Below are 72,089 nucleotides of genomic sequence, written 5' to 3' on the forward strand. Positions count from 1 at the left end.
GTCAGTTAAGTACCCCGTGGGTTAAGCTCCGGTGAACTAGTTTCTCATGAAGGTGGGCTTTGTTAAGAAAAGCTCTGGCATATGTCAAAATGATTTCTCTTTCCCTACTTCTGCCAGAGGCAGAAGGGGATTTTTCTTTGATGTTTATGTGGGAATCTTTTTGAGCTTCTCGAGGTAACTGTCACAATGTTATTGTCTCCCCCTCCTCTTAACTGGATCCACTCAGAGCTTTTAACTCTCAAAGTTGTGGGCACAAAGCCTCCAGTCACCCGTTAATCACAGTTCAGGGTTTCTTACCCTTGCACTGCTTCTCTGGGTGGTTTCCTGTCCTGAGTCCCTGCTCTGCTAAACCTCAACTCTATATTCACCTGTCTGCTTCTCCAGTTTTGGAGGCAGCTGTTTGCTCTGTGTCCTCCCTTCTTGTAGGGATCAAGAAGGTTGTTCATTATTCATCTAGTTTTCCACTTATTCTCTGCGATGGAGTGGTGATTTCCAAGCTCCTTACATAGGGTGTCTGACCTTTTTCTGGATCATGAATGGGTGTTGAATTTTGTCAAATGATTTGATCAAGGGATTTTTCCTCTTTAAACTGTCTTTTGTAGAACATGTATTGCTTTATAACTTCTTTTCTAATAAAAAGGTGAGATTTTTTAATTCTTTCCATTGATTTTTGGAGCATTTTTATGACGGCTGCTTTAAAATTCTTTTCGGGTAATTTTAACATCTGAGGCATCTTATTATTGGCATTAACTGATTGTCTTTCCTTATTCAAATCGTGGTTTTCCTGGGTTTTGGTTTGAGTGGTGATCATATTTAGGATTGTAGGAAGAATCCTACAGATGCAGGTTATTATGTCAGGAGAGCTTTTAGTGTATTTGACACTTCTATTTTAGCAGACAATTACCCTGAATAGGTTTAGCATGGAGGGTCTGGCCTACTTACTGGGCTTTAGTTCCAACAACAGTTCAGTTTTCTATTTTGATTTCACAGTTCTGTAGATTTCCATTCAAAACCTCTTGGTGCCATCTGCAGGTGAAGCTGCTTCCCTGAACAAAGACAATGTTCCTGGGGTAACTTCTCAAACCAAGTTCCATTTTTAGCACAACAATGCCGCCTTTTTACCACAATACAGGAGAAGGGGCAGCTCTCCCTGACTTCAGCATTTGCAATCGTCTGGGGCATTTTCCGTGATCATTCCCCACCCCTCCCCCAAGGCAAGGTGAGTGCTATTTGCAATGAGAGCGAGGTAGAGAGAAATCTGTCAAGATCCACCTCCCTTTCATATTCTTCCAGAGGGAAAGCCAGCTTCAACAATAGCTACAGGGCTGATAAGATAGTTAAGGCAGGACACTTGCAAGTCATAATTATTTTGGACTTATCTCTTGCTCTCTCTTTGAGAAACACTGAACATTTTCTGAATACTATCTTGCTAAGTTTTCATAATGCTTGAGGAGCACAAAGAAAACAAATTTAAAGATATTTAATATCAATATCAATAAAGATCAAGGTACCAGACAAGGTTGTTGCTGATATCCAGCCATCAATCATGTTTTTTTAATTTTCAAATTTAATAAATGGTGTTGGGATGACCAAAGAATTTTCTCCGCATAATTACCTATGCTTACATTAATGAAGGAACCCACACTACAGCATATCCTAAAGTGCCTTTTTCATGACTATAGTTTCAAGGGATATGCTATACCAAAGGGGTTTCAGGGTAAGGGAATAGATTCAGAAAAGTTGTACACTATATCTACCTCATATTATATTTGACGGTTATCAAGTAGCACAATTCAAACCTCACTGGGCTTCTGAATTACCTAGGATGCTTACTAAAAGCGTGGATTCAGGGGTGCCTGGGTGGTTCAGTCGGTGAAGCATCTGCCTTCGGCTCAGGTCATGATCCCAGGGCCCTGGGATGGAGTCCCACATCGGGCTCCCTGCTCAGCTGGGAGCCTGCTTCTCCCTCTCCTTCTGCCCCTCCCCCCAACTCGTTCACTCTCTCTCTCTTTCTCTCTTCTCTCAAATAAATAAATACAATCTTTTTTTAAACACAGTGTGGGTTCCAATAATAAACAGCTGCTATGGTTTTAGAATACAAGCACTCAATCTTATTAAAAAATACTCAAGTTGATATATGAGATGAGATTTCCTGATGAACAAAAGACTGTATCTTAGTTTTCACTGTGCTACTATCTGTTAAAAGATGTTGAGGTTTTTTCCCAGACAGATTGATGATTATGATTTTAAATTACTTCATGATTTCTATTACTGTATCTAAAAGCATATAGGTCATTATCATTTTTTTTAAATTATGGTGTCTAGACACCTCATGACTTTGATGCTTTTCTAATTCTTTTATATAAAAATATTTTACTTATTACAAAGAAAGAACTTTCTAGTGGCAACTTGTTCGTATTGACTGAATGCCTTTATGTCTATTGAAAGCCACTGTGAATACTTGATTTCTTCTTGTAGATGCCACTAATGTTTGTGATTTTGTCTCTATTTTGTCCTTCCCACATGTATTAAAGTGCTGGGACTTTCTCAAATGTGAAGAATTCAAGCAAATTTGTTGTTCCCTTTCCTCCTCAAATTTAACTTCTTTGGTCTATTCTCAATTGGTACATCTACAGGACCTGTTCAATAAAGCACGAAGAATGTCTCCCAAGCAACACTACTGCCTGGAGATATTTCTGGTTCTGATTATAGAAAGCATTTATTAGATCTACTATAGTAGATCTTTTCCTGTGAACTTCTAGCACAGGTATATGCAAGAAGGAGGCTGTTTCCTCACCTGGAACCTTACACACACCCATCCTGGTGTTAGGCTTTACATGATTCCATTTGTTTGTAGAAGGCGCACAAAAGTTTGAGAGTGAGGGAAATACCTTCCCCCAAAAAACTGAAACAAAAACAAAAAACAAAACTAAAAGAAAGTTTGCACACATTTTTTTATGACACAAAATAGGTAAATAGGACATCGGGAGAGGTATACAACCACTTAGACCCACCCCTCATAAATAAGGCAACCAAGGAAATTATTTTGGAAATTCAACTATCATCATTCTGTGTTTGACAAAATCTATTGTATCATGAAAAGACTTAACTTTTATCTCTTTCAATACAACACTTCTGATCCTTTTGTTTGGACAGATCGGAGGTAAATGGTTTGTCTAGATTCTTCTCAGAATCATTATTAAAATACCCTGCCATGTACAAACAAAATATTTTTGTGCATTACATAAGTAGAAATATATGATATTTAGATTTTAAAAATATTGTCTCATACTAGTTTTTTTATGACTTTTATGTTTTGTAATTTGTTGAGCCAAATAAGTTAATCTTAAATTGTTAGGATTCTTGATTTTTATTTATTAAATTATATTGATTTTGACTCTTATTTTTTTGTAAATATTTTAAAAGAAATTTCAAAAGTGTCCTTGCACTAGAAAGTGAGATACACACACACACACACACACAGGCAGAAAAGCAATTGAACAACTTCTAATGAATAGTAAATACAGAAGAAAATCTATAAACAAACAACTAGATAGAACTAAAAGCTGAGTTATATACACTTAGTTGTTAGTTTCTTTATACACTTTAGAATATAATCTTGGTTGAAAAGCATGACACTTAAAAAATAATTTTATGTATTTGTAAAGTAGTCCATTTTTTTCCCCTAAAAGATAGCAGACCAATTTTGATCCTTCAAAAATAATTTGGAATAGATATCCATAGACATAATTTCATAAAGACTATATTGTCTTTTTTAGGAACTTGCCAATTATGAATTCATCTGTTTTGAATCCAGTGTTATATAACCATTAATGTTTCTAGTTCATTCAATTTTGTAATCCTTCTATGACCCAGTTTTAAAATCACTTTGTGGATTATGAAAATTTGTGGATCCTTAGCATTATTAGGATCAAACTTACAACTGTTCCATAAATGTTTGGTTTACACAACTGATTAGATCACTTTTCTCAAGTCTGGATTCTATGCTAACGTGAGTGTATCGTTACTGTGAGTTTTATTTCTCTACTTACTTTATACTAGTAAGTCTATATAATATTAGGAAAAAATGATTAAGTAATTTAGTACTTGGCTAAAGAATTCATTACAACTGATATTTGGCATGTTATTTGAAAAAAAATTTGGATGAATGACTCAATTAATTTATTTAGCATTCTAAAGACAATTCTCATATGTATATCTCATGGAATTACCCCAACTTGGAAAAATTGTTGGCTTGTTAGAAACGTTTAACATTATTTTTTGTGTAAATCAGATAGTGGCATGTGGACTGGGAAGAACAGTTCTAGAAAACAAACACAACAAGCAAATAACACGCTCTATTTAAAAGAGAAGTTTAAGAAAGTGGGATTTAATCAAAGTAAAAATTCACATACAACCGATAATCCCAGACTCGTACTTTTAAACCACAGGCATATTATTACAAATTTAATGACTTTATTAATAACTGAAAATTAGAGTCTTGATACGACCTGAGAAATCAAATAAATGCACTGTTGAACATTCAGGAAATGGCTTTCAAGTTTAAGGAAACTGGTATTTTTTTTTTTTTAAAGATTTTATTTATTTATTTGAGAGAGAATGAGAGAGAGCACATGAGAGGGGGGAGGGTCAGAGGGAGAAGCAGACTCCCTGCCGAGCAGGGAGCCCGATACGAGACTCGATCCAGGGACTCCAGGATCATGACCTGAGCCGAAGGCAGTCGCTTAACCAACTGAGCCACCCAGGCACCCAGGAAACTGGTATTTGAATAATTATCTGATTGACAGAACTGATAGGGCCTTGAGCATATGGATTCAAGTTAAATGAAATGGATTGAATGAAGCAGTAATTTCTCTACCCTGAGTGTATTCGGTTTTTCTGGGTAGATAATATTTTGTAAACACAAAAAACATGAACAAATCATCGGTTTTACAAAATAAATGTACCAAGGCACAACGAGCACATTCAAACAAAATAATGTAAATGGTAGGCCCTGTGCTGTGTATACTGTCTCAGAAATGCCTTTCAGATATGGAAGACCAGAGACTTAGAGGGACATAGTATTTTGTTCATAAAAAATATTAAACAGGACGAACCATGAGAGACGATGAACTCTGAAAAACAAACTGAGGGTTCTGGGGGGGAGGGGGGTGGGAGGATGGGTTGGCCTGGTGGTGGGTATTGAGGAGGGCACGTTCTGCATGGAGCACTGGGTGTTATGCACAAACAATGAGTCATGGAACACTACATCTAAAACTAATGATGTAATGTATGGGGATTAACATAAGAATAAAAAAAAAGAAAAAAAATACTAAACAGAAGCTCAAATCAATAGGTCACCTTCCATTTTGGGATACATTTTGGTTATGACATATCAAAGCAATTTAGTGATTTGGAGAAATAGAAAACTATTACTAGTACTAAATTATTGTTTTAAAATATAGAAACTTTACTTAAAGAGTAATTTAGGGTCATTTATGACCTAATTTTCACATTTTCCATAGCACAGCTAGAGACAAAGAGTATGAGAAAGAAAAAGAGAAAGAACCAATTTTATAGATGATATTTAGCGTTTCCAGGTGAAGTGAATAGGGAAAATGAGGAATCAAAATTTCTTTTTTTAAAAAAAAGACTTTATCTATTTGTTTGAGAGAGAGAGAGCGAGCGAGTGAGAGGGATAGAGAATCTGAAGATGACTGTATACTGAGCACAGAGCCTGACGTGGGGCTTGATCCCACAACTGTGAGTTCAGGACCTGAGCCGAAACCAAGAGTCCGCGGCTTAACTGACTGAGCCACCCAGGTGCCTCAAGGAATCAAAAATTTCTGCTGGCTCTCTGAGGCCCCTTCTCAGTTCTAAAAATATGTGTTTGTGTGAGTGAATATTGCATCTTAATAGTCCCCTTAATTTTCCACCTTTCTCAGGGGAGAGGTTTAACTGTCTTTACAAGTTTATGAAAGGGAATCAGGAAACATTTCAATTTTAGGTCCACCCTTCATCCCACCCGACTCCACCCTATGAAATATAAAGCAAAGTTGGTCATCATTCCACATTAACACAATGCATATTTGAAGTATTTATAAAACTTGACAGGAGAAGCAGGCTGATTTTGTCAGGAATTATATGGCAGTAATATATTGACCGAAAAAACCATTTTGGCCTAATAGTTTTCTAGATGGAGAATCAGATTTGAACAAGTTTACTTTTTCCTATTTGTTTTCTTTAGCTGTTCTAAATTATCATTCTGAGATATGACAGTATATTTAATTTTGCATCTTTTAATTTCTGGCATGATTAAGTGGGTCTTGTAGCACTGGGTGTTCTTGTTTTTCAAAGATACACACAGCCATGCATCCTTAAGTACTTATTGTAGTGAACTCATTACATTATTTGTTCTACCATAAAAACAATTGATAGAGTGGCTTTTTAAGGATTTTAAAAGAAATATGTATATTTCTTTAGTAATAGAAAGCACTAGACTATTTTCACTGTATTCTATGATGTTAAATTTAATACATGTATTTATTTCATATATTCTTTTACTTGCTTAAATTAGAACTAGTAAGGTTTAAATTGATTTAATTCTATAACTTTTTGACTAGAATAGAGGTATATTTAAAAAAATATATAGCTATATATATATAAGTGATCTTTTTAACTTGTTAACATATATAGCCTAATCACTTTAATGTAAAATGAAACATTAAACTAAGTGTTGGAGAACAGTAATAAAATTGTGCGGTATGCCGATAACGACAGGAGTCAGACTGTCCATCTTCTGTGTAATAAAAACTGATTCTTGAGTAACAACCACGTTGGCCCTTGAAATAGCATGCTTTTATAAAGGTCTGAACAGACACAAAAGTAGTTTAGTTCTTTCCAATTCTTTAAAAGTGTTTATTAGTACGTTATATAGATTTATTTCTAAGTTAGGAATTTCTTTTGTACTTTGGTTTCATTTTATATATTCCAACTATCCGTAAATTGAATAGGTATACACTTTGTATCATGGAGAGAGTGAGAGAGAAAGAGAGAGCATGCCTGTGTCTATCTAGCACCCGGTGCAAATATGTTTTTGAAAGAAATGTGAGGACAAAATATACTCAGTGTACAGGGAGTCAGAAGGCTTTAGTTCTTGATTAGACACAAGGAAGTTTTTCCTTTTGATCCTTATGGGTTGGACTGAAATTACTGATTTTCCTATTTCTTCTTGTGGATGCTCAGCCTCTTGGCAGAAAACTCTGGAACTGCTTAGTAGGTAAAGAGACTCTTGAGAGGTAATGAATAGGGACTATTTTCCCTCCTCTACATTAAATTACAGTCTCTTTTATTTCAGGCATTATCAGGCTAACACATTGGTACCCTATATGTAATTTGACTGAAAAACTGGTTTCATGGCTAAAATGGTTTGATAATGACCAAACATATCTATGATGTCTTTCCCATCATTTATTCATTAAATAATTTAGTCATCAAACTATTCTAGAATCACTTTTTATATACTCACAATGTGTCAGGAATTATACAAGGTACTGGAAATACTATAATAAAGAAAAAATATAATAAAATATGAATATTCTTTTTTTTAAAAAAGATTTTATTTATTTATTTGACAGAGAGAGACACACACACAGCGAGAGAGGGAACACAAGCAGGGGGAGTGGGAGAGGGAGGAGCAGGCTTCCAGCTGAGCAAGGAGCCCAACACAGGGCTCAATCCCAGGACCCTGGGATCAGGACCTGAGCTGAAGGCAGACACTTAATGACTGAGCCACCCAGGTGTCCCAAAATATGAATATTCTTATTATCCAGGCACTATTCTAAATGCTTCTTCATATATTAACTTACTAAATCCTCTCAACACCCTGGGAAGTAGATACTATATTTGTCCTTACATTACAGAGGAGGAAAATGAGTTAAAGGATGTTACGTCACTTGCCCGTGGTTACACTTGTAGTGAGAGGATGAGCTGGGACAGTGGCCAGGTGATATATTGTAGACATGTGTTTAACCAGCTTTTCATACTGCTTCTGCAGAAAAGGCCAGAGCCCTGTCTTAACATAGCCTAAATTCTGGTGGAAGAGACAAACATTCAACAACACAGCCTGTAATTAAGCATGTAATTACATGGGGCACCTAGGTGGTTAAGCACCAGTCAGTTAAGGGTCTGCCTTCGGCTCAGGTCATGATCCCAGGGTTCTGGGATTGAGCCCCGCATAGGGATCCCTGCTCAGCAGTGAGTTTGTTTCTCCCTCTTCCTCTCCCCCTCCGCCTGCTTGTTCTCTTTCTCTCTCTCTCTCAAATAAATAAAATCCTTTAATAATAAATAAAATAAAAAAATAAACACGTAATTACAAACAGTGATAACTACTACCAAGAAAAGCCTTAGAATCGTAGAACAAAGGGTTCAGAATGTGTTTCAGGTGTCTGATGATTTCACTGAGGAAATAGAATTTGAATTAAGCTTAGCTAACACATTCTTCTCTATGGATTTCCAAAACCTCTGAAATGAAATTCTGTATTTTATTCAGATACTGCCTTGAAATATTTGAAAGTGTCTGCTGGGATTCAAATAACCAAATAATTTTGCGAATGTAGTGGGTGGAGAATGACAACATCACTTGAAACCAATGCCATTGTTATTTATTCTGTGCAATCTTTCTGAGGTTCTTTAAATTAGTTGCCTTTTAAACTTAATTTTTTCTATAGACATTTTATGTTCTCTGTTGTGTCTCTCTCTCTCTCTCCATTGTATCTCTAGCGTGCGTGCATATCAGAAGGCCAGAATTTTGATATAAAAATTATTGATCCAAAACTTTCTATACCATGTACCATGATAGCATCGACATAAATGAATATGTGTGCATGTGTTTTCCTTTATCTATCTTAGCTCAAACCCAACTGCTTAATTCCTTTGAGGGCATCATTCTACTTAATGCCACTCAGACACAGTAATGTCTTAAGAACAGGTAATACCATCTACTTATACCCAGCACCCCCTACACTCCACCTGCACAGGGCTAGTAAACTGCACTCCTGGTTATGCAACGAGTAGATCTCTAGCTTCCCTGGGCAATATCTCTACCAAACAAGAGGACAGAGAAAGGGAATGTGCTTCTTTTCTTTGTATTATTTTCTTCTAGCCGGTCTGTAACACTATTATCATGTAAAATCTGGCTATTAGATGAATTTTCATCTGCGTAAGTCTAGTGATGGATATTTAACAGATTGGTTCTGCTTAAGTTTAAAGGATACAGCAGGAGTTTAAGCTCTGCTCAGGCTCTGCACTTACCCCTATTAAATAAGCAATACATTCAAGATGATAAATACCCATCCTCTTTGGGTTTGAAAGGAAGAAATTTTGCTTTTTTTTTTTTTTATATGGTAATGCAGTCTGTATTTTTATTATTTTCCCTTACTTGAATGAGCAAAACTCGAGAATAGCTAGGTATGTTCAGGAAAGTGCAGGAGGTGATAATGAAGGTGATGAACTCTAGAACCCTTGGAAAAGGAAAATGAATCTTCTCAAAATGTAGTAGTAAATTGAGAGTTTCCTTTACTCGTTTTCAGATTAACATGAATACACAGAATAAGGGATTAAAGAATTGATTACAGTTTTGGGAAATTAGAGCTCTGGAAGAAATCTTCTCTGGAGAAACAGAACAGCTTTTGAATGAAACCTAGGACAGATCTTCCTACCTCACAATATTATGTTCACTGCCTGTGATTTCTGCTTTCACCATCACTTATTTGGGGGAGGAAAAAAAATACTTTCTGGTGTTTGAGTTCCCTAATAAATTTTACTTCTTTCTAGAATGTAAATGTTTCCTTCCTTCTGAGATCTCAACTATTAGCTGAAAATTATCATTTCTGCTTGTATATATATTTATATAAATATATGTTTCCTTTTGTGTGTGTGTATTTCTCTGTACAGCCCACTGTGCACATTCTCAAAGGCTTGTGTTTCCATATCTGTTGGCACATACATTAGGCATGTAATAGATATATTATATACATATAATATATATATATGTATGTGTTTGTATATGTATACTCCTGACATGAATGTGTACATGTATCTACACATGTGTCTATGCCTAATAACATAGATCCAGAAAATATACAAACACATGTATTTATTTGTTTGCTGTGGTTTTATTTTTGTTAAAACTGTTCACAGCATTATTTACATAAGAATTTTAAAAGCACTAGGCATTAGGATTCTAAAAGCATTAGATACTATTGTTGTGTGAAGTTCCACTGTAGTTGCAGTGACCCAATATAGTAATATAGGCCGTCCACATTGATGGGACATCCATGCCTGCCTCATAGACCTAGGCTTCATCTACATCTTCACTCCACTCATTTGCCTACATTTGGACCAGGACTAAGGAGTTACATTTGGATTTATTCACTGGATGCCCACAGAGTGGATTTGTTTTAGCAGAGCTGGGTATGCCGAGAGCCCTAAAGGAATTTTATAAATTATCCTGATTTACATCCAAGATATTTTTAATTGGATGCAAGTGAAGGAAGCAAGTACATTAGATGGCACACATTGTGACCATGCTGAAAAGAATGTGTACTATTAGAGATGTCATAATTTAGTTATAATGTCAAGGAAAAGAGGATATTTCATTTGTTTCCAGTAACAATGGATAGAATGTTCTTATAGACACTAGCTTTAGCTATTTCTGAGCATGGGACTATTTTTTTAAAATCAGTATGCTTTTGAAACCAGTGTCTGTTTGTGAGTAAAGACAGTATTTAGTTTGTGTTTAAAACAAGCAGTACATTAAAACTTTGCCACTTCTCTACGTGTTTTATTTGTAATTTCAGTGATGCTGGTCAAACATGTGCTAACAACTCAAACGAGATGCCAGCTCTTATTCGCTGGGGTAACCCACCAACCTTTCTTAGCTTTTACCTAAGATCTAGTGTTCACTGTATAATCTCCACAGGTAATCTGTGGACTACAACTAGCTAACCAAGTAGATCATTATTTCTCTCCATCTTATCAGCTCAAGTTGTTCCCTAAGAAATGCATAAATAATGAAAGCTTACCAGTTTTCATCTCTGAAAGTTTATCGATGTACTTTGTCTGGCTCAGGGGATGTGGTGGCTTTTATCAGGGGGCTGCAGAGACCTTCCTGAGAATGGCCCTCTATTTTTGGTCTTATAATAAACTAGTAAGAATGTCTCAGATCTGCTTATCCAACAGCTTGGACCTGCATACTAAGGTCCAAACATTTAGTAGACATATGTATATAGTAGAAATGGTTCAGCATAATGGTTAAGAGCAAAAGGGGCGACCAGGTGGTTCAGTTAAACGTCTGCCTTCAGCTCAAGTCATGATCTCAGGGTCCTGGAATTGAGCCCCGAGTTGGGCTCCCTGCTCAGCAGGGAGTCAGCTTCTCCCTCTCTGTCTGCCCCTCCCCCCCAGCTTGTGCGCTCTCTCTCTCACTCTCTCAATCAAATAAATAAATAAAATCTTTAAAAATAAAAAACAGAGCAAAAGCTTTGGACCTGGACTTCTTGGGGATTCTCAGTTCAACCGTTCATTGATTTAGTGATCTTAGGCACATTGTTTATCCGTTATGTGTCCCATTTTTATCATTTTTAAAAATTGAGAATAGGAATGCCTATCTAATAAATATAGTAGGTATCCCTTGGAATATTAAGATATTATATTATCTTAATAATATAAACAAAATACCTGGACCATAATAACCCTTCTATAAATCTTAGCTACTGCTTCATATGCAGTGTATGTAACATGTTTACATACATATATGCATAGGAAGATAATCACATGTGTAAAATTGTATATAAGTAGTGGTCTTAATGCACACTCCTTATGATTTTAACTCCATGTATAGGAATAAATGCATGTATTGCCATGTGTCCTTATACTCATGATGATCATATGTACATATGTGTAAAAACCATCTCTGAATACACACACATACATACATACACAGACTTTCATGCATTAAGCTTATTCAGCAAATATTGTGTGTGTAGAGGGCAGGCACTATAATTTTCTCACCTCCAAAGGAGTACTCCTACTTTGAATTATCTGGGGGGAAAAAAGATAGAATTACTCAAGATAGTTCTGTATTGTACTTAGTCTATAAGACGCAAGAGTCAAAGATATTGTGATCATCCTGGTAAAACTTCAAGAACAGTGACATAAGTGACTCTACATTTGTTAATTAGCTTTGTCACATATTTATTTATGCAAAATTATTTCTGTCTCTGTTGTACATCACAGAGTCTGTATGATTTTGTTCACTTATATTGCAAGAATTATAAAATAATGTAATTTTGTTCCCTTCTGAGATAATTTATTTTCTGGATCTTTGTCTTTTTTTTTTTTTTTTTAAGATTTTATTTATTTATTTGAGACAGAGAATGAGATAAGCATGAAAGGGTCAGAGGGAGAAGCAGACTCCCCGCAGAGCAGGGAGCCCGATGCGGGACTCGATCCCAGGACTCCAGGATCATGACCTGAGCCGAAGGCAATCGCTCAACCGACTGAGCCACCCAGGCGCCCTGGATCTTTGTCTTTATTTGTGTTAAAAAGTAACATTGGTGACACTGGAGAGAACAAAAATAAATCATATATTTATTATCCATAACTGAGGGATGTAATTTTTTTTTAAAGATTTTATTTATTTGAGAGAGAGCACACGCATGTGCCTGCACACAGGGCCGGGGGAGGGGGGAGAGAGGGAGAGGGAGAGAGTCTTTGTTTTAAAGATTTTATTTATTTATTTGAGAGAGAAAGCACAAGTGGGGTGAGGGTCAGAGGGAGAAGCAGACTCCCTGCTGAGCAGGGAACCTGATATGGGACTGGATCCCAGGACTCCGGGATCATGACCTGAGCTGAAGGCAGACGCTTCAGACACCCGGGCACCCGGGAGAGAGACAGTCTTAAGCAGACTCCGTGCTAAGTGCAGAGCTGGTCGTGGGGCTAGATCTCAGGACCCTGAGATCACAACCTGAGCCAAAACCAAGAATCAGACACTTAACCAACTGAGCCACCCAGGCTCCCCAGATATAATATTTTAATGACAAATCTTACTCTATAATTGCAATGAGAAAGGCGGGTTTTTTTGGGGTTTTTTTGTTTTTCAATTGTCTGAGTAGCATTTTGAAGGAAGCTGGATTTGGTTAAACTCTAAAATCCTTTCTACATTTATATTCACTAACCCAGAGAAATTGAAGTAGCTCAATGACCTTGTTTAGTAAAAGTGTATAAGGAAAGATGTTTAGGAAGAGAAATCCTTCTGAGAAAGTTAAAATTCCAATAGGCTGAAGTAGTTCTGTTATCCATAGGGTTCAAAAATCCCTGGCTCATTGTCATTTTTCAGAGTATGATTTTAATGCCTGATTAAAATGTCATGTAATTGAAATGATATAAATAAAATTTCATCTATAACAAAGAATAAAATCACTTCTTTCTGGGACTTTTTTTTTAAAGATTTTATTTATTTATTTAATTGACAGAGAGAGCAAGACAGCAATAGAGGGAACACGAGCAGGGGGAGTGGGAGAGGGAGAAGCAGGCTTCCCACAGAGCAGGGAGCCCGCTGTGGGGCTCGATCCCAGGACCCTGGGATCATGACCTGAGCCGAAGGCAGACGCTCAACTGACTGAGCCACCCAGGTGCCCCTTTCTGGGACATTTTAATGCAGGTGGAGATTAGACAGGGACTAAAGGAAAGAAAATTGGAAAAAAGGAAGAGAATATTCAGGGGGAATTTCATGGGTACATATAGTAGGCAAAATACTGGCAGAAAACACACAGGACACTCAAAGATTTTAAGTGAAGAGAATTTAATTGAAAGGTTATTTATAGTAGCTAAGGTATCTAACAAGCAATATGAAGTCCCCAGAGTCTGGGAACATCAAGAAGTGGTTAGCACATCTAGAAATAAAGGAACAGAGGAAGGAAGAAGTTATTGAAGGTTAATGATGCCTGGAGAGGTGTTAAATCCATGAAAAAAAAAAAGAGCAACCCAGCAGGAACTTGTACCTTAGAATTCGGTAGAACCATGACCATGACCATGTTCCTTAGTGGAAAAGTTCCTATTTAGGTTAGTAGGCCTCCATATCTACTAATTGCAAGGTAGTAGGGATGGGAAACAAAATTTCTTTAGAAGTGGGCTATTAAGTAAAATACTAAAGTAAGCTACACTTGCCTCCACATCTTGGTTTCTAGACCCATCTATTCTGGCTATGGGGAAAAACACACAAAAAACTGGCTGCTGCTTAAGATATAGTCATATCCTACAGGACAGGGCCCAAAATTCCAGGGGTTTTCCCATTCAATGACAAAAATTAATGTCTATAAGCCATTGGCCATTCTATCAGGATGCACATAAGGAAATGAAGTGACATTTTTAATATTTGCCTGTAATATTCTCCTGGGATATAATACCAGAATGGGATACCTGTATCAGAGTATAACTATTCCAGAGGGAGGGAGTGAATACAGATAGCTGTGGAAAATAAAAATAAAGATCCCCCAACATCTTTCTCTTCTCTCCTTATGATCTACTACCTGTTATTCCCAGTTACTGAACCTCACTGGAAACCAGTGTGAACTTCAGCTTATATCCTGCAACACAGATATCAGACTCTTTGGCACAGAACAAGGCAGAAGAGAATACACAGAAAATCTGGTGGAGCAAATGGAGAGTAACAAGTAAAATGTGCCTAAAAAAGGATTTCCAGGGGCTCCTGGGTGGCTCAGTTGGTTAAGAATCTACCTTCGACTCAGGTCATGATCCCAGGCTCCTGGGATCGAGTCCAGCATTGGGCTCCCTGCTCGGCGGGAAGCCTGCTTCTCCCTCTCCTCCCCGCTAGTGCTCTCTCTTGCTATCTCTGTCTCTCTCTCTGAGTCTCAAATAAATAAATAATCTTAAAAAAAATAAAAGAATTTTCATTAGGCCAGGAATAAGAAATGCTTTCAAAGTGGAGAGAATATTATAGGCAAATATTAAAAATGTCATTTCACTTCCTTATGTACAATATCCAGCAGGAGCAGAACAGACCGTTGCAGAACCACACACAAAAATAACTGAAAAAAATCTTGAATATGGATCCTGGGTTTATATTTTATACTTTAGCATCATGTAGTTGCAGGCTGAGACTCAAACCTAATTTTTCATCATAGAAGAAAAGAGAGAAAAGTAGTCACTCTAAGTACTGGGGTGGAAAAAAAATAATTATTATAAACAAAGTTATTGAATAATTAGAATGTTCTTATTTTCTTTTCTGTTAGAAAAAAAATTACTTGCTGCTATTTTACTTTTTTTTTCTGATCAACATAAAGAAATCTTTCCACCTCTTTGGAGTGCCAAAGAATCTGGAATTAAAGTGTGTGTTAAACTAGTTTGCACCACTATACAGTCATACTAGTTGTTTATGACCAAAATCCACTTTTATTTGTTGTACCTATTTAAGTTGGATAGTACCTGTTCTTTTCCACTTGTTAAAAATTTTAATACCATCTGCATGTGTGTTTAATTTAATAACCTTAAATTCTCAATTCTCTTTCATGGATAACCCTGCAGAGGTTTCTCCATACATTAGGTAATAAATTCTTACAATTCCTCCCCCTTCTTTATATAATTATTAAGAAGAGGATGGTTTGCCTACAACCTTCTCTCTCTTCACTACCTGACATCAAAATCTGTTGCCACATAGTTTAGGTGTTTGTTAAAATAGTATTTATTCCCTTTTTGTTACCAATTCCTATACTTACTAAGTATAATATTGTATAACAAACCACACAAACTCGGTGACTTAAAGCAACAGTTTATTCTAGTTATCATAGTTGTATGTCTTCTAAAGTGTTTCTGACACAGGTTGGGCTTGCTTGAGTGACTCTCTCTCTAGCTGCATACTTAGCTGTAAATTCCATTCAGATATGCTCAGGATGAATTTATTCTGGTGCCAGATTGAGAGAGGTGCAGCTACCTGAGGCATATTTACTTCTCACTGATACTGGAGATTTGCAAAAGACAGGCTCAGCCCCCCAAGCACACTTTAAGCCTCTGCTCATCTCATATCTGCTAATATCCCATTGCCTGAAGCAAGATACAAGACCAAACAAACTGGTAAAATAATCTTTCTGTGGAGGACAGAAGGGAGAGTCAATGTTTTGAAAAATAATCTGATCTACAAAAATGTGCAAATCTGTATCTGTGGGGTTTTCTGTCTGTAGAAGCAGTTAGAAATTTCTTTACTTTCTATAACATATGGGGAAATAGGGTTAGCTCTCTCCACACTAATGCCATACTAGAGCTCATCAGTACATTTCAAAGTAGCCTGACTTGCCAACATTAGGTCGGTCTTACACAAATGTCAGCTTTGTCCCCCTAGACCAAGACTCATTTCAAAGGTTTGAAATTTCTTTGCCAAGGCTTTGAAAGAAAAATATCTACCTCTGTGCTGCTATGCCTTTCATCTATAGTTCCTGGATTTTGTTAAACATCTCGCTTTCTCTCATTATTTTTCCCATAAGAAAGTTAAGCATATCTCTTATCTTAGAGAGTATATGATAAAATACATTATATTAAGTTTATAATAATGATGGATTATTAGTCACCTTTTTATAAATTAACTCCATAGGGACAGAGATTATGACTTGCTCCATTCACCATTATATACCCAATTAGGCCTGTATTTGGGGCAATTTAGGCTGTCATTAAATGCATGGTTAATAAGTGAGTTACCTTATATTTATTATGTCATCCCAACCAGCAATGGAAATTACATTCACTAAGCAATTCTTATGTGTCAAGCATTTTTAATTTCATTTAGTTGATATCATATACATTATTTTTATTTTTACTTTGTATATTTTATAATCTTGATATGTAGATATAGATATATAATAAAGAAAAATGAAAATGCACTGATTAAAAAAAGATTACCTCAAAGTCGTGACCCTTGCAAGTGGCAGAAATAATGTTTATTTCCAACTTTATAACCCTTGTAATATAACCTAATGCTTCTTACCTGCTTAGATTTACTGTTGTTCCAGCACATTCTACATGTAGTAAAACTTCAGTCTGTGGAGGAAAATTTATTTAAAATATGCTTTAATTCCACTGGCAAAATAAATTGAAGATTCACAACGGAATCTTGAAACTAATAGACACTATGCTATGTAGTGAATCAAGATCATGTCAAAATGAAGGTCTCTAATCATTATAATTCCAATAGAGGAGTCTAAAATTACTTGCGTATGGAGTCTTAAAAAGTGGGAGATGTTCTACTAGGGAATCTAAGACTATAAACCTCAATATAGATTTGAGCTAATGAAAAGGCATGTAATGATTTAACACTACATTTTAAAAACTGTACATAGGCCAATTCAGTAAAGAATACAGTCACCATTTTTAGGAATAATATTTTGTAAAAACTCGTGTTTAAAATTACAGTTGAGGGGTGCCTGGGTGGCTCAGTCGTTAAACATCTGCCTTCAGCTTGGGTCATGATCTCAGGGTCCTGGGATCGAGCCCCGCATCGGGCTCCCTGCTCAGCAGGAAGCCTGCTTCTCTCTCTCCCACTCCCCCTGCTTGTGTTCCCTCTCTCGCTGTGTTATCTTTCTGTCAAATAAATACATAAAAAATCTTAAAAATAATAAAAATAAAATTACAGTTGAGAAAATGGTATAGGTTTAAAATCACTTTATCTAGTTTTAACTGGAATTGGGAGAAAGAGGACATTCATTGAAAACTCTCCTGATTAATTTCAACCAAGGAGTAATTAGCACACCATTGAAGAGCAAGCTCCCTGTTTGAATAACACTCCATGATGAATGGACCAGTCAAACTCCAATCTTACCAAACACAATGCTCCCATGAAGAGTGATAATGATGATTTGCATTAAAAAAAACGGGTGTATGTTATTTATATGTTTATTTTCTTGGCTCTCAGTAGTAGAGCTATCTAGTGATACATAAACTCCCTAATTCACTGATAGAATCTCTCATGGAGATTATTATGGGCAAATGACTAAGCAATAGCTAATATGTGAAAGGAAGCACATTGGGAATACTAAGGATTACCCACATGTTTGGAGGGTCCAGAGAGCTAAGAATTAGGTTTTCAAAAATGTGAAATTAAGTTCGGCCAGGCAACAGCATATCACAAGTGAAACCATCAAGAGGACAAAAGTTTGCCAAGACAAGTTGAGTGACCAAAACTTTTATTCTACACTATGAGCAAAAGAAAGAGGAGATGCTACCTCAGGAATGAATGCCCTCAACTGTTGAAAAGAAAAGTAATGATTTAATAATTATAGTAATGCAATATAGTACTCAATTTTTATGCTCATGAATTGTGCTAAGAGCTTCAGAAGTCTCATTTATTTCTTAAAATAACCCCATAAAGAAGATTCTCTTACCAATCCTATTTTAATTATAAGGAAATTGGTGTTAAGTGAGTCTGAATACCTTCATGAGGTTACTGGTACCAAAGAGGTTTTATGTTTTCAAAAGAATCACAAGTTTTTTTTTCCATTCAGCACAAATTATCTCATTTGTACTCAAAACTGTCCATTTTAAAGTCCAGAAACTGTAACTCAAATATTGAAGTCCTAATGTGGAAATTGTTAAATTTTTAGGATGTTTGTGAGGAAATTGTTAAAGTTGTTAAATGCAGCCATTATTAAAAATTAATTTATGTAAATCAGACATAAATATGTCATATTAAACACAAAAGTAATACATATTCAAAATTCATAATTTCTTAATCATTTTACTATATTTACTATAACCTGTATTCTTGAAATTGTTTGAATCCTTTGTGTGTGTGTATGTATGGTGAAAATACAGATCTTTTCACAGTGTAAAATCTCAGTGATGTCCTATTGGTAGTTTGAAATAAGCCATAGTAGAAATTTGTAAATTTATGAAATAGAAATTGGCAAATACTACAAATTGGGGCTTCAGTCATTATTATGTTGATTGGCTAGAGTGATGGGGAAAACGTGAAGAGGATAAATTAAACTTAAAAGTGTATCATATCTTTAGCCATTACATTGTGAATAGCAAAAAAAGGGGGGGAGGGGAATGAATTTCTTCCAGTATTCAAAAATTACATATAATTCATTAAAGAAGTCATTTACATGTGTGATAAACAAATAAAGATTTGGCATATGTCTTTCTTGTTCACTTTGGTTTTACACATAACTGTAAGTGAAAACAATCAGTATGTCAGAACTACCCTTGTTTTTTAATTGCAAACATAGTTTGGCTACAGTATAAAAGCTTGAAAAAGATCGATGAATATATAATGGAACATATCAACTAGGCATAGAATATTTACAAAAGTCTTGTACTTTTATTATTATTTCTTAATTGTTTTTCTCTCTGTTGGCTTTATTCCCAGCCAAAAACGTTTGCCAGCCTTAACCTAAAATTCTAACCCCTTCAAAATCTCAGCAGGAAGAGGATTTGTCTTCCCAAAATGTCAGAAAAACTTCTAGGATTGATTTTATTGGCCTCATTTGGGTCATAGTCAATCACTGAAAATGTGAATGTTGCCATGGAAATGGAGTTCAGATTGGCAAATTTTGGGTTACCTTTATCACTCTCTGGATTCTGGAATAGATGTCAGGCTCATCAAAGTCATGGTGACTGAGTATTAGGATGTGTTAGTTGCCCCAAAAGAATGTTGCATAGGACATAAGCATTTGTCCATGACACATACATTCATTTGGAAACCCAGGGTCTAGAATGTGAAAGTAATTTGCCTCATGTCACAAAGTGAATTACTAGAAGAGCTGGCATAACTCCTTATACCCAGATGATCAATCTGACACCCCCCAAGCTGTCTGGGATACAGATTTTTAAATTTAAGCCTAATATCATCACAAAGCTTATTCTTTGAGAAGTGTAGTGGTGCATGTTTAATGCTTTTTTAAAAAGCTAAAGTAATTCAGAGCTAAATTTATTAAGATTTATGATTGACCTGAATAATGTATAAGATAGGGAAAAAAACAGTTACTATAGTTAGGCTATTGTGGACATTGCTGCTATAAACATTGGGGTTCATGTGCCCCTTCAGATGACTACATTTGTGTCTTTCAGGTAAATACCCAGTAGGGCAATTGCTGGGTCATGGGGTAGCTCTATTTTCAACTTTTTGAGGAACCTCCATACAGTTTTCCAGAGTGGCTGCACCAGCGTGCATTCCCACCAACAGTGTAGGAGGGTTCCCCTTTCTCCGCATCCTCGCCAACATCTGTCATTTCCTGACTTGTTAATTTTAGCCGTTCTGACTGTGTGAGGTGGTATCTCATGAGGTTTTGATTTGTATCTCCCTGATGCTGAGTGATGTTGAACACTTTTTCATGTATCTGTAACAGATGAATGGATAAAGAAGATGTGGTGTATATATACAATGGAATATTATGCAGCCATCATAAAACATGAAATCTTGCCATTTGCAACAACGTGGATGGAACTAGAGGGTATTATGCTAAGTGAAAGACAAGTATCATGATCTCACTGATATGAGGAATTTGAGAAATAAGACAGAGGATCATAAGGGAAGGGAGGAAAAAATAAAACAAGATGAAACCAGAGAGGGAGATAAACCATAAGAGACTCTTAATCTCCGGAAACAAACTGAGGGTTGCTGGAGTGGTGGGGGGTGGGAGGGATGGGGTGGCTGGGTGATGGACATTGGGGAGGGTATGTGCTATGGTGAGTGCTGTGAATTGTGTAAGACTGATGAATTACAGACCTGTATCTCTGAAACAAATAATACATTATATGTTAAAAAAAAAAAAAAGAAGATAGTAGGAAGGGAAAAATGAAGGGGGGGTAATTGGAGGGGGAGATGAACCATGAGAAACTATGGACTCTGAGAAACAAACTGAGGGTTCTAGAGGGGAGGGGAGTGGGGGGATGGGTTAGCCTGGTGATGGTATTAAGGAGGGTCTGAATGGAGCACTGGGTGTTATACACAAACAATGAATCATGGAACACTACATCAAAAACTAATGATGTAATATATGGTGATTAACATAACATAATAAAATAAAAAAAAGAGTTACTATAATTTAATAAAAATACTCTCCATATGTCTCAGAAAATAATGTGGAAAATTTACTTAAGCTGAAAATATATATGTGTATATATATACATATGTGGTAATTCTGAGTAAAACACATAATATATCCTATAATCATAGTCATTTATCACACAAAATAATCTTGTCCAAAAACATTATCTCTAATTTATATACACAACTTATTTTATCATAAAAGAAAAACTAAGACAGCAAGATTTAGTTCAATTGCATGTGATTTCTGTTTAAAAAATATTTTTAAAATATGAATATGAATGATGAAGGCTGTTCCTTAAACAAACAAATAAATGAACAAAAACTTTGAAGTGAGCTTTCTTATGTACCTTGATGGAGAAATGTTAAAAAACCAATATACAGAATATAACTGTCTACTACCAAAATAAAATAAAAATGACCAAAATAAAATATGGATCTTTAACAAGAATTTAAAATTTGCATAATGGAAAGGCATATAATGTTCTTGGAGGAAAAATACTAAATATTCTTCCATGTGAGTTATCACTAATTTGATCAATAAATTTGGTCAAGTAAAATATCAATACTAGTAAGATAATTTTATAGGCTGAAAATGCATATATTAAAATTATTTTGAAAAATAGATTGCAAAAGTTCAGAAAATAATATTTAAAAAATAAACAAAGAAAAAAGAGTAGGCTAATAGTACAAAAAAAAATCGGCTATTAAGATACATTAATGTCTGCGAAGTTCTCTCTCACAAGAGAAATTCTAGAAACACTGAATATTACATATAAATTTAATATATGTTAGTAATCAAAACAAAACAGCAAAAAATAGATTTAATTATTATATTTAAATAATTGGAGGGGCACTTGGGTAGCTCAGTTGTTTAAGCATCTGACTCTTGATCTCAGCTCAGGTGGAGCCTACTTAATAAAATAAAATAAAACAAAACAAAATAAAATAAAATAAAAGGATAGGTATTTGGGGAAAATAATTAATGTCTACAATTTTTATCATTTATTAAATGATGCTCTAAGATAACAAAATTAAATCTTTTTTTAATATCAAAAATGCTATCTTAGCAAATCCACTGAATTAATCCACTAATTAATGATCCAGAGAAAGGACTTCCTGGTAAAAAGTAAGTTTGAGAACTATGATTGACTATTCCTTCTCTCTGCCTTATTTAGTAACACTTTGTAGACATGAAGAATTGCAGTAGGAGAAACCTATTTAACTTTGTTTAACCCAAATGTTACCAAACATTTGATTATAGAACATGTTTCCAGTAATATTGACTTTATCTTATTTGGTACAAATGTTCATAGAGACAACACGTTGAGAAATATAAATCTCGGTTATTGGAAAATTATTCTAAAGATATAAATATTTAAAAAACTTAGAAAAGAAACATTTGCATGTTTGACTGTGAACATAGTTTTAATTCCGAGAAATGTAAGTGGACTTAATAAAATTAACTCCAGGAAAGGTGTGACCAGATGTTCTTGTTCACCGTATAGTCTCAGTAGTAGTTACTTTATATCTGATTATTTCTGAAAAATAATTAATCAATTAAAAAGACACAGAAGAATGAGGAAGTACATTTGTTTTTAGAATATAAAACCTAATAACATTTAAAATAGATAAATGGACAAGAGGCATAAAGAAGCAATTCACGTAAGAAATAATAGTGCAAAAGTCATATGCATAAAACAATGTTTGACCACACTAGGAATGATTCCACTAGAAATTTTTTAAGTTACAGTACTAAAAAATGAATTACAGTTTTCTATACACAAATTTATGAAAAACGTAAAATAATGCTTTTAACAATGGTGAAATTAATGTAGGAGTTGAATAAAGGAGTTTATTCAACTATTCCATGCCTTTCTGCAAAATATGTCATTCTTTTAGGAAAGCAATATGGCAATATTAATATAGGTAGAGAAATGTGTGTGCATATCTGTTGATCCTATAAAGATATTCTTGAGTGCTTTCTGAGTAAATATTCCAAATAAAATTCCAAATATTCCAAAAAAAGAAAAAGTGCGTATTTTTAATGCTTATGATGGGCCACATTTTGTATTTTATTTCCTGTTTTCCTTTATTTTATCATATAGTTGGGATAAGCTTTCTTTTTTATTTTCTATTGGGAATTAATCTTAAAATTTAAATCAATGTGATTATACTAAGTCTATCTATCACAGAGAATCCTCAAACTAATGGAGTAGAGACTTAATTCAGACTATATATGGCCCCTAATTTATGATGGTTCAATTTACAACTTTTCCACTTCACAATGATGCAAAAGCAATACACATTCAGTAGAAACCCCACTTCGAATTTTGAATTTGAATCTTCTCCTGTGCGAGCAATATGCAGTAGGATTCTCTCTGGTTATGCTGGGCAGCAAGCTACAGCTCCCAGTCAGCCACGTGATCATGAGGGTAAACAGCCAATACACTTACAACTATTCTGTACCTATACAACCATTCTGTTTTTTCAGTACAATACTCAATAAATTACAGGAGATATTCAACACTTAATTATCAAATAGGATTTGTGTTAGATGATTTTGCTTAGCTGTAGGCTAAAATAAGTGTGTTCTGAGCACATTTAAAGTAGGCTAGGTTAAGCTATGTTTAGTAGGTTAGATGTATTTAATGTATTTTTTCACTTACAATATTTGCAACTTCAAATGGATTTATTGGGACATAACCCCATCACAAATGAAGGAAGATCCATAGTTTATAAGAGTACTGCATATGTGTGGTCCCAATTATTGGTGTGTGACCTGAATTGAGCCAATGAAACTGATCCCTAACAAGTTGATATGTATTTGATGGGAAAGAAATGGTCTTTCTCATTACAAAAATTATAAGCTACCAAAGCATTCAAAGCTGGACTTGTGGGCGCCTGGGTGGCTCAGTTGGTTCTTCAGCTCAGGTCATGATCCCAGAGTCCTGGGATCGAGCCCCGCATCGGGCTCCCTGCTCAGAGGGAAGCCTGCTTCTCCCTTTCCCACTCCCCCTGCTTGTGTTCCCTCTCTTGCTGTGTCTCTCTCTGTCAAATAAATAAAATCTTAAAAAAAAAAAAAAAAGAAACAAGGCCAGATGAATCCGAGGCTCCACTGGCTCTCCGAAGGAACAAGGAAAGCTGAGTCCGTGTGTGTCGGAGGCAAACTGTCCAGGGTGAGTTATCCGAATTAACTCCTAGCTAGAATGAGAGGTTTATTACAAGGTAAGTGAAAAAAAAAAAAAAAAAGTCCTAATTTAAATTCACATATATTTAAAAGCAATGGTAATCACAGAAAATATTTAGAATTTATGGCAAATTTTTTTTTAGGGAGACAGATTTTTTTTCACAGACATTGTTTAGGTTTCCCATGGCGTGGTTAAGATTTCAGGTATTTTTGTAAGGTTTTAAAATTCTTTTCAGAAAGTACACCCACTTATTACTGAAGCCAGGCGGACCATTTGTGCAGTTTCCCTCTGGCTGCTGGCTGGTGTCTGGCACACGTTAGACACGTAACGTGTCTAACACCATAGCGGGGGACTTACACTCAAAACAGCGCTGGAAGAAATTAATGAGAAGGGATCCAGAAGGAGCCATTTGAGGGAGGCAAATACAGCTATAGTTCTGATTTGGCAATTTAAGGACTACTTAAATATTTAAAACAGGGGTCAAGGAGGCAGTTGGATACAGCACATCAGGGCTCGGGGGAGAATTTCTGGCTAGGGATGTGGACTAGAAATTCATCCATTTGCACTACTTATTACAGTCCTGACAGTCAGCGAGATTACCCACATAAAAGAGGGCTGGGGACTGAGCACTGGAGCAAGCAGACATTTGGAGGTGTCCTGGAGGGGAAAACAAGAACACTGTGATAGGCCAGATGATGAAGAAGGAGTGATACGAATGGATGTGGTGTCCAGGGACGTTTAGGAGACAAACCCTCACGAAGAAAAGAAGGGTGATGCCAACCACGTCAAATGCTGTCGAGAGACTGAGTGGGAGGATAATTAAAAATTATTCACTGACTTCAGCCTCATAATTGCCATTGGAGACTTTAATAAGTCTGAATGGAATACATTGTGGAAAGAATGAGTTGTGCAGTGGAGACAGCAAATGTATGCAAAATACTTTGCCATGTGAGATAATTCAGGATACAGGTAACATATGGAGAGTGGGGTGGAAGAGTGCTTTTTTTCTTTTTTTAAATGATGGCTGTTTTTAAGGCATCTGTGTGTCCAAAAACAAACAAAAAGGACGGAATCAACACAGGAAATTAAAGATACGGGAGAGAGAGACAATAATCCAGAATAGTCTGTTGGAAAACAAGGACAATTCAGTGGAGGACACAAGGAGAAAAATTTTTCATTGTTACAGAAGGGAAGGTTACCGTAAATTAAATTATCATGCATAAGTGACATCGAATGATCTGAATCATTAAATCATGAAATGCAATCTATAATACAAATAGAAACAGAACAACATAACACATTATATTAAAAACTATGTAAAATTTATATGGATAAAGAATTGAAGGGAAGATATGCTATTTCATTCAGTATAGAAGCTGCTTATTTGACAATATTTTTACCAGCATTTTAATCAGATGTTACTCTTCTTCCATTCTTCTGCAGAGAGTTTTTGACAAGTTATTTAAAGATGAAGTTTTGTAGGCATAATAAAACTGATTAAACAGTTTAGTAAGATTAAAATGAAATTTAATTTTTCTCCAAGTGTGACTGACACATAAAATAGTGGATTTCATAGCAGGAAAGGATAAGGAACACAACAGAAGTACTTGTGGTAAAAATGAAAGAATAGAATCCTTACTTTCATATTCAATTTTCATTTAAACCATTTCCACACATGAAATTTGTTTCTAAATCTAGAAAATAAATATCAAATTCTAGAATAAGTATGATGCTAACTTCCAATTTTCCTTTTTTCCTATGACAGATGCTGCCCAATTTTTACCAGCTCATTAAATTTATGGTAAGATAAATCATCTTGTGAGTATATTTATCTTATTTTTATTACACCATAATTCTTTTGCTGGCTTAATTCATTTTACATGGGTGCTTCAATTTCAAGGAAATAGTTTATTTCTTTGATCAAGGGTGTGGTCCCATAAAAATTATCTTTTGTTCTTCAGTGTAAAAGGGACTTTAATCCTAAGTGGAGTCCTAATTTAAAATAAACATACAATCTTTATTTGTCTTTTTGTAAAAAAAAAAAAAAAAATCCTACCTGGGTGGATTTTACCAATGATTCCCTAATTCAGAAAATCTGAAGTAAATTTTGTCTATCCCTCAAAGGCCACACCCAATGAGGCTGAAAATCTCACATCTTCTATAATTTTCTCATATTATAAATATGTCTCCTCATACTCTTTTTTTTTCCTTTGCAAAATTAGTGTCATTTCTTACAAGGAATATTGAAGCAGGATTTGGGCTCATTGCCTTCAATTTATATTTCTTTCTAATCTAGAGTAAAATAACATTTTTAAAAATTTCACATTCAAAAGAGATTCTGGAGGCAACTTTTTTTTTCTTTTTTCCTCCAGCTTATTTGAAGAACACTTGGCAAATAAAAGTATATATATTTAAGGTGTATAATGTGATGATTGGATGTATGGATACACCATGGATCGATTACCAAGACCAAGATAATTAACATGGCCATCACTTCACAATGTTAACTTTGTATGTGGTGAGAGCACTGAGATCTACTCTGAGCAGCTTGTAAGTGTACAATACTGTGTTATTAACTATAGTCACCATGTTCTACATGAGATCCTCAGAACTTATTTTTGTAACTAAAAGTTTGACCTATTTCCCCCTCCCACAGCCCCTGGCAACCACCATCCTATTCTCCATTTCTATGAAGTCAGCTTTTTTTTTTTTAACTCCACATATAAATGATACCATACAGTAAATCAATTTTTGATAACCTTACTCCTCTGCAGTGCTTGAAGGAGGCATATTAGGTGCCTGATACATCTGATATGACTTGGGGAGATTTCAGAAGACTTAGCATCTTTCCTTTAGATGGTTATTTTTCTTTGCATGTTGAAAAGAAAGTATTAGCAGCAAAACTGAAATCTAAGTCTTATTTTTCCAGTGGAAGTCCAAGAATGAAAGATTGGAAGGAAAAAATGAGAGAAGGAAAGAGGGAAAGGAAGGGAGGAAAATGATTACTAAATACTATAATGACAGACCTACTGGCAGACACACTAATGATGGGAAAATCTGTGGGAAAATCTGTGGGTATGGAATACTTTTAGCAGGCTGAACCTGTTCTGTCTAGGATCAACTACAATAAATAATCATGGAATGTATAGATTTACATGCTATTCATCTCTACAAAATGTCACCTTATATAATTATCAGAGCATAAAATGGAGATGTTTGATTACCAAAATTGCATCATTCTCTGTAAGTGATGCTCTGTTTGCAATATTTAGAGAGATCCATAACAAAAATCTGGTCCAAAGAACATTCTTATGTGGACAGACAGGATCTAAGATTGATGTTCCCTGCTTTTCCTGGAGCTCAGAATGACCTATATCATTGAATTTATTAGTGAAGTTAGACACTGGGTAAGTTATCTGCATTGTATGTGTCTGATTTGATAATTTGTTATCTTACATTCATAGATAATAAAATACGGAGTATATTTCCTTTTTATCTTGACCCTTAGGATAAACACTTAAGGAATTGGTATGATGGGGTGCTTGGGTGGCTCAGTAGTTGGGCATCTGACTTTTTTTTTTTTTTTAAAGATTTTATTTATTTATTTGAGACAGAGAGAATGAGAGAGAGAGAGCATATGAGAGGGGGGAGGGTCAGAGGGAGAAGCAGGCTCCCCGCCGAGCAGGGAGCCCAATGCGGGACTCGATCCAGGGACTCGAGGATCATGACCTGAACCGAAAGCAGTCGCTTAACCAACTGAGCCACCCAGGCGCCCCGGGCATCTGACTTTTGATTTCAGCTCAGGTCATGTTCTCTGGGGACTGAACACTGGAGCAAGCAGACATTTGGAGGCTCTGCACTAAGTGGGGAGTCTGCTTGAGATTCTTTCTCTCCTGCTCTGCCCCTTCCCCCACTCATGCTCTCTCTCTCTCAAATAAATAAATAAATAAATAAAATCTTTTTAATAAAAGAAACCGGGATGCTGTTTTTCTGACTCCATTCCAAACTTTTACCAGTAAGTAGGCACTTTATACACATTGATAATAAAAAAAGAAGCAAAAAAGGAAATAACAAATTGAGTGTAGCAATTGGATTTGGCCAACTAGAATATAATTACCAACACATTCCCCACCCACTGTCACTAAATCAATTATTTGGAGAATATGATTTTTTTTCCAGGTGACACAAAATATTTTTAGGAAATCAATTATAGTACTGCAGCTTCTCAAATTATTGATATATATATATATATATTATACAGAACACATAAACACACATTATGAGAAAGAGATTGTGGAAACTCACCCATAGAATAATCTTCACTTCTTTTCATAGCAGGTATAGGGAGTTGATTAATAAATATATTTTCAATTTACATAATGGCTTTTAAATTATTAACGTTTTCATAAATCCCTTTCTGTGGCATTTGTTTTGTTTTTATTTACTGGTAAATGGAATAAATACTCGCAAATACAACTTGTAGTTAGTGGGACATATTGGACAGACTCTCTTGGGGCAATAGCTAATTATACATTTTCATTCTTTTCTTCCCTCGGGACTGAAAACCAACTAGGTATTTAATTTTATTAAACATTATTTCAAAGTTTTCAATAAAGATATGAATCCTTAAATTACATATATGCTAATTAGAGTGAGTATCTAATCAGAGAAGTAAAAATTACTCATGTTAAGTTTAGGAGTTTTTACAATTATTTCTATACTAAAATTATGCATATTTTTTTTCCAAAAATTTAAGCCCTATTTGAAATAGACTATTTTCATTGACTTTCTTTTGTTACATCAATTTGTAACTATTCCGGTTAATTTATGTTCTCTATTTAAAGTTAGCTATAAATCTAACCCAATCCCAATTGTAATAATTAAGTGCAGTATTTCCTAATTACTACTTCTGTCAAGTAGAAATTATTTCTGTAGGCCACCAGGAAACATTTAAGTGTTAAAGGCCATTGCATCAAATTATGTCTATTCTTTGAGTCTCTATTCAAAGCATTTAAATGACTTATTCTCATGTAATTTTGATAGTTTTAATTGGAAATTTTTTTCTGTTAGATTCTAAAAGCTATTTCCTCTTTTTTGATTAAAAGAACTTAAGTCACAGTTTCCAGTTTCTTGGCCAAATATGTCATTGTATATTTTTTTATCTGAATGCCAATTTTAATTTAATTAAAATTCTTTTTAAAAGAGGTTAGTCCAATGAAAATGGAAATTATCTGAAATATATCTTAGTTTAAAGATGCCAGTTTCGGCAATAAAGACATAAAATTTGCTATATTAATAATGTATTTCTAGATAAGTAATTATTATTTTACTCTCCATGAGAATAAAACTTAATATATTCAAAACAATGACAGTCAAAATATCATCAGGATTTTCGCAGACTTTAACAAGCTCATATTAAAATTCCTTTAAAAATTCAAGAGCCAAGAATTGTCCAAATGATTTTCAAATATAAAATAAAAAGGACAATGTTGCCATGAAACTACACTTATATCTAGATCTAATAAAGTTTTATAATTATGCATTTCAAAGAAACAGATGCAAAATGAAAATGTTTCTAGTTCACAGGCCCAAAACTTGCAACTCATCTTTACTTTCCACTCTCGCTCCAGCCCGTTTATGACTCACCAAAATACTTTTATCTCCACCTTCAAAATACAAATCATTTGACAATTATTTCACTACCTTCATACCTGGCTTATTAAAATAGCTTCCTCAAATCCCTTCCTGCTCCTGTTCTCGAATCCCACTTCTCTATTGTCAACATTGTGGTCACAGTAATCCTTCTAGTACGCAAGTGTGATTTATCATTCTTTTGCTCAAAACTTTTATTGGCTCCCTATTTCTCTCAAAGTAACAGAGTTGTTAAAAGTGTCTACCAAATGCTGTCTCAATCTTTTCTAGCTGTATTGTCCATCTGGGTGTTCTTTAAACACATGAGGCACATTCTTGCCTCAGATCTTGTCTTTGCTGTTCAATTTATCTGTAACTCTTTCCCCTCAATAAACACATGGCTCACTCCTCATCTCCTTCATGTCTTCACTTAAATATAATTCTCTTAATGATGAACGTGCTCTCCATTCTTCAAAAAAAAAAAAAAGCTAATTTCTTTCATTCTCAATTCTTTTTTGACTTATTTATGTCTGAAGCTTAAATTATAATCTTTTTAATTAATTATTTTTATTACCTATCTCTCGCCACAATAACATCAACTCCAGGAGAGCTAACATTTGCCAATTTTGTGCACTGTTCCATTTCCCTGGGATGTAAGCAAGCCTGTCACATAAAAGACAAGATTGTATGGTGGCAGAGATTAAGTTTCTGTAGGAACCTAAGTTTGATAAGGCCAAATAGCAACACAGATGGTGAAATCACAGAGATAAACCTTTGAAAATTCAGGGGCAACTCACTGTGCTGGACGTGTCCTATGAACCAACTTCCCACAACTCCTTCAGTATTTTTCTGCTTGCTCACCCTCATGCTTAAAATCCCTCCCACCTTTGTTTCAGTAAGGTTGAATTCAATCTCTCTTCCACATTGTATAGAGCTGAATAACATCTTCTTTGACTGTATAACTCTGTCTGGTGCAATATTTCTTTCACAATGAATGGTTTTTACAGAAAAGTGTATATAATAAAAAAAAAAAAAACTAGAAACCAAATTTTCCTGAAAAGAGGGATGGACAAATTTAGTTATATAAAATTATGTAATAAATTTCTATCCAGTAAATAAAATGAATAAATTAGATTGAGATAACACAATATTGAGTAAACCGATAGGATGCAAAATACGTATTGAAAGTGATATATATATTCAAAACATATCCATAATATTATATACTATAATAATACAAAATATATCAACAATATTATACACTATAATAGGTTCATATATAGAAGAATACAAAAATTTGGATAGAGAGAGATACCAATTTCAATATACTATCCCCTTCAGCCCCTACCTTCAGGAGAGAAAAAGATTAAAACATGGATAGAGAGATAATTAGCAACATCTACAAAATATCTGGCAAAATCTGTAATAAAAAACAATCTTGAATCTTATGAAGAAGATCAGGGTTGATATTTTAACCTCAGTGTTTACATGGGTTTCTATATTTCAAAGATTCAAGATTTTCCCATTTGCATAAATAAAAAACAATATGAATAAGATTTTTCAACCTCTGGTTTTAGATTTCAAATCTGTTATCACTATGAAATACATATTTCAAAAGGAAGTATAGTGGAAGACACAAGGAAAATGTGCACAAAAAAGCATTATTAAAACTAGACAAATTTATATTCTCTGTATAAAATATGTGAGAGTTGCAGGTGCTTTACTGGGCAAATCATTCAATTGCTCTGGGGCTTGGCTTCCTTGACTAAAAACCAAGTGGGTGGATGATTGGGCATATAAAGCCCCTTAAAACTCAGATTTTATGAATGTAAATACAACCTAATTTATTCTTAGTGACAAGTAGCTTGCACTCTAGTCAAATCCTTCTTGATTATTACAAAAAGATTTTATTATTATACTTCTGGTGCTTGCTATAAGCACTTTTCCTCATAAAGAACATACTAGGTACTTTCAGAGAGCCCAAATAATTTTCTAATCAGGTGTTTCTCCACTATTTTCTCCCTTTTTTAAAAAAAATTCCTCAGAAGAGTACTGTAGAAACTAAGTAGTATAAGCTAAATAAGAACTCCAAAATTTTATTCTTCCGTAGTATGTGCTAACTAATGTAAAAAATAATTCTCTCAATGGGCCTATGTATCCTCACAATAACAGAATGTTAATAATTGCATGACACTAAGAAAAAGGAGTGGTGGGCAGCAAATCTGATATTGAACATAGATTAATTCTGTTATTAAAATGGAATTTTTTTCCACCAAACTGCTTTGGTAATGAACTCTTGTATTTCAGAAAATGACATATAATAGATGTTCTTCCAAGAAGCAAAATATGGTTTATATAAGTGGCAAGGCCTTCAGTGTATTTGTCCTTGTTTCCCTTGTGAAGGGTAATAGGAAATTTTTCCCTGATACTCTCTTGAAATGGGGATGCAAAGCATGGAATTGGTCATCAGAGAACATTTTAATATAACTGTCTAGTGTAGGTTAGAGAAAAGCACATAATGAGTTACAATATATTGCTGTATCACCTATGAAATATTTCAAACATACAAAAATTCATAAAATAATATAATACACACTATCAACAAACACTAACATGTTGCTTAATTTATTCTGGGCTTTGGGAGACTTTATTACAAAAATTTTTAAAAATACGTAAATTCACATTATCTAATAGTTACAGCTAAGTGATGACTGTGGAATGAGGTGCTGAATTATATCCTCCACTTTGTATTCTATCATCTATCTATCTATCTATCTATCTATCTATCTATCTATCTATCTATCATCTATCTATCTACCTACCTACATGTCTACCTATAATCTATCTTATGAGATTTTTTCTGGTCTGTAAGAACAAACAGTTTCATATTCTGCAGAAATAAGCCTTACAGGGAACAATTTTGTAAAGATAAAAGATTACCAGGGTCTATTGGCATTGTGATTTTACTCTAAATTTTCTCTCTTAAAGGTGTTGAAAATTTTTAAAAAAATGCATTTAGATAATATTGTTAGCTCTAAATGGAAAGAGACAGACCAATATGCTCATAATATAAACAAAGACAAATATATCCCAATTGAAATGTCAAATTTTCCCCTGCTCTACTGCCATTAATTTATTTGCAAACCAACTAGTTCTAAAGTTTATACAAAGCATCTTATGAAGTAGTAAGAACAGGCAGAAGCCATTTGGACATAATTCCATTTGAAATTAGGGAAAAAAAAAACTCACAACTGGTGACTAACAACTATTCAACTAAATAAATATAGGAAGGAAGAAAATAAATAAATGATGTAAATAATTTACTAGTTAAGAGAAGGTAAATTGAGTACCATTTTACATGGTGACTGTTGCTTAACATTTTCTAATTAAGATGATTGGGTTTCTTTGCTATGACTACTCATTACCCAACTATTGATGTGGATTTTACTTACTAATCCTTATTGACCTATTGCTACCATATATTAATGAATTCACTGAACCTATACTTGCTTTATCATTTATGCTAAAACTCTTCTGTTTCTAATTCTCCCCTAATAAAACTATAAAACCTGGAAATAAAACAACAGGCAATCAAAGAAGATACTGAAAAATTTTAAGAAAAGGAGGATGGACTTGAGATCACAGGATTGGAAGAGTAGTATCTCATGACTTCCACCCTGCTTCAGAACATAACACAGATCCAGTATTTCCTGAACCCCAACAAAGCAGCAGAAGAAAGCCCAGGTAGATGCATTCACTATGGACTGTATGGGAGTCCCACTGAAAGCATGACTTTATCAAGGTCACAAGATAAAAGATAAATATACAAAAATCAATCACAGTTTTTTTTACTTTTCTTGAGATTGATTGATTGATTTAAAGTTTCTCTGTGCCCACTGTGAGCCTTGAACTCACAACCCTGAGATCAAGAGTTACATCCTCTACTGACTGAGCCAGCCAGGTGCCCCTCAATCACATTTTTATATATTAGAAACAAACATGTGGAAAATGAAATTAGAAGCACAATACCATTTTTAATGGCTCCAAACAAAAGGAAATATTTTGTCTAAATCTAACAAAACATGTATAGGATTTATATACTAAAAATTACAAAATGCTGATGAAGAAAATCCAAGACCTAAAAATGGAGAGTCATAATGTGTTCATGGATTAGAAGACTCAATTATAGTAAAGAAGTCAAAATGTGAAACTGGTGCAATCTCAAATCTGAATAAGGTCGGTGGATTGTATTAAAGTCATTTTCCTTGCCATGATATTAAATAGTAGTTATGCAGAGTGCTACCATCGGGGGGATTTTGGTGAAAAGTACAAAGGATTTCTCTGTATCTTAAAATAGCCTGTAGACCTAAAATTACCTCAAACTAAATATTTATACACATGCACAGAAACACACATATACACAGAAAATTTGATTGGTTGACAGATATACATATATAGATATAATTAACAGGAAATGTTCATTTCTTATCCTTTCTATTCCTATGGTTATTTGTAGAAGCTTGAGCTGTAAGCACATTGGCTGATGAACACAGAAAACAAATTGCAGTGTAAGAACTGTAAAAGAAATAAGCACACTAAATACTGGCTATGCAGATAGATCTGTGTTTGCAGAATAAAACTGGACAAGTTCTCATGGGTGCTGTTGCTGGGGAAGACATTTGTGCATCTGTAATGAGCAGGCAGGTGAGGGCATGTAAGTGTGGGTGTGCCAGCTCAAAAAAGCATTCACTTTCTTCTGGAAAGATGATGGAGTTTATCCTTGGGCTACTTCTTTTGCTTAAAACTTGATGGAGCCATTATGCTTAAGAATTAGGGGGTGTTGGATGGTCTTATGCTATATATGAGTGTTCCCGGTAGTACTGGGATAGGCTGTATATATGAATTTAGATCTTTGGGGCAAATCCCAACACTAGCCAAAATCTTTGTCTCAAGAGATGATTATGAGTGTCCATGATTCTCTTTTATTTCCATAAAAAATACAGATGATTATATTCAAATAAAAGGGCTGGCTATGTGAAATAAATTTGTTTAAAACATGAACATGGGTTATACTTTCTTGTACACAGAGATTATAATTATTTATAAAAATAATTTCGAATGATATAGAAAAAAGTTGAAGGTGTTTAGGCTGAATATTTTAAACTGTTTAAAAACATACTATTATACAGTGCTTGATACCTCAAATCTAAGATGGACACTTTAATATTTTCATACATTTTTCCAGCAACCCACTTAATATGTTCTCAGTTCATAAGTGCCATCATGTAACTTTGAAAATAGCTGAGACTGAGCTCTTCAGTACACAAGAAAATGACAGGTTCTTGATTATTGAAAATGACAGTTTAAAAATGCACATGAGCATTTTCTTATTCAAATATATGCAATTCGAAGTGTAAAAACTTACATTTGCATTATTTTTAGCTCTTTAAATTTACAAATTACCTAGCAGCAAGGCGGCAGTGTCATCTAAAGAAAAAAAGTGTAAATTTTGATCAGAAACAGTTGTTGTTTTTTTTAAGATTTTTATTTATAAGTAATCTCTACACCCAACATGGGGCTCAAACTCACAAAGACAAGATCAAGAGTCACATGCTCTACCGGCTGAGCCAGCCAGGCACCCCTGGTCAGAACAAAATTTGAGAACCATTTTCACCACTCACTTGGGCACATCATTTAACCCAGGTATTAGGTCTATTATTTTTATTCTAACAACATTTTCTGTTGCATAGAGTTGTATATATTAATAAGAATGCACCACGAAAATGCTCTGGAGTATGCTACAGAAATTGTTCATTTTTCCCAATAAGTACTTTTTAAGAAAGTACTAAAGTAGGGACTTTCTAACAATTTTTATGAAATAGAAGGATACTTTTAAGGATAAAATACTCACTATGAAAGTATAAGTATGATGATCTACCAAGGTTAATGCCTAGCTTTAAATGGTCAAGCTCCTTGAGCATTTAGGGAGAGCTTTTGTTGAGGATGAAACACCTGATATAAAAGGAATATTGAGACTGAGAAGTCTGTGCCACTGGAGTCTTTAGGACATAGTACTTTATTTGTAGTTCCCTTATTGTCCCTAACACCAACTCCACACACATTTAGCACCATTTCTCTCCCCAGTACTGACTCAGTGATCCTGATTTCATCTCTGTGCCACCACTATTTTAGTCTGGATTATGTCCATACTTGGCAAACAGACTCAAATACCTATTTGCTTTGATTATGGTTTGGATATGGAGTTCTTGGTGCCTAGACTGCATCTCTAAATCCTGTTAACTTACCGAGATAGATCCTAAGGAAATGATCAAAGCCTTCTCTCTCTCCTAGGGTGGCTAATCATATTGCCTTCATATTTAAGTGGACGAAGAACTCAGAGAAATCAGGGTATGGAATCATGAACTCAAATGAGAGGCAAATGATAATCAAATAAAAAACATGGGTTAATTCTCAGCAAAGCCATTTTTTTCAGGGTATGGAAGATGGAGGCATAATCTAAAGAGTTCATGAAAATTTTATCCATGAGATGGTGTACATTTCTTACTGTGCTTTATGGACACTCCATCTTGAAGAAAATTTGAGATGTTTATACACTTACAGAACAAATATAACATTTTGTATTTTATGATTTTTATATTTTGATACCATTTTATGCTCTTTCATGTGTTCTTTGTTTTTTATTCTGTTGTGTATGGAAGTTTATCGTGTATATGTGTTTTATCTTAGAATATGAGGCCATTACCTAAATTACACTGCTGTTCATTAGGTAACACAGACCTTGGAAAAGTCTTGGATAGATGCTACAGAAGGAAACACAACTTCTGTTTTATTGTTAGTGGATGGCTATTATATGAGTTGTTGTTTTCTATTTTTTGTTTACAAGGGCAGGTTCTACTCTAGACAGGGAACATAACATTAAGTAGAGGGAAAAACAGTCCAAGGCCCCTTCTATTACTACTTCTGTATAACAAACCACAATCCACCAAAACTTCAGTGGGAGACAACAACGATTTTATTATGCATATGAATTCTGTAGGTTAAGGATTCAGAAGCACTATAGGGATGGCTCTCTTTGGTAGTATGCTTAGTTGGCACTCACTGACTGAGGAAAACTTTTTGTGTATGTCTTTTCCCATCTTCGTGTTCAGTGATGCCATGTTGGTAGCTTGAAATTATCTAAACAGCATGGTGGGGATTTTCACACTATGGAAATTGGAAAATTCTACAAACCAGGGATCCCCCCTCTCTTATCTCAGACAACCAGGTGTTAATAGTTTACCTGCACACCAATAGTTCTTTTCTACTACATAAAGTCTGGGGAACTGGTTGTTATGATTCCAAATTTTTGTGGTTACTTGACTCATTAGGGTCACTGTAATGCCTTATCTGTATAAAAATTCCACTACAGAGCTCTTAAAGGTTTTGGCACCTTAATTTTTTTTTTCAAAGCCTTGTGTCCTATATGATAAAGATAGAGGCAATTAAGTCCTAAATAATGTAACCATTCTAAGATTCTGATCTCCTTAAGCCACTGGGTATCGTTCTCTATAGTATTCCATGGCAGTGGGATGAGGTCTCAACTTAATTTGGGGTATCCAACTTCTGGATCTATGTTTTGATTAACCAACCATGTAAACTCTCAGTGCCACCCCCAGACGAGCTAATATCTGAATTAAGAATCTGTGCTGGGAGATTGACACTAGGACAAAGATTGGTGGAGTCAGCCTCACTGTACATGCAAGTGTGGGAGCTGTGAAGGGCCATGTTTCTGCCCTGTGGGCCAGAGAAGTCTGGGGGTCAAAGGAGTAAAACAGAAATGATACTAATTTGTAGAGAGATGCAAAAACTGAAAAAGAGAGAATCTTAACATTGTCTCTAATCCATGTCCTTCCTGAGTTCCTTTACTGCACTCACTTTCATGGAAAATCCAGTATCTTTACGAGATTCTCTGAGTTTGTTTCAGGTACCTTAGATTGGTTTTTACTAAAATTTTCCTGATTTATACATTCCCTATACAGTTGACCCATGAACAACATGGGTTTGAACTGCATGGATCCACTTACAGGCAGATTTTTTTTATGTATATAAATACAGTACAGCACTATAAATTCATTTCCTTTTCCTTATGATTTTCTTAATAACATTTTCTTTTCTCTAGCTTGCTTTATTCTAAGAACACAGTATATAATACATATAACCTACCAGCTATGTTTTAATCAACTCTGTTATCAATAAGGCTTCTGGTCAATAGTAGGCTATTAGTTTTGGGGGATTCAAAAGTTTTATGCAGATTTTTGAACATGTGAGGGTCAGTACTCCTAGCTCCCCCCCCCCCTTGTTCAAGGGTCAACTGCAGTTGAATTTGCCGGTTTAGCAATATAACCCAGGCAGAAGCCATGGAGTCTTCCAATAAGTTATCTCTACCGAGTGTGGAAATGTGGCATCAGTGCCTAATTCTCAAGACTGCACATCTTCCACAGCTTCATGAAACTGAGACAGAATGCTATTAACTGTCCAAAGAAAAGCAGGGTTAAATTTCTCTATTTGTGAAAAGATGCAGGCTAAAGATGAATAGAGACAACTCTGGAGCCAGACTGTCCTGGTTAAATTCTAGTTCCACCAATATGAACCGTCTGACCTTTCATGGATCATTCTAGCTCCTTGAACCTCAGTTTTCTTACTTTTCAGTTAGGAATGATAATAAAACCTATCTTAGAGTGTTGTAAGGATTAAATGATTAAAGAAATGTAGCCCGCTTAGAAGAATGCTTCAGACATAGTCAACATATAATACAATGTTAAAGTTATTGTTTTTCACATTGCCTGTATAATCATGTATCCCTCTGGATTATTTGGCAATATAAATGTAACTAATTTGACAGGCTCAGAAATACACACACACAAAATGTGCGCACCTCTCTCTCTTCTCTCTGTTTCTCCTCCCTTCTTAATATGGTATGCATTTAAATACATAAATATGTATGTATATATTTTGCCAAATAGCTTTATTATGAGAAAGCTGTGTGTATAACCATATCTCCATTTTGCAGAGATGATAGCATGTTACAAGTTGAACAGGCTATATTTTCATACTCTGCACTGCTTGTTGTTTCTTTTCCAATAGTGCTAAGGTCATAAACTTCACCTATAATCGTGAGCCCTAATTACGTTGGTACATAAGTCTTTGAGAAAAATAGTATGCTAATGCCGATGAGCTATTTGCTTAGTGGGGCCATTCATTGTTCTTTGTTTCCTTATCACATCCTTCTGCACCATTAGGTTTTAGTGAAATTGCTCAGGAAAATAAAGAAACTTCAAAAGAAACCATTTCAGTAATAGTGACCCTACTACCACAACTATGGAAGACTGTAAGCATTCTATATCCAAGAATCCCTTTCTGTGGCTGTCAAAAAAGTTCTACCAGAATAGAAACTAGGATGCTACTTTCGGGAATTACAACTAAGGAACACATGTTGTATGGACACAGAATATAGAATAAGAGCCTATCATTTTCTATAATGATATTGTTAGTATTCAAATTGTTTTCCAAGTCTATTTCTCTTATATCCAAGACAATTTCAAGTTTTTTGCTTTCAATGTCTCTAGAAATCACTGATTTATATATATATATATATATATATATACATGTTTTGTATGTATGTAGATAGGATATGTCTGTCTATCTATCTATCTATCATCTATCATCTATTTATTCTGAATGTGTGTCATCCAACCCTAAACTTTCTCTGGGTTTTGCAAATAGTGCCATATAAAACCCACCGAATCCTTGACTGTTTCTTCTACACATAAAATAAATGCTATAGGAAGATAATAGAACAAAAGAGAAAACTATGAATTTTGAGCATTTTCTTCATCCTGCCATCAGAAGCTTAGTGAGAGACTGTGTAATTTCCACCAGCTCAGTGAATTTTCACAGGATTTCTTTCAGTTAGTGTATGAGAATCATAAATTTCAGAGCTGTAAGAGAACTTAAAGATCACTTGATAAATAAGAAACATGAACACCAATGGTAACCATGATCCTAACCCTAACACACACACACATTATAAATATATAAATTACATAAATGTAGCAAATATATGTTACATATGTAACACATATGTGTGTTGCATATATAAACATATGTATATATGTTACACACATGCACACACACCTATATCTCAGGATGATTTTATGTAATTCTCTATGACTTAAAGCACCCCAAAATTTATTTTCCCCATTGAGTTTTGAAGAAATTTATTTTTCCATCTTTCATAAAACTAACTCTACAGAACTGGTTTTTGATAGCTCATCATGCACTTCTGAGACATGGATCTATACCAAGATTGCTCTCCTAAAATATTTTTTTTGACAGTCTCATCCTAAAGCAGGCAGGAAGATAGATGAAATAACAAGAAACCATTTATTTATAAGAATTGTTTTTTCATTGATTGACATCTGAACTCAAAGAATATATGGTTTTACTTTCCCCTGAGAGGGTGAATCAAGTCTGTCAACCCAAATTCTTCTGAGGCAAATATTCTTTATTTCATTTGATGAATCAGAGACTAGTTTCTATGTCAGGGTACAAATCTTAGAGCTTAGCTCCCTGCTCCAAATTAAAATTATCATGATTTGCCATGCAATCTGGAATAAACCAATTAATATATTTTCTGCCCTGGTTTTTCTTTAATTAGATTTCCTGGGGACTTCTGTTAAAAAATTAAAACCCTTCTAATTCTTCTTATTTTCCCCACCCCTTTCAGCTTTCTGTAACTTATTGGCATAGATTAGTTCATTAAAAATGATAGAGTTCTTAAGCTTGGATATTAGAGTAAAATATGAGTTAAACATAGAACCACAGAAATGACTTTTTTAATTTTACTATAATTTGAAGCCTCAAAGTGAGACAGGGGAAAATGTTGATTGTTTTGCCTGTTCTATTGTAGGACTGAAAATAATTTTTAAAGCTTTACTTTTTATTCCTTGATTTTCCTTATATAAACTAAAACTTAAATCAACCATCTAGCTGAGAAGCACATACTAAATTCCATGAGTGAAACTTTCTTAAGCAGCAAATATTGCATTTCATCTTCAAATAAATGATTTAATTATGGCCAAATAAAAGTTTAGATTCTTCCATGTGTTAAAAAAAAAGATATAGTGCTTAGATGTTCTCATCCAAAAGACGACTCAGCCACCATCCTTCAAATTTATAGCCAAGCATCTGACGTTTTAATTGTCCTCCATTATAACTGGAATGACAAGGAAAAAAATCACAAGAAAAGATTCTGAATGTTGAGTAATATTTCAAATTCCCACCTGCCACATGCAATTGGCTGAGATCCATATGCAGTTAAGTATGACCTTGATGCAGTCATCTTAGTGAAGAGTTTCACTGCCAACAATATTAATGAAAGCAAGGAGCAGTGACACAAAATACAAGCATTTACTAAAAGGCACTTGAAAATAATATGAGCAGCATTTGTTTTCAAAAACTTAAATTTAGAAGGCAAAAAATAATGTAGTGTGTGTGGTAACACACATACCAGGATGTAGGTTCCTCTCCATTAGGCAATGTAATCTGACTTGCTCTTCTTACATATTCTGTGAAAAATTTTACCTCTTTCATGACCAGAGTGGAATGGGTGAGCAAATGTCTAATCTGAGATATTTATATGTTCATGCTGTGCCCATCAGGAACTAGTGAACTCTCAAGGTTAAAAGAAACCTACAAAAAGTCTATAAAATCTCTCTACATTATATTCTAAGCACAGTCCATAGACAAGCAATATGAGTGTTGAAATAGACTTTTTGGAAATACAAGACAATCCATTCCCTCTCTCACCTGTAGAATCAAGATCTTCATTTTAACAAGATCCCCAGGTGATTTTAGATGTATTGAACTTAAGGGGCATTGCTCTCCAATATATGCTCATCCTGACCATCATGTAACATTTTCCAGCTATTGGGAAATCATTGTTGGGGATAACCTATTTCATAGTTGAACAATTCTAATCATTTTTAAATTCTTTCTTATATTAAGGGAAAGTCTGCTTCTCTGTTACATCTATCAAACTAGTCATAGTTTTGCACTCTAGCTTTTAGGACAGATATGGGTAGATGATTGCCTTTTTATCATCTTAACTCTTTCTCAGTTCTTTCAGTCATTCCTCAAATTACAGTGTTCACATCATGTTAGATGTATTACTCTGAACACTTGGGTGATTGTCACTAAGATGAAAGCAACTGAATCCAGTAGTCAAGGTTTGGTCTAATTAAAGAAGAGATGGCCGACTTATTTTGCTAAGCATAATACTCTCTAGCTCCATCCATGTCTTTCCAAATGGCAAGATTTCATTCTTTTTTATGACTGACCATATGATTTCATTCATATGAAGATTTAGGAAACAAAACAAATTTTAGCAAAGGGGAAAAAAAGAGAGAGAGAGAGAGGCAAACCAAGAAACCGACTCTTAACTATAGAGAACAAACTGATGGTTATAAGAGGGGAGGGAGGTGGGAGGATGGGCTAAATAGTTGATGGGGATTAAGTACTTGCTGTGATGAGCATCGGGTGTTGTATGGAAGTGTTGAATCACTACATTGTACACCTGAAACTAATATTAAACCAGACATTAACTAGCTGGAGTTAAAATAAAAACTTGAAAAAAGGAAGAGGTGAGAGAATCAACATTTATCCCATTCTTAATATTCAAAATCTATTAAAATTGCCTATGTTTTAACTGACCTTATTTTGGGGGTGATGAGAGAGAGGGATGCATCATCATGTGATCTCATACTAAGTTTACAGATACCAAGAATCCTGTGTCTTTTTTGAGCTTTTGAAGTAGTGCTAACTTATGCTGGTATCTTCTTCCTCTCCTCCTACGTATCAATTTAATATTTGGGACCCAAAGAAAAAACTTTCTAAACGCTGACCATGTGAGGCCACACACAAATATCTGCATTCTTCTCGGAAGTGGCTTTGGTTTGCGGCAATTACTTATACTCACCCCTTTAAAATTCAGCACATCAAATCAGCCAACTTATATAATTCAAAACCATAATTTCTTTTGTCTGAAGAAATTTTTATTCCTTCTACCTTAATCTCTTTTAAGGCTGAAAACTGCTATTATTAACCACATCTGAGAAATTAAGATTTTGATATGGTTTTCTATATAGCAATTCTTAAGATTTATAAAGTATATTTAATAATTCTGGCCATACACAGGATATATTTTCTCTGATGTCTGAAATGCACAACACCCTTTCTAAGTCTACGTATAATTTTTTTTTGAAAATATGTGGTTTGTACTCAGAAAACTAAATGACTTGAATTTAGGACTACTATATGCCAGGATCTGGGACTCAAGGCCAGAAGCCATCAGTGTATTGTATCATTCCCGCACTTGTGGCAGACATTGCTCATCTTTTAATTGGGTCTAAGAAATAGGTCTATTTTTTAGAAAAATTGGTTAACTGTATATAAAGTATTACATAGAATGCTACTGTAAATGCTTTTGGAGAAGATTTCGGATGGAAGTGCTAAAACAACATTTTGAGATCTTTTGATATTAATGTATCAGATGCATTTTTTTCCTGACTATTGTAAGAAATTTTTCTTTGAAATTGTTCTGTTAGCTGAGACCTAAAGCAGTTCCAAAGCAATTGATCAGCATCTTAGAATAAAAGCATGCCATTTCACACCAGGGACCTCAAATTATTACATTACCTTCACTAAATTCACATAAGTGCCTAATCGAATATAGGTTCTTCCTTTCTTTCTTTCTTTTTTTTTAAAGATTTTATTTATTTATTTGAGACAGAGAGAATGAGAGAGAGAGAGCACATGAGAGGGGGGAGGGTCAGAGGCAGAAGCAGGCTCCCTGCCGAGCAGGGAGCCCAATGCGGGACTCGATCCAGGGACTCCAGGATCATGACCTGAGCCGAAGGCAGTCGCTTAACCAACTGAGCCACCCAGGCGCCCGAATATAGGTTCTTTCATCAACATATGAAAAATGAGACTATATGTATAAATACACCCACACCCACACCCACATAAATGTGTGTATCCAGAATGGTGTCCCATTTAATTACTGTAGATAATGGAATTCAGGACACACTACCCCATAAAGACGGACCTTGGCAAATTGAATATTTTAAGCTGAAGGAATTTGAGAAACTATAGGGGCAGGAAGGACATTCTGATCCTCCCCTGAAGTAGATCATAAGACCCTCATCCTTAGGTGAGAGGTAACCTCCCTATACATGGAGGAAGGGAACATCCTTATCTTTGGATTCACAGGAACTATGACAGGAATCTGAACAAACAGTCTTGCTCATTTCCCCCATTTGTTCCACTGAGCTCATACCCCTTTTGTTCTGTCACATATTTTGACAGCTTTCCATAAATCATCAACTCTACCATAAACACACTCAGGCTCAGCTTCTTTTTTAAGTCTTCATTTTCTTATGAAGGCTCACACATCACCTCAAATTTATATCACATAAATAAATTTCTGTGCTTTGGTCTTGTCAATCTGACTTCTGTTATAGGGGCCCCAGTCAAGAACTTAGAAAATTAGAGGAAAATATATCTGTCCTCCCCTATATAGGTGTTTAAAGCTTGTTAGTTTTATTACTTGCCTTCTCCTCAACCACTGTTCACAAAGTGAAAGCACTCAGGCTTCATTAACTCACTATTTAATCCTTGTGGCCATGAAAATAATTTGAGTGTGTGTGTTTTCATGATGATTGATTAAGCATGAATGTAATTTTACGTCTGCCGCTCTTTGTTGCTTTGCCAGAAACAGCCTGTAACACAGTAAGAATTTTGTGTTGGGCCCCCTGATTTTGAAATGGTTTCTGAAGTTAACAAATGAGATCATTAACGTTGTGTACAAAATGAATTGTTAGAAGACCGTTTTGTGTTTTGGTTTCCTTCAGTGCTAAATTCCCAACTCAATGCCATTAGAAGGTTGTCATCTCTGACATTCTTTATTTCAGAGTATATTATTTGGTTCACTTGTCTACATTGTTCATAATGGTGGGCATTTCTTTTGCAATCTTTTAATAATAAATCCTTGAGTGATAAAAATCATCTGGATTTTAAAATATATACCATATGTAGAGTTATGCATTAATGATCTGCTAAAGGGCCCATAATGTATTTTCCTCAAAATCTCCTTACTTATAATGTACAAACACAGAATGGTAATATCTCTATCTAGTTCTCTGAACTTTTCACTAAAATATTTAACTCCAGCCCTTCTAATTTTTCTGTCTCAGATAATGAAGGTTAAAAAAAAAAATAGAATGGCTCTAATGAACATGTGACAGCCACTTTCATACCTTAGACCCATTAAAAGAATGAGATTTAATCATAAAATCACAGTACGCCTCTCCTCCCCGACATCTTACTATCACACTAACAAGGGTCCAAGATAACAACAGATTGTAGCTCAAGCAGCTGTAAGACACAACACTGCTTAAGAGGAGTTCTTATGAAAACCCAAAGACAACAGGTGAAAGAAACAAGGGCACAAGGAGCACTCAAAGCCCTGACACTTAAAGCTACAGCGAACATTAAAAACAGCCCAATTCCAAGTCACATTAACATTAAATCTCACAGTAAGGTCTGTTAACCTTAGTTCCTGCTGGGAACACCATGCCTGGCTTTCAACGCAAACTACACAGCATATTAAAAGGAAGGAGGGATGCCTGGGTGGCTCAGTTGGTTAAGCATCCGCCTTCACCTCAGGTCATGATCCCAGAGTCCTGGGATCGAGTTCCGCACCCTGCTCAGTGGGGAGTCTGCTTCTCCCTCTCCCTCTGCCCGCGCCGCCAACTCATGCTCTGCTTCTTCCTCTCCCTCTGCCCTCTCCCTGCGCATTCGTGCTCTCGTTCTCTCTCTCAAATAAATAAATAAATAAATAAATAAATAAATAAATAAATGGGAAAGCAGAGCCTGAGAAGTCAAAGCAAGCATTAGAACCAAACTCAGGGTGTGGGAGAAGATAAGCAGGTGGAGTGCAGAGGATTTTTAGGGCAGTGAAAATACTCTGTATGATATTACAATGGTAGATACACATCATTAACATTTATCCAAGCCCATAGAATATGTAACACCAAGAATTAATCTAAATGTAAACTGTGGACTTTGGGTGATTATAATGGGTCAATGTGAATTCATCAGTTGTATAAAAATATACCATTCTTGTAGGAGATGTTGATCATGGGGGAGGCTATGCATGTGTAGGGGCAGTGGGTATATGGGAAATCTCTGTACCTTGCTCTCAATTTTGCTGTAAAGCTGAAACAGCCCCCCAAAAATCAAGTCTTAAAAAATTAGCTAAAACTTCCAAACTTAGTTTCTTTACTTCTCTAAGCACATTTCAAGTGCTCAGTGATCACATGTGGGTAATGGCTACCCCACTGGACAATTCAGATACAGAACATTATACAAAAGTCTGTTGAACAGTACCACATAGATTCTGTATTTTCGTCCAAACTTCTGTGCCATACACACAACCCAGAATGTGATCATTACGTTATTTGAATCACACATTTTTGTTGCTTAGCAAATCCCCAAGGTTATTATTATTTTAAACATAAATTTCATACAATTGCACAATCAGAAAATCAGAATACTGCTCTATATCATTTTGGTAGTAAGGGTCTCAGTGTTGTTAGTGTCTTAGGCTCTTCCAATTTGCCAAATGCCTTCATAGTCTGTTGTTTTAGGTAAACTGGCCAGACACCCTTCTGCATGAGTATATAATGAGTGGCCTATTTCCATGTATCAAAGATTATAATTTGGGACAACACTGAAATCTTAGGGGGTCTAGGAATCTAGGAAATTGTAGGCACATTTCAGGCATTTGGGTTTATGTGTGTGGATTTATAAAAGTGTGTTAGGAGTGTTGCTTTTTTCCAATCAAAGAGTGTATATATGTTCTCAGGAGAAAATCCATGGTTTTTATCAGTTTTTCAAAAAAATCTGATACTCAAAGGAATATTAAATCACTGACCTAAAAAGCAGAGTTATTTTATCAGGATGCAAGACATCTAACAACATACAGCTTGAAGAATAATTGTTTGAATAACTGACAACTCATTCCCTAGATGTTCAAGGCAATTTTTGATACTTTAAGTAACTAACACTTTTAAACATGGAGAGTGAAATGGGTTGGAAGCGAGCATTTGAATGAAAGATGAATAAGCTACCTCCATGAGTGTTCACTAAAAATGCTCATTATGTAAAAAGGATTCCATGTATTTTGTAGATGGAAATGTTCAGGAAATATTTCTTTCATTAACAAAGGGAAAGCATGACCTGGAGAATGGTTGCCCAGCATTTTCGAAGCTATCACTTAGTTATCAAATGAAACCGCATCTTTATTCATGTGTTTGCAAACAAGAGAAGATAAACTCTTGGTGATTTTAATACCAAGCTACAGCTACCATGTAAATTTTATTTTACTAAGGCAATCCTAAAGTCACTTCAATGCCCCATGACTTCTAGAACTCAGTAATTAATTACCTTTGTTTATCTTAGCTGTAAATGCCTTTGACGCTGGATCCCAGCCTAGAATCATATGGAAACAATACTTTAATCATTCTGCATCACTGTTTTTTAAAAATTATATAAGACTATTCAGATTATTAAATTAAATTAAAATTGTTTAAAATATCTTTGTACCAAAGGAATGGAATAGAATATTATTCTTTCATCACTGTTTTCCAAAGGAAGGAACAGTTGTACAATTCTATGATAATTCAAGAATAGCCTTTTTAATTATCATGCACAAATGTTAGAAATTATTGTTTTGGCATGATGGCAGCACAGGACATGAATCAAAAGAAAAAAAAGTTTAGTAAGAGAGTTCTCTTCTAATTACCCTTACCATCATATATCTTTTTAATTTGTCTTAAAATACAAGTTTTCTGTCATTTAGAATGTGATATATTTCCTTTAGATGTGATTTAGAAAGTTACAAAATCGAAGGAATTCCTAGATACCTTGTCAGAATCACTGATACAAGAATATGTTTAAATATAACTGAAACTTAATCAACACTGAGTTTGGAAAATTCAGACGTGAATAAATAGGGAAAATTCTCCAATGAGAAGGATCCTGACAAGTGTTTAGCTTCTGCCTTTATCATAGTGTCAATTAACACCATTTATAAAATTCTATTTTAGTTATGATAAGAATCATCCATGTGTGAAGACTTATTCCAACTATGAAATGACAGGTTTGATATGCTGACATAGACTTCTCACAATCCTGTAGGGGCTGCCTTATGTGGATGCGGCACATAGAGCTCACCTGGGCAAGCAATGATATGCCCTAATCAAAGACAGGCAGCTTCATTTTAGACTGGGAAAGGCCCATTATATGCATGCAGGCCCTCATTCTATCATAATGGCATCCTTGGTTGGAGGTAGCAAGAAGAGAGGGTAGTGGTAATGGGAAGGAGGGACATAAATTGGCACCACTTTGTAGAGTGCAGAGCCTGAACCTTCTGGAGATATGTGCTGACCCCCTGTGGCATCAAGTTCATGACCAGCGAAATCAGTGGCAAAGCCAAGACTTGTAAACCCAGCTCCCAGGCTTCTCAGTCATGATCTTTTCTCCAATTTATCAGTCACCAAACTATCCCTTAGATTTTCTGCCCTTTTTTTTAACTATAATTTTTCACTAAGAAGTTCATGGAAAAGAGTGAACTGACTTTTGATGAACTGTTACTTTAAGTTAGGAATGACATTTTATGCTTTCATGTAACTATATTTAACTCTCATAACAACCCTTTGTGAACTATGAGATAGCTATTATTATCCTCATTTAACATATGAAAAATTAAGATTCACCAAGGCCAGGAAGACAACAATTAAAGTGCTATACAGATGGTTGGCAGGTCTGATTAATTGACTCTCTGCTTATCAGGTTCTTGATGATGATTAGTAGTGAGTACCTGAGCTTAAAATGAGAAAATATGAAGAATATTTATTCTAGAGCCTAATATAACCATATCAAAACCAATGTGGTTCCCTCAAGAATTATCCTAACAGTATACCTTGGGTTGTTACCTCTTCTTTGAGACACACAGGGTTTCCTAGTCCCCCTTCACTAAAGATCTATGGCTTTATAATAATTATTATCAACCCACTAATTAACATTTACTTATTGCCTTTTATGTGTAACAGGGTCTTACCTAGATTTATAATGATTCCTAGTGATTACTTAAGCTTAAATCTGAGTAAACATGGGAAATGTCTCCAGAGGTAAATACAGCTTTATCATTAGCCAAATTTGACACAAAACAACATAAATTTCTATCTATAATCGTGCATAAAGCCTTGGACATATTTTCTGGATGTGTATATTTTAAGGTCTAGAAATTAGTTCTATAGCCTCCTACAGCTGGGAGTTTTTCAGTTTTTAGTTTATTTTTCTTTTTTCACTCACTAAGGAGATTTTCATTCAAGAATTCTTACTTGAGCACCAACTAGGCACTACAGACTATTGGAATCTGAGATTTGTTTGTGAACAAAACATGGATCCATTTCTCATGGTTTCTATATTCTATTAAAACTCACATCTTTCTGAAGGAAGAAACTTTGGAAATCAACCAAACATTTGCAGATTTTTTTTTTCCCAATGAGAATCACAGGAATATTGATGCAGTGTGTTAGGACACTCAGAATTCTCTAAGGAGCTCTAGCTATTCACCATTCACCTATGCCTATTTTGATTTCTAGGATTTGACTCCAAGAACCAAGTAAGGCAAAGCAGTCTGGACACTTACCTATGGCAATATCTAGATGGTTTTCAACCTTAGATTCTGCAGGATGTTCAAGGGATGTCTGAGGAATAACCAAATGCACTAAGCAATCTGTCAATCTGATTTGAGAAGACTCCAAAACTCATGTTTATTCTTCTCATACGTAGCTTCCAGTGAGAAGACAGAGGGATGACTTATTGTGTCTGACTCCAGAGATCAAGGAGGTCTCTTCAGAGAGGAAATGGTGATGGACCAAATCAGCGGAGAATAGCAATGGTCAATTTCAGAAGGTCATTCAGAAAGGAAAACGTTTACCTTGGGTCACATTTCGATCCTAATATGGTAGGACTGATAAAACAGATCTCCTTAAGATTAAAAAAAAAAACTGTTATAAATGCAGAGATGTGCACACATCTGTCTTTCCCAATTAGCCAAAATTAACTTGTTCATTTAGTAAGCAGTGTATTCTTATCCAGTCTGTTTTGAAATGTGATCTGAAAGGTTTACTCTTTTCTCTGAAGATAGGCATCTCTGAGAGCAAAATCTTCAGCCAACTTCTCAAATACTAGCATACTTCCAAGCAAACAATTTATGATGTGAAAATGTTGGGGTTTAAAGTGAATAGTCGAGAAAGAATTCTTGAGACATCTTTGGTGTAAAAAGAGTGGCTTTATTAAAGCATAGGGACAGGACCCATGGGCAGAAAGAGCTGCACCGGGGTCAAGAGGAGTGGCCCATCATATACTTTCAAATTGGGAGGGGGTTAGAAATAGCTAAGTCTCTAAGGAATTTGAAAGCAAGGTTTCCAGGACCTTGAGGGGCTAGCTGTTGTTAGGAAAAAGTCATTTACTACTGTCCAGTAAAACCTTTGTAATGAGACCCTGCAGATGTATATCAGTGGGCCGTATGCTTAGATGATGATTGCCAACATGTATCTTGAGGAGAGCAGAGATAAAGGAAGTTTCCAAAGAAATTTTTAAATAGAAAAGGGGTCAAATCTTAGCTCATTGCTCTTTTAATCATTAATTTTACATTTAAATGTGTGTTTACATACTTCTGTTTCCTATAGTAAAAGATTTGGCAAAGCATTTGTGTAACTAATAGTTGTTGTATTGATATTTACTGAATATTTACCATGTTGTAAGCATTTGCTTTAGACCAGTGAATTTATTTTTTTTTATTTTTATTTTTTTTAAAGATTTTATTTATTTATTTGAGAGAGAGAATGAGATAGAGAGCATGAGGGGGGGGGGGTCAGAGAGAGAGGCAGACTCCCTGCTGAGCAGGGAGCCCGACGTGGGACTCGATCCTGGGACTCCAGGATCATGACCTGAGCCGAAGGCAGTCGCTTAACCAACTGAGCCACCCAGGCGCCCGACCAGTGAATTTATTGAAGAGACACTAAAAGATCTTTGGATCAAGGACAGCTGAGAATTTAGGTTGTACTAAAACGAGAAGCTGGAAATGCTCTGGGCCATGCTTTCTTCTCTTAATCTGTTTTCCTCTTTCAGCTATTTCATTCCTGCTCATTTTGTTTTGTTCTGTTCTGTTTTGTTTTGGCAGAGAGACTTTACTTTTTACTAATACGACATTGTAATTCACATCTTTTCTCCTTCACTAATGTCACTGGTTCAGTTCCAAATTTCTGGGGTCTGGGGCTTTCTTTCCTCCAGCTATCATCTCTGGATCTGTGACCATGGGCTTAGGGTCATAGTTTTCAGGATACTTCTCGCTGGGTAACATTCTTAAACTATGAGTGTCATCGTGAACTCAACGAACACTCCAAAAGATGTTAGTTGAAATATCATGCTGAGAGGCTACCGCATATGATCTGAGTCTATTCTTTCAACAACATTTAGTTAGGAAGGAAATCAGGTTTATACACGTTGCTCAAGGTTACACAACTGATTAACAGATCCATGATTTAACTTCAACCTGTTTTAACTTCTGAGTTCAGTCAAACTCACACAGTCCATATAAAAACAGGTATGATGGGTAAATATATCATCTATAAGTGAAAACCAATTTCCAAAACTGAGGCATTTATCATATAGCTACATTGATCATAAATGATAAATGTATCAGATCTTATACTGACCGATCTTATTAATCAGATCTTATAAATTATTTATTTGTGGTTTTGGTGAATATTCTAAGAAAACCAATAAACACTTAGTCCTGGGGAAAGAAAACTACTAAACTTCTATTTCAAGGGAAAGATAAAAAATGGTGATATATCCAATTAGGGATTCAATTTAACTTTTCCCTCATCCTGAGCATCAGATTTGATGGAATTGTGCGTGGATAAAAAGTACCACAAACGAGTAGTAGTGCTTTGTAGTACGGGGGTGGGGGGTGGTTACTGAGGAGTGCATGTTCTCTTAAAGTGATGTATTCCCATAAATTCAGGAATGCCTATAGTCTACTCATGAATGTAACCTGAGTAGCTAAGCAAGCATGAGGGGAGTTTATTTTAATTTTATTTTTAAGAGGGGAGTTTAAGGGCGCCTGGGTGGCTCAGTTGTTTAGGCGACTGCCTTCGGCTCAGGTCATGATCCTGGACCCCGGGATCGAGTCCCGCATCGGGCTCCCTGCTCGGCAGGGAGTCTGCTTCTCCCTCTGACCCTCCCCCCTCTCATGCTCTCTATCTCATTCTCTCTCTCAAATAAATAAATAAAATCTTTAAAAAAGGAAAAAAAAAAAAGAGGGGAGTTTAAAATTAGAAAGGTTGGCATCTCCATATGTCTGTGTGATTCTTAATTAATAGCATAAATCCCTCTTCTCCTTCTGTAGTCCTCAGGACCCTGCCCTGCATCACCCAATATATACTATCCATAACATAGTCATGCAAATAGGAAAGAGGATAAAAATAAGGAAGAGGACATCCCATGTGAAACAAATTCATCCTATCCCATCCTCATTTTATTACTCTCATTGGCTCAGTATAAATAAAATCAGGCTGCATGGTGATTTACCAGGCAATGTGAAGACGGACTTTGTTGAGCAGAACAATATTCTAATCAGAGTTATAATTAGGGAGTACACAGCATAGTCCCTGGATCATAAGAAAGGATTAGTAAGGTTAGGGCATTTATATCTATGGTAAAATATTATATTAATTATATTCTAAAGAATTTACTAATTATATGTCTCATTTAATTTGATTAGTCACAAAATTGTGAGTTTTCTCTCTGCGTAAGAATCGCCATAGGATAATGGGCCATGAAAACAGAACTGCATTTTCCTTAAAATTCCAGGATAGTATACTCTTTAGCCAAATGAAGCAGTCTAAAAATTAGATCTTCAAATGCAGGTAAGTTAGAATTTATTAGAGCAGGCATGTTTCTTAGTGTATAAATGCATACTTTGTGCTTGCAAAGCATTCTGGTCTACCGAGTTCTCAATTGTTCATGAGTAAGCTGATTTTGCATGAAAATAGTCAGTTATGGATGCAAGATAGAAAATACAGATGCATTCAAAAAGGAACATTGGATACTCTGGGCTGGCAAGAAAAAGTCATTTGAAAGGATTGTTTCCATCAGCTTGGCCTTGAATCAAGAAAATTGGGCTCTCCAGCAACTTTCCAGCCACAGTGATATTTGTTTCCATCAGAAGCCTTACAGGAATGATTCAAATTTGCAGACTAAGGATAAATAAATACACTGTATAAAAATATATAACATGTATTTTCACAATGACCTCTACTGAGAGTATGATCTCTTCAGAATAAATTATATGAAATAACTAATGTCTGCCAAGAGGGAGACTTGCCCTATTGTAGAAATGCTGTGTCACATGTGTGACAGACGCTACTCACCAGGATTGCTGGGACTTCCCTCAACTCCCCACGGTACCAAATGCCTGACTCATGGGTGCATTCTATTTAGTTTGTATACAGTTGGAAATTTTCACTCTAAAAATACAAATAAAAAGTAAATTTATTTATTTATTTATTTATTTGTTTGTTTGTTTGTTTGTTTGTTTGTTTATATGTGCTTCACTTGTAGATTGGGTTTCAAATTCTCAATTAATCAATGGCAAACTCTGTGTCTTTGGGTAAGGTGCAATCTTTCTGAGCCTCAGTCTCTTCAACTGTAAAATTTGGATATCGCTCCTTTAAAATGGGTTGTTAAAAGAGTAAATAGATTACGTACATAAATTCTAAAGGAAGGTCTGAGCCAATATGTGCTTCTGTGTTGTCTTGAAGACAATTGCGAAATAGCTTATCTGGTCAAAACATCTTTCTACCATGTGCCAGAAAAAATATCAAAATATGCACACGTATTCAAGATGAACAAAAGGCATATTGGCCCTCTAGTATTGGTGATATATCATCTGTATAACTATATGCAGCAGTTTTAAGTACCTGTCATAAAATAAGTACCCAAACCACCGTTGTTACTATAGTTCCCAGTCACCAAACCCGTCAGACAGTGGTAGAATGCTGTGTTCTGGAATTGCAGACGAGCCAGGACATGGTGGAGGAGCTGAGGCTCAGGAAGCTATATGTTATATCCCCACACCTCCACCGGGACCTGACCAAACTTCAGCTTTCCTACTTGCAACTCTACCTTAATTAAACCATAGTTGCTAACCAGGAAATGAAAAAAAAAAAAAAAAACCTTTACTAAATTTCTTCAGCCAACTCTAGTCATTTTCTTCAGCTACTGAGAAACTGTGAAGTGGGTTCCTGGTGGGTCCCAAACCACTCACTAGTCTCTCCCAAGAGGACTCGGTGCTCCTCTGATGGGTCTTCTCTCTCATCTTTGGTTCTGCTTTTGTCTCAAAGGGTCTCATTTTACATCACGCTTGCCCTGTAAGCTGCTTCAAATTATTGTGATTTAGAGAAAATGGGATTTAAATCTAAAATAAACACCTTCATAAATACATACTATATTTGACATGGAATGTGGAGGAAACTTCACATTCTCCAGAACTGTAAAGGAGAGAAGCAGCTAATGAACTGTGAACTGGCACGGGAGCCCGTGGGAATGGTAATGAGGTAGCGAGAGCTGTATTACCGTTCCAGGGCTACCCTAACAAAGTACCACAAACTGAGTGGCTTAAACAACAGAAATTTACTGTTTCACAATTCTGGAGGCCAGAAATCCAAGATCAAAGTTTCAGCAGGGCCATTTTTTTCTGAAGACACCAGGGAAATAAGTGTTCCAGGTCTCTTAGCTTCTAGTAGGTCCGTGGCTCAAGGGATAACTACAGTCTTCACATGGCATACTCCCTCCGTGAGACTGTTGGTCCAAATTTCCACTCTTTATAAAGATGTCAGTCATATTGGAGTGGGGACCCACTGTACTCCAGAATCTCCTCATCTTAATTTGACTAATTATATCTGTAAGGATCTTATTTCCAAATACGCTAACCTTAGATATTTTTCCTGTTAGAGAAGATATTATTTTATCCAATATTATATAAAATCACTAGAAATAATTATGAGAAAAATTAATTTCATAATATAGAATTAGAGTCAAGTAAGTATATACTTTATAAGATTACTTGATATTAAAATGAAATAATAATTAAGTGATACCGCAGATTTTCTACTACTTTATCTAATGTTAATTTCCTATCATATCCTGGATCTTCTGACTCATTACTTTCATTGTAACATCTGTCACTTGTACTGGAACTTCTATACTAATTACAAAGAAATCTCAGCCTTTCATCTAAAATAACTCACAAGAGCTTCTCCATAATGAATTTATATTGACCAATCTATTCTGGTTCCAATTAGCCACTACTGCAAAGTTTTGTATATTGCTGAAACTTAGGATCGTTTTCTTGAAAAATTCTTTTAGGGCTATCTGCATCACCTCCTTTGCAGCTCAGCAGATTTTGAAGTGGTAACAGAGGCTGACTTTTAGCAGGAAAATAGCATCTAAACAGAACCCTTTCTAAGTGGGTATAGAAATCATTAATTCAATGATTTCCTTTACTATCAAGTACTCCCATTCATCCTTGCCCAGGATTTGGTTGTATAATCATTTATTGCATATGCATGTATAGAATAATTATTATAAATAATAAGAGTGATCATGATTATCATGTTATCTCTAATTTTCTTTAAAACACTTCAGTAGACAGTGTAATATATATGTGTGTCTTCTATACTTTAATGGCAGTTAACATTTGAAGCTCTCCAATCACTTACGCATTATCCAGCAATGGTCTACTAAAAGCACTTGAACTATGGCTGTATCTTCAATAGAACCTTTTCTAGTTACTATAAATAATTAGAAACATTTTTTTGTCGGGGAAATATACAGTGGTTGATACATGTAGATTAGTCAGCAAAATTCTACAGACATCTCTGCCCTTATCAGAATCTCATAAGGTGATCTTAGCAGCCTGCAACCTCAGGCTATACTTTTTAGTTGAGGGCTCAGATTTGGCGCTGTGTCCTTGAAACTAAGAGAGGATTCTGTTGCTTGATCAGACCATTTAATTAGCCTGGCCAACCACTGTTGCAACTTTCTCAAGAAATACTTTTCAGAGCATTTTTAACACAGGCAACTGAAACTTTATCAAGTTTACCATAAAATGTATAACTTGAGTTAGTATGTGTTTGTACAAAAGCATTCTTCCAAAACATGTTTCTATGAACAGCAGAACTCAAGCTACGAACTGAATTTCATGAACACATACCTCCTGATTTGTGGATTTGTGGGGATAGCGACTTCATAAAGATCACCTAACAATAATCTTATGATGCCACTGAATTTTACCAAAAAAAACAAAAGCAAACCAAGACATAACATAAAATAACTGCAAAGGTAAAATTGGGTTATGTCATTTCACAATAATAATAGCAATGATAACATACATTGAAGGCTTATTATGAGCTAGGCACTGTTCTGAGCACTTTATATTACTGCATTTAATTCCCAAAACAAAACTATAATGTTTTATTTCCATTCTTCAAATTGAGCAAATACATACACAAACATATTATTGCAATTGTAATAATTGAATAAATATAAATTCATTTTATATTTTATGTATATTTCAAAATGGTTCCCACATTACCTTTAGTCTCCATTATAATTATACATTTAATGATAGGGTAATAATTGCTTGCATTGATGTCCCATTTGTGTACTTGTTATTTCTAGGCTTTTTTTTCTTCTGTTTAAATAATGGTAATGCATCAATGAATATCTTTGTGAATTAAAATTTTGTCTGTTTTTTTTATAAACTTAGAAACACAAGCACCCCAACAATTTCAAGGTGGCATGTAACTATGAGGTCAGAATATATAAATATCTTTATAACTATGCCACATATTACCTGATTGATGTTCAAAATTTTAAAGCCATTTACAACTTCTAAAAATCTTCCTTTAATTTTGCTAAATCTTCTAGCAATTAGCATTATAATTGTAATATTGTCTAGTGTTCACAGTATAAACATGGTGCCTCAAGGTTGATTAAATATGCATTTTGTTGATTACTCAAAAGCGTGAATACTTTTTCCATTTGCTTTCAGTATTTGCTTCTTTTCTTGTGTTAATTAACCTCTTTGCAATCATTTAACTTTAAAAAAATTCAGTACCAAATGCAGGAAGAAATACATTAGGCATTTTCTTTGTATTTATCATTTACTTGCAAGAGCAAAAGAAAAAAAAATTCATTTGTCATTTCCATTCACAGAGATGTTGTATTCATTATAACATGGCAAGATGTGATGACATGACATTTGAGAGATACCTTTGACATTTGGGAACAAAACTTGAGCATTTCACAATAATAATTGTGAGTTTAGAGTTTGTTTAAACTCCCTTATTGAGTAGGCTTGAAATGTCTAAAGGGCAAAATAAAAATGAAAAGGAAAAGTATGTGAAGTATCTGAAAGGCAAAATTACAAAAGTAAAACAATTACATTTTCCTTCAAATGGCATTTTGTAAAGAAAGATCATGATTCCTCTGAAGTCGATAATGCATATAGTATAGATGGCAGTTTAAGGCATAATTGGTTACAAGGTTCACAGGCAAACATAAATCAAGAGAGGAGCAATAAACGATTTGGAACAATTATAAAGAAAGGGAGAAAAGGATGATGGCCTGACAGTGATAACAAAGACGTCCTTCCTGAGCTTTCAAGGAAATAATAAATCATGTATTTAAATGTCCCAAGTATTTTCCACATTAGCTACGGTTAAAATGATCAGACACTGTAAAGGCATTGGTAGATAGAAAATTAAGCAAGGACCTTTCCCTGGTTTTGATTAGTCTGCATTTATATTTTAACTTGGCTACTTTTAAACATGTTTCCTTCTTTCACTTGTAATGTAAGGCATAAGGTAAGAGCTGAAAGAAAAGTATGAAGTAGCAAGAAGTAGCAAGAAGGCTTCCCTAGAGATTATGCTACCCATTCTGGTAAAGAAAATAATCCTAGCGAGTTTAACTGTTCTGATGATATGACACATGTTGCTTAGGACAATGAGACACTGTTTTGTCATCAAGGTATGTGCTCTGTTCCTAAGTCTGTCACATTAGTACCTTTATTGAAGTGATTTAAAACTGTAAAATATGGGTATGAGGAGGAATAAATGAGTTTCCTGGAATTTTTGGTTTGGGATGATTTCTGAGGTGGAACAGAAAGCAGTGAGATGGACACTCAGTTCTCCAGGCTTTCAGAGTACATACTAAGGTCAGATAGAACCAAGTCAAAATCCCAGCTCCACCATTCTTTGTCGTGTTGCTCAGGAAACTGCCTTAATTTTTCTGACCTATTTCCCTCACATTAAAAAAGTTATAAAATACTGTTTTAAGTCTTTGGAAAAATTTCAACGAGACTGCTTGTAGAAACCGACTTTGGTCTCTGGAAGTAAAATAGCCCCTCAACTATGTATCCTTCTCTTTTGTTTGCATTTATAAAGATGTAGTGTGGGTAGTAGGCAGCTGTTTCCTGAGGGCAGCTGATGCCTGGGACTGAGAAGTTGAATAGCATCTAAAAGTCCCCAACTCAGTGTGAGACTCCTAATACCTTGGGAAACAAATGGACCATGCACATAGGTCCTCTCTCTTAACGAGAAAGAAACCAGGCTCAGGGCAGAGCAGGAACTTGCCAAAGTTCCACAAAGAGATTATGTTAGAGCAAGACCCAACACCGAGCTTTTAGGATTCCCTATGTGTGTATGTGCACCCTTGAGAATCCTTCTTTTCTATGTGTGCATGATTCATTAATCCTGGATAAATATATAAACTTAAATCCACATCGACTAAGGAAATCTACCTGTGTTTGGCGGGCTCTTTAATTCTTCTAAAATATTGTGTGATGAAATGAAAGAAGACTGGCTCTGAGAGTCTGTAAGTAGGAAAAAAAGCTGATGAATCTACTCAGTGGCAAATATGTGCTATCCTTTGAGAAGACAGGATTCTCCCATCTTCTTAAAGGATAAGAGTCCCCGGGCACCTGGGTGGCTCAGTTGGTTAAGCGACTGCCTTCGGCTCAGGTCATGATCCTGGAGTCCCTGGATCGAGTCCCACATCGGGCTCCCTGCTCGGCAGGGAGTCTGCTTCTCCCTCTGACCCTCCCCCCTCTCATGTGCTCTCTCTCATTCTCTCAAATAAATAAATGAAATATTAAAAAAAAAAAAAAAAGGATAAGAGTCCCCAGACTCTTAAAGGAAAGATTCCCCAGACTCTGAGGGTGGAGAGGGAGGAAATTTCTGCCCAGAGGTTGCAGCATGGGGCACAGGGGGTGCAGATAAGGGTGCAGAGGGTGGAGCCTCCAACCACAGAGGGTTATTCCCAGGTTTTGAATCCTCAGAGTTTGTCCAGCTGGATTTCAGAATTTTAGGGAAGTAGTGACTACTCTCTTATTTCCATTTTCTCTCTTTTGGAGTGGAAATGTTGTACTGTTATCCTATGCCTGGCCCATCACTGTAATTGGAAAGCATATAACATAACTTATTTTCTACTTTCACAGGTACACAACTGGAGATAAATTTTGCTCCAGGGAGAGTCATACCCAGAGTCTCATCCATACCTGATTTAGATTTAGATTATTTAAGTAATGATTTGGGGACTTTTGAGGTCATGGTATTTAGGTGAGGTTTTGGACTTTAAACTGATTTTATAATAAGTTGAGACTTTGGGGGATATTGGTATAGGGTGAATGTATTTTGCATGTGGGCTGGACATGAATCATTGTGGACCAGGGAGTAGATTAGTATAGGATGAATAATGACCCCCAAAGATTTCTACATCCTAATCTCTGGAAACTGTGAAAGTTATTACACGGGAAAAGGAAATTTAAATATGTGAATAAGTACTGGGGGATGAGGAGATTATTCTGGATTAACTGTGTGACCTATCCATGTAAACATAAGTGTCCTTATAAGAGGGAGACAGAGGGATATTTGCCCACAGAAGAGGTGAAGCTGATGTGAAGATGCTATGCTGCTGGCCTTGAAAACTGGAAAAGGAATCATGGATTAAGGAATGCAAGGGAGGCAGCAGTTGGAAAAGACAAGGGGACAGATTTCCGCCTTAAGCCTGGAGAAAGCATGGCCCTGCTGACACCTTGGTTTCAAACACAGTAAAACCCACTTCTGACTTCTTACCTCACTATGGGAGGGAAAAAAACTTGTGTTTTAAGTCACTAATTTGTGGTAATTTATAATAGCAGCAATGTAAACTAATACATGCTCTGTTCCTATAGTCTAATCATTTAACACATATAAGAATTCAGTTATTGTTATCAAGGAGGTTACAAATTATTTGAAGAGATGATACATAAATGAATGTTTAAATAAGCAGTACAAGAGAAAGCCTAACGTTTGTGGAGACGGTAAGTGGTATAGACTGAATTTAAGGATGCTGACAATAGTGATTATCGTGATCATGATGCTCTTGAGAGCTTTGTTGGGCATTTAACATATGGATATGTACTGCCCAATGTAATTTACATGAAATCCTCATAACAACTTTACCGGAAAGACTCTGAGAGTACCCTCACTTTAAAGGTAAGGAAATTGGGATGTGAGAGATTTAAGTAACGTCCCATCACACATCTGATAATGGATAAAGTCAAGATTTCAGTCCAGGTATCTCTGCCTCCAGAGACAAAGCTATCAATCTCATTACTTCACTTGGCATCCAGAATAATCAAAAGTAGCTTTCTAAGTGGGGTAGTAGCTCAAAGATCTTAAAATTTGTTATGATTTATTTTGGAAAAGAAAGGAGAAAAAATAACAAGTCTATTAGTGAAGCAAAGTAAACTTTTTATTTCTTCTTGGCAGTAATCAGAATGTCTTCTCTACATTTGTATTTCCAGGGTTTAGCAAAGGAAGCTTCATATTTACTGAGGCTAATCATGGTTTGGAATAAGAACAAACTGAATGTGAAAGATATTAGGCTCTTTGAGCTGATACTGATCGTACCATCTGGATGATACTTAGAAGAACTGAGTCCAAAGGAACTGAGTCCAAAGGAAATTCCTTTCTCTACTTTTCTTTGTATGAAAGCGAAGACGAAAATGATTCCATCCTGTCCAGACAAATCCATGAAGTCTCCTTTCAGGGCCTAAAAGATTCTTTATTCTGTCTGGGCAGCTATATTTCCATAACTTCTGCATAATCATTCCCAAGACAGAAATGTTGGTGAAGATGCCAAGAAACAATTCGAGTTAATAACAAATATAGTTACTTTTCCATAAGATACTATTTCAATAAATAGCAAATGATGAGTTCATGAAAAACTAGAAGTGATAAAGCTTTGAAAACCAAAACTTGGCCCAATGCTTTAGTGATCTGTTTTCATTTATGGCGAAAGCAAGAATTTGTCCAGATGGAGCACTCAGAAGCATGATCAGCCACCACCAGCTCCTAACTCCTGTCTGTTTGGTAATGGAAGATGAATTACCACCTTATGGGGGAAAAAATGAGTCTGGCTGTTTTACATTAGCAAATCTGTGGATCACAATTAAAAAATCAGAAATTTTGGCAAGAAATCACATTATCTTGTTATTATATTTTAGGAACAGAGAGAAAAGGTATTCCCTGAAATAAGTAGCTAGCACAAGTAATAGGACAAATGAGTTCAATTTTAATCAAGGAGTTAGGGGGACATTGTGTGTTATGGTTAGTTGTGAGTACACAGTCCCATATCCCCAAACTTAGATAAATACACACTCTCAAATACATATATGCTACAACATGGATGAACCATGAAGACATTACTTAAGTGAAATAAGCCAAACAGCGAAGGACCAATATTATATTATTCTAGCTATATGAGGTACGTGGCCTAGTAAAATTCATACAGCAATAAAGTAGAAAGTTGGTTGTCAGGGGCTGAGGGGTGGGGTCAGGGAGGGATTATCTTTTAATGAATGTGGAGTGTCAGTTTGGGAAGATGTAAGAGTTCTGGGGATGGATGGTGGTGATACCTAGTATGCCCAGACAGGGTAAAACTGGAGAAGCCTCGTGGACGTGCATAGTGTTTCTCATACAAATCAGTCATCTGATTCTCACCTCTGCCTTTGATTCCTGGACACATGCATTCCAGCTGCAGGGGTGACTTCACTATATATCCACATGTTTGAGTCATATGTCAAATCCTCTTAGAAAGAACCACATTCTTGTGGGGCACTTTTTTCTTCCAGATTATAGTGTTAACAGCTGTCAGATGTCTAATTCTTAATTCTGTCAAGCCAACTCCTCTAGCTGATGGAACTTGAGACTGGAATGTTAATGCAACTCCAAATACTCAAGCCAACACATTAAATTCCAGATGAGAGCCTCCACACCGTCAAATGTAAAGGTCCTAGGTATGATTCTCAACCACTGCAACTCCTACAGAGGCTTTATGCTTTTTCTCTTTGCCTCGAGGTTGGATGATCAAACTTTGACTTTGTCCTTTACTCTTGTAACCTCTCTAGTGTTGTCCAAAGTAGCAAATTAACACCTGAATTCCTATTTAATGCCACTGGTGCCATAGTAATAAGTTACCAAAGGCACTTCATCTCCCAGGACTTTGTCCTGCACTTTTACTACTTCCCATGCCACTCCATTGTTAGTTTCATAACCATGACATCAATGCATACTGTTCTATTTCCCCTGAAAAAAGGATATCCATTCATTTGCCAAGTGTGTGGACAACCCAATCCTACATATCCATATTGAGCATCTCTTCCTGGGGCCACTCATGGAATTAATTAGCACATTAAATGGGATCCCCAATGAGAAATAGATGAATGTTCAAAAGAAGTGATTGTTTAGCATTTAATGGAAAATTTATTAACAGACATGTGGACAAGGTTAAAATTAACAAGAGATAGGAAAATACTTGGGGGTTAATAGCAGAGAGAAATAGCTACCACCCCGAAGTCTAAAGGGACAGGGAGTGGCACCTGGTTGGCTCATTGGGTATAGTGTGTAGCTCTTGATTTCAGGGTTGTGACTTTGAGCCCCACATTGGGTGTAGAGATTACTTAAATAATCTTTAAAAAAAAAATAAAGGGACAGGGAAAGGAACGGTCATTAAAGACTTGGAGAAATACCTAACTGTTGATGAAGACTGCTGGAGAGGGGCTGTGGCCTTCAGTAGAAGAACTCATCCACTCCCAACCACAGCCCAGAAAGGAAGGAGTCAGGGGGTAAATGCTTCTGGTGCAAGTAGGCCCGGTCCAAGGACCCAGAGAGGAGGTCCCACAGGATCAGCCAAGAGGGTCCCTGGTTTCAGGAGAATGGAAATCAAATGTCAGCCAGCAGGAAATCAAAGCAGAGTTTATTGAAGATCTATATCTGTATCTATCTATATCTACATCTATATTTCTATATCTATATTGATATCTACATCTATACCTATATCTATATAGGGAGATACGTACAGAGCATCCAGGAGACTTGGAAAGGAAAAGAGCATGAGTCTCCTCTTTGTTTGGGGTCTGGGGTTTTTACTGGCAATTGTGGTCTGGTGTCCTCTTAGACATCCGGGAACTGGTCAGAACAAGGAGGGTCCAGGTGTCCTTCATAAGTCATTCATTCCCTGAAGCCAGAGGTCTTGGTGTCAAGGTGTTTGGAGTCAGTGGTGTTGGAGAACGTTTATGATGATCCCACCTGGTCACTCATTAGATACTTCTATTGTGCTGGAAGACTCCAAAGACATCATTATCTCTTTGTCCCTTACAAGGACACTTGCTATTTGCATTACAAGGCGTCTGCAGAGTGGCTGGGAGCGCAGGTGCAGGCAAGAATAGAAGCCAGAGCAAAGGAAAAAATGGAGTTTATTTATGGGGTCCCTTCCGTTTCCTTGTCTCACTTCTACTGCATTTTCCTCCCACCATCATGTCTCCTGCTGGTCCTTCCTAATGACTGGACAAAACCCAAACCCAGAGTGCAAGGGATCCTTAAAGATCACACTCCTGGGACACAGGAAAGTAGAGAAAGAACAGATCTAGAAGAATGGACAGAATATACTCAGCACAGCCATCTTTCCTTTCCTGTATGTAATGATCTGTGTGCTGAAGTCTAGATATATAGAACCAGGCCAACTAAGCCTCATTTGTTCTTAATCTTTAAATTTCAGGTTTAACTACCTCAGTTGGGATGTCACCCAGCTGAAACACAGTTTCACATACATATTGTATGAGTTGTTCTAAAGATGATAAGTAGGCATATGGGGCATTTTCCAGTGACAGTCTTTCCCTCCCTTCCTCCCTCTCCTTCCTCCCTCTCCTTCTTTCCTTCTTTCCTTCCGTCCTTCCTTCTCTTGCAAAACTCCTGATCTCAGGGTTGTGAGTTCAAGCTCCATACTGGGAGTAGAGCTTACTTTAAAAAAAAAAAAGTAGGGGTGCCTGGGTGGCTCAGTTGGTTAAGCGTCTGCCTTTGGCTCAGGTCATGATCCCAGGGTCCTGGGATTGAGCCCCACATTGGGCTCCCTGCTCAGCGGGGAGCCTGCTTCTCCCTCTCCCTCTGCCTGCTACTCTGCCTACTTGTGCTTTCTCTCTCTGTCAAATAAATAAATAAAATCTTAAAAAAAAAAAGTAAACTAAAGCAGCTGTTCTAAATTTAACCTACATAAGAATCTCCTGAGGACTTTTGTTAATTTGCAGATTCTGATTCACAAGCTCTGGGTGTTACCTAAGATTCTGCATTTGTATACATTTCTCAATTGATGCCTACTTTACTGGTCCATGGACAACCAACCTTTTAGTCTATAAGTTTCTGAAAAGTATTGTAATTGAATGTTACGAATAGATGTCCTACCAGAAGGGGTGAAATGCCCAAATTAGTTTGCAAAATTCTATCTTAAACACTGATAAACTGGCTTCTCTACGACAGGATGTCTCAGAACCTTTAAAGAGCCAATATATGCTGAGACAGCTCAAGTCAAAGAGGATACGGTGCAACATTAACAATTTCTGACATGACAATGAAGCTTTTTCTTCACTGATTACATTGGAGAACCTATATTCCACAAAACACATTTTGGGAAATATGGTATTAAACTTTTAAAAACTTTATTCATTATTTAAATATTCCCTCTTTTATCATTTATTAAATAGAATGCATATTATTTTTAGAAAACACACCATTTTTGTAGAAAAACAAAATATATGTCTGATGTATGTTAGAACACTGTTTTATCCCAGAATTTTTTAAAAAGTGCAAACATAACCAAGACTTCACCATTTAATGTAAAAACTCCATATTGAAAAAAAAAATGCCTAAGAGATAATACATATCTGGGATGGGGCTCACTTGCAAGCTCAACTTCTAGAGAAAAAGGGAAACATCCTATAATAAAATTGTGAAACAAATTGTCTATATTTCTTTAAAATATTTTAGAAAACTTACTATGGGCTATGTACTCTGATAGATATGAAGGTGAAACATAGTTAAGTAGTGAATTTTATTACAGGTAATTAAGACACTTCAACATAAATTATGAAATGTATTTAGAAATTTAAAAAAAATTACATTTATTGATTTATTTCTGTCAAAGTTCCACCAATTTTTTTTAAAGTGACAAGCTATACCTAAAATTCATATGGGGAAGCAAAGGACCTATGGTAGTCAAAATAATCTTGGAAAATAACAGTTGGAGAACTTGTACCACCTCAGTTTTAAACTTACTATAATCAAGACAATGTGAGACAGAGTAAGGACAGACCAGTATATCCTATGACTAGAAAAGAGAGTGAAAACACTGACAGATACATACATGGCCAATTTATTTTTAGCAGAATCATCAAGTTAATTCATTGGAGAAAAGAGTGATTTTTTTTTTTTTTTTGCCACAAGTGCTTGAGATTTAAAAAAAAAAACAACGAGATTTTTAATTTTTCCGTAGCAGAAATTTGTCACATATCAGAAGCTTAGATATAAAAGATAATATTTTGGGCGCCCGGCTGGCTCAGTTGGTAGAATATGCAGCTCATGATCTTGGGGTTATGAGTTCAAGCCCCATGATGGACGTAGAGCTTACTTACAAAAGAAAAAGATAATACTGTAAAACTTATAGAAGAATACAGTGGAGGATATCTTTGCAATTATATTACTTATCTAATGGTGTATTAACAAATCATTCCAAAACTTTTTACCTTAAACAACATTAAGCATTTATTATTAGCTCTCATGTATTCTACTGATCAGGTATTCAAGGTGGCTTGCTGGGGTATCTCAAGGGACTGCAATCACAGTTGTACTTATGTAGAATGTGTAACCATTCTCATTATTCAGTGTACTGGGTTCAATATATTTGTTTTACCTTAGTAATTAAACAAGAAAACATGTGTTCATAAGTTCTCCATCATTTTTCTATATGTAACCATACTAATACTCTTCAGAGAACATGTATTTACATGAGAGTCTAATGTGGTTAGTATAATGGTGATATAAACTGCTTATTATAATCAAGTGTATTACAGTGTTTGTGTCTATTTCCCCAACAGTGATTTCCAAAGTCATGTGTAGTTCCTCACAATCCCTTTTATTTTCAATGCATGGGTCACATAAGCATTTAATGTTTGAAGAATGAATGAATGATAGACTCACAATGAAGGAACACAGATCCCAGTTACAACCCAGAGCACTGACTTTCATGGTGATGTTTCAGACATCATTGGAAGTTAGAATTCAGAAGGACAGAGAGGACCTTGATGGAGTGCCTCAGCAATATCATGTTAGGAACCGTCTGTTCCGCAGCATATACCATGTGCTCTAAACACAGGTGTTTCCTCCAAGAAGAAAAAAGTCATTTGCATGCAGAAAAATAGTGATAAAACATTTCAAAAGCGAAATGTGTTGGAAAATTTGTGCTATATGGCAAGTGTCCTTTAAAAGGCACCTGTTCCTATCACAGCATACATGAACACTTGCTGCTGTTCAGTTGCTGTAAAATTATCAAATTCAGTTTTATAAGAACTAGAAAAGGGACAAAACCATCAGTACACTTACTGCATAAAAATTAGAAATAAACACATGAAGATAGGGATGAGCAAACTTGTACTTAAGAGATGAGGCACACAGCAGAGGAATATAACATGAGATGCTGTTATTTTGATTTTGGTGTTGAATTGCCTTCAAATTTTCCAATCCCTTCCTTTTAACTGACTTTAGTAGAAAATTCTAAGTAGTTTATCTTGTATTATCTGTCATCTCTATCCAGATTCAAGGATGGTCTCAGCATTCAGATAAAACCATCTAACCAGTGGTGAGGGCTAACACATAAATTCTTCTATTCTTCAATTCCAGTGAGATCCAAATTGCTCCACTATAAATGGAATATAACAGTTCTATTGTGTTTTTAAGGAAGTATTGTTTTTTTAAATTTTATTTTATTATGTTATGTTGATCACCATACATTACCACTCAGGAAATTAACAAATAGGTTTTAAGTAAGTGCAGCCCTGGTCTGAGCACTGTTATGGCCGTTAGATCTCTTTACACATATCTATGACATCAGCATATCTCTCTGAGGATGACAGGTAAATAAAATCTTCCTATCTCAAATCCTATTCTCCCTATAGGCTTACATTAAACTTTCAGAACTCTTGATTACTTTTTCATTGTAAAACTCTTGTTTACTTTCTCATTCCAATAAATTTGATTTTCATATGTACATTTGGATTTTTGCTTTGAACAATTAATAGAGTTCACACTCTAAAGCATCCTAGGCTTCATGAAACTATTATGCTCATAATACATTTTAGGGCAGATTAAAATAAAATACAATTTCATCTTTATTTTTTGAGAGAGAAATTCATTGGAGATCATCCATCAAAACAGAGCACCCTTTCAAAAATGAACTATTGGGGTTTTATCAAGATAAAAAGCTCTTGCACAGCAAAGGAAACAGTCCTCAAAACCAAAAGACAACCGACAGAATGGGAGAAGATATTTTGCAAAGGACATATCAGATAAAGGGCCAGTATCCAAAATCTATAAAGAACTTATCAAACTCAACACCCAAAGAACAAATAATCCAATCAAGAAATGGGCAGAAGACACGAACAGACATTTCTGCAAAAAAGACATCCAAATGGCCAACAGACTCATGAAAAAGTGCTCAACATCGCTTGGCATCAGGGAAATCCAAATCAAAACCTCAATGAGATACCACCTTACACCAGTCAGAATGGCTAAAATTAACAAGTCAGGAAACAACAGATGTTGGCGGGGATGCAGAGAAAGGGGAACCCTCCTACACTGTTGGTGGGAATGCAAGCTGGTGCAGCCACTCTGGAAAACAGTATGGAGGTTCCTCAAAAAGTTGAAAATAGAGCTACCCTATGACCCGGAAATTGCACTACTGGGTATTTACCCCAAAGATACAAATGTAGGGATCCGAAGGAGCATTTGCACCTCAATGTTTATAGCAGCAATGTCCACAATAGCCAAACTATGGAAAGAGCCTAGATGTCCATCAACAGATGAATGGATAAAGAAGACAATGGAATATTATGCAGCCATCAAAAAATGAAATCTTGCCATTTGCAACAACATGGATGGAACTAGAGGGTATTATGCTTAGCGAAATAAGTCAATCAGAGAAAGACAAGTATCATATGATCTCACTGATATGAGGAATTTGAGGAACGAGACAGAGGATTATAGGGGAAGGGAGGGAAAAATGAAACAAGACGAAACCAGAGAGGGAGACAAACCATAAGAGACTCTTAATCTCAGTAAACAAACTAAGGGTTTCTGGAGTGAGGTCGGGGGTGGGAGAGATGGGGTGGCTGGGTGATGGATGTTGGGGAGGGTATATGCTCTGGTGAGCGCTGTGAATTGTGTAAGACTGATGAATCACAGACCTGTACCTCTGAAACAAATAACACATTATATGTTAATAGAAATTAAAAAAAACAACAACAGAGCACCCTTTAAGAAATACTCTTTTTAAAATTGTTTAAATTTACCCAGCATTAAGGAATAGAATATCATAGCTGTAAACCTTACAGAAAGGTGTAATTTGAGAATTATAACATAATACCTTGGAAAGCAATCAAACAAAACAATCTACCTGAGTACAAGAGTGAGGTATCTCTGAAGCTGTGCAGGAAAAATCTGTTTTCCTTGACTCCCATACTCACAGTTCTGACCCCAGATATGTAAGTTTCCCCCCACACTGATCAGTTCTCAGCCTGGTGTCTTACAGTTCAATTCAGTTCTGGCATTATCTACCTGGATCTAGCAACAGATCCCACAAGTTAAGGGTCCTGTTCCACAAGACTGTCCCACTTCAGATAGCAATTATAAGTTCTAGGTTGTCATTGTACTTGTGACTAACTGGCTATAAATTAGGGATCCCACAACCCTCTTTTTCTATATGTATGTAATGCTTTTCTTTTTTTTTTTTCAAAGATTTTATTTATTTGAGAGAAAGAGTGCAAGAGAGAGAGAGAGAGAGCACAAGAGGGGGGAGGGTCAGAGGGAGAAGCAGACCCCACTGAGCAGGGATCCCGATGTGGGGGGAATCCTGATGTGGGACTCAATCCTGAGACTCCAGGATCATGATCTGAGTTGAAGGCAGTCGCTGAACCAACTGAGCCACCTAGGCACCCAGTAATGCTTTTAAAAAGTACAAAAATATATCCACCAAATTCAGGAGTGTTGTTAGCAATGGAGAGGAAAGGAAATGTGGGATAATGGTATGAGAAGCAAAGTTGATCTCTTTCATGTTTTGGTAAGACTTCTTCATTATTTTTATAGTTACTTTCATGCAATAAGTTCAACATTGTTGTCTTAACAATAAACCCCAATTGGTGCCATATGTTTATACCACAGGCAAGACTAACTTATTCTGCTTTGGAATAATAAGGGAGGTGATATTGCAATTCTCTGCTCACTGACTGTCCCTGCCCATTCTACCCAGCATTGAAAATTTTCAAATGATGCTGATGGAAGAAAATAAACCAAATGCATTATATAAAGTATCTTGCTTTCTAAGTATGCAAATACTTGGCAAGCTTTACTCAATGCCCACATAATAAACGAGGTGTTCACTTATTCCATCTAACAAATTATCTTTGATGCCCTTTATATGTCCTGTTTACTGTTCATATTTGAGCATAACATTTTTAAAGCAAATGATATTTGTATGTCTTAATGCACCTAGTAAATTTATCCCATTATTTGGAAACATGTAATATATTTTTATATCTTTGGCTTGAACAATAAGGAAAAGTAATTTGGCAAAACGTTAAGAATTTCCCAAAGATTTGAGATAAGAGTGAGATCTGTTTTTAATCACTGTAGTCATTCAGCCATGTTCTGGGATAAAATTGTTTTATTCGCCAGGGGATTCCCAGCAGAATAGCATGGAAAAGGTGGCAGGTGTTCAGGCCTTAATTGAGTAGGTCAGGGCACAAATATCCTCAGCAGTAATTACGGGTGAATTAACTAATTTTTCCTAATGATTTCACAGCAAATTTATCTTGCCTTGTTATGGCTCTAGTTATAAGTTACTTCTTGAATCATAATACTTTATATTGCCTTATAGAGGGATGCATTGACTTTGAAAACTGCAGGTTTCTGACAAAAAGAAAACATATTAAAGTTTAATTCAATACATACATAATTTTGGGTACAGAGAGATAGCTTATTTGTTTTTCAAAACAGGAACTTCTGCAAATCTTTCTGTGCAGAATTTATCTTACAATCTGTATTTTAACTAAGATGATGACGTACCAGCAACTTTCTAAAATTAAAAGAAAGAATACATGAAGAGTTTTCAACTTTTGTAAGCTGCATCTTGGAATCAAAAACTTTAGAAGTAAAAAATTGCATATCTAAGAGTTGATGAAATAATGTTTACATTTCAGATTAATCACTGTGCACTATGGATTTACTTATTATTGATAACATAAGATTTCTCATCATTTGCAAACTTAAATCTTTGAAGCGCATATGTCACTTTTCAAAAGATTTTAAAAATATCTGACTACATGTAGAGCCCAAGTAGTCTTATAAAGTGGCTCTGTACAGTTTAGTACATTTTAAATATGAGATATTTTGCACAGTAAAACATGGCAAACTCAAGTTTTAGATTGAATGCTTCTGCAGGTGTTTTTGCTCTCATTTTAAATTCAATTATACTTAGGAAATCTAGTGGTATATTTTCGGCTGAGGGCAATGATAGGTTTTATTTAGGTCTAAAAATAATGTGATGAACATACATTCATAATTTATAATTTATGCAGCCATAATTAGTCTGAGATTCTGAAATTTTCTGTGAAAGTCTGGAGTTCAATTATTACACTATATAGTTCTGTATAGTGCTTTAATCCCTTCTCTTGACCTTAGATGTAGACTAAGATTCATATTGGTTTATATTGCTTATATCTTTTTTAGCTTACTTTTTAAACTTTTATTTAAATTTGAATTAGTTATTAGTTTCATGGATAGAATTTAGTGAGTCACCAGTTGCATATATCACCTACTGCTTATTACATCAAATGCATATTGCCTGTTTCTTATTCATTTTCTAAGGCTTGATCCTTAGACTTTTACTTAAATTTATCCAAAATTCTTCCAAAGGAATCCTGTTTAATACAAAATTTAATATGATATAAATTGGAGGATCATAGTGATTTTGCAATTAATGAATTTTTATGAAGGAAGATTACAGAGATGCACTAGAGTTATGGTAACTCATTTCTGTTTTATGGACTAAAAAAATTGGGGGGATTGCTCTACTAAATTCGTAATATTAATGTTTCCTTTCAATACACAAATCTAAATTAAATGGGTTTATTTTCAAACAATTTCTCAATACTATTACCAGATTGCGAGATGTTTTTTTTAAAGCAGTACATTTTATTAGACATTAGACAACATATTCCCCAATTTGTCTCAGTTGTGATATGTAGATGGCCT

Source organism: Mirounga leonina, unplaced genomic scaffold (assembly GCF_011800145.1).
Source record: "Mirounga leonina isolate KUSES-001 unplaced genomic scaffold, KU_Mleo_1.0 Mir_166, whole genome shotgun sequence".
Lineage (NCBI taxonomy): Eukaryota > Metazoa > Chordata > Mammalia > Carnivora > Phocidae > Mirounga > Mirounga leonina.